General features: G+C 40.4%; 2 protein-coding genes across 6 annotated transcripts; one reads left to right on the top strand and one right to left on the bottom strand.

Annotated features, from left to right (window-relative positions):
* Positions 1-14,240: 14,240 nt before the first annotated feature.
* On the top strand, positions 14,241-16,731 carry KLF2 (KLF transcription factor 2). The gene is made up of 3 exons (XM_079328196.1): positions 14,241-14,436; positions 14,572-15,463; positions 15,849-16,731. The coding sequence occupies exons 1-3, from the start codon at positions 14,362-14,364 to the stop codon at positions 16,022-16,024; spliced, it is 1,143 nt and encodes a 380-aa protein (XP_079184322.1). The 5' UTR covers positions 14,241-14,361; the 3' UTR covers positions 16,025-16,731.
* A 5,925-nt stretch (positions 16,732-22,656) lies between these two features.
* Positions 22,657-68,521, bottom strand: EPS15L1 (epidermal growth factor receptor pathway substrate 15 like 1). 5 transcript variants are annotated; one of them, XM_079328150.1, is made up of 25 exons: positions 68,406-68,521; positions 64,006-64,047; positions 63,701-63,790; positions 63,421-63,468; positions 62,674-62,769; positions 61,973-62,035; positions 61,066-61,191; positions 59,529-59,588; positions 59,013-59,246; positions 58,325-58,482; positions 57,722-57,878; positions 56,928-56,990; positions 55,323-55,408; positions 54,883-54,955; positions 54,212-54,373; positions 53,152-53,349; positions 52,730-52,894; positions 50,708-50,834; positions 50,535-50,585; positions 50,001-50,137; positions 48,877-48,937; positions 48,435-48,517; positions 46,813-46,945; positions 32,487-32,692; positions 22,657-27,950 (listed from the first exon to the last, which is right to left on the bottom strand). In XM_079328150.1, exons 1-25 carry the CDS (start codon positions 68,433-68,435, stop codon positions 27,804-27,806), a joined length of 2,796 nt encoding a protein of 931 aa, XP_079184276.1. In that variant the 5' UTR covers positions 68,436-68,521; the 3' UTR covers positions 22,657-27,803. The 5 variants fall into 5 exon arrangements, with proteins under 5 accessions (XP_079184276.1, XP_079184277.1, XP_079184278.1 ...); XM_079328151.1 differs by having other exon boundaries at positions 50,061-50,137; XM_079328152.1 differs by lacking the exon at positions 56,928-56,990.
* Between the last annotated feature and the right edge of the window lie 3,220 nt (positions 68,522-71,741).

The raw sequence follows: 71,741 nt of genomic DNA, 5'->3' as shown, positions 1-71,741 counted from the left end.
GGATTTCTGCCAAGGAGCCACGGAGAGAGCTGAGAGTGCAAACCAGCCTGGGTGAATTCAGTCACAGCCCTGAGTGCGAGTGCACAGCAGCAAAGGCACTGAGCCTTTGAAATGCCAGATTGCAGCGTGGTGAGGGAAAAACAACACTTGTTAACTTCTTGTTTAGGAAAAAAAGAAGCAGAACACTTCCTTTAATGACACATTAGCTGACAGCGGTGCTCTTATGACTCTTTCCCAGTCACCGATGAATCACTGGATGGAAGTGCAGGGACAGACTGTTCTTAGCCAAGGGCTGGAATCCAGCGGTTCACTGTCACCCAAAACAAGGAGCTTCTCTTGCTCCTGCTCTCTCCCGTGTCATTGGCATCAGCAGCTCTTCCTGCACAAGCTGTCGATCAGCCCAAGATCATCTGATAACCCTGGAGTCTGTGCCACAGCAGCTCCAGCCCAGAGCAGACTCTGGCTGCCCCGCAGCTCCTGCTTCCCACCACCACCAGCCAAGGAGCCTCCAGGCTTTGCCAGGCGTTTTTTCCCTTGTATTCCCTCCTAATGCCATTCATATGCTTGGACATTTCCCTTCACGGGCATCCATTCTTTCCAAGTTCCTTACATTTTAGATTATGTATCCTTGGTTCAATCCTTTGCATCAGAAAATAGGGGTTCTTGAAGCTTAATAGTGAAGGTTCAGTGCATCTGCCAGAGTTTCTGGCACAGCCATCATCCTGCAGGAGCAAATACTTTCCAGTGAGTCTCTAAAATTGCTTATTTGCTTCCACTTGTAAGCCAAAAATACTTTAAAATCAGGACAGTCTTTTCCAGTTACACAATCACCCAAAATATCTTGAATACATAGACTTCCACTGTGGTTCAATAGTCAATCTGAAAATAGCCAAAACAGTTTGTAAAGCACGTTAAAAATGTTCTCTCCCAGAATTCAGGCTTTAGAAGTGCAGCTCTATAGCCCAAGTCAACCAAAGTCACAAAGCAAAATCAATTCCCCTGATTTTATAACAACACAGGGAAAAAGAGACAGCAGAGGAGAGGGCAGCCAGTCTGCAGTGCTCTTCAACAGCTTCCTGGGCAGAATTACTGCAACAAAGCACTTCTAGAATGTCCTTTCCTGTCTGTCCATGTCAGGTTTATTTACTGCTCTCGGTAAAACAAAACCAGAGTTGATGTCTGACCAGCCATGAGATTTAGGATCTTTTTCCATTAGAGCTTTTTAATTAATTATAGTGAGTTTAGACCTTTAGTGTAGGGCATCTGCTGCTTCTACCATTTTAATTTATCAAAAGCATTGATAAAACCTGGACTACAATAGTTTAAGAATCAGAACTTCTCCCTGTCTTGAAGGTACAGTAACAAAGTGTACAATGATCTTGTAAAGATCTCCAAAAAATCTTCTAAAGATCTCAAGGCACTCTGCAAATTGAGGCTCCATTTGTTTTCCTTACTCATGCATATTTTAAACTCCCTTTCAAGTTTCAACGGTTTGCATGAGTGTAATTCAGAACAGGCTGGGGCCTTACATATTTTGCATACCAACAAGTTATGTGAGTCCAATTTCTGGAGAAAATATTATATGAGCATTCTGATGCAGTTGTGGAGTAACTCACTGAAAAAAAATCATAATACAACAAGTCCTGGAGGATTTACTTTGTAATTTTAAGTGGATATTCACAAATGTAAGCAAGCTTTGTGTCCATCAACAATGTCCAGAAAGGAATCAGCTTTTCTCCAAACCTGCTGAAGAATTTAATTTGTAGGTTTAATTTACTGGCACCCTTATATATATGTATATAAATGTCATCTAGACTTTAAATGATATTGAAAAAGTAGAAATAGCATGATAAACCTTCAAAGCTGAAATAAAAAAGAACCTGTGTTTTAACTTAGTGTTGGGTATTTATACAGCCGGCACCGTTTAGTCCGGCGTGTTTGAATGAGTGCAAGCCTGTGGTTGCAGTTGTGTATAAAAATACTGCAGACTGCTCCTGCTTTAGGAACTAAACTTCACTTCCCAATAGCTCCCTCTGTAATTCTCTTTCCAAATAAAAGGACAAACTATTCCTGGCTCGTAACGGTGTATTTCTGTGGCTTCTTGAACTATAATGAAGGCAGTCTGGAATGTTAAAAATTACATGCTCAATGCCAGTTCTGAACCCATGGCAATTTAGGCTTTAAATGTTTTGAAGTTTACATTTTGAGTCTGTTATTGTACAACTTCTTAATTAAAATGTTGCTGTAGTCCAGATCACTAATGCTTCTTGCTTGAAGATCCATTAACATCTATCTTAAAACCACTGTGTAGGGAATTTGATAATTTTGGTATCAAGGGCTGAGGCCATCTGCTTGGAAAATTGTTTGGTTTTTATTTGGCTCCTTCTAATTGTAGAAATTCAAAGACATCTTTGATATCCACTGGCGTCCAACAATGGAAGCACCAGTTCTCTTTCTGTGAATGCTTCAGATCTGCCTCTGTTGCAGACTTAATCTTGATTCAGTTCAAGAAATAATCTGCCAAGTTTGTCACCAAGGAATCAGGTTTGGATTTTCCTGCAGGGACAATATGTACCACCAATACACATTGTCATCTCTATGTTTTCCCATCTGAATGCTACTAAATAAATCAGAAAAATGTGACATGCTCACATCTAGATGTCCTCTTAACCCAGTAACAGCTATCCTTAGGATTAATAACTCCATGGACTCTTCTTGTTATTATCTGTAGCAGAGAGTTTGTAGACATTTATGCTTGAAATATGCCTTCACATCTATTTCCTGTGTACAATGAAGTGAGACTTAAACCTGACCTTCATTCTCAAGTTTAAATTCTTCTGAACCCTGTGTAAATAGTGGGAATTAGTTCCAGTGTCAGTGAGAGATAAAAAACCTGGAAGCTAACACCACAAATCTGGAGTTTCAGTGGGGCTTGGGGTGGGTTTTCTTTTGGACAGGTAGGAGCCAATGTAGGAGCTGGCCCAGTTTTTGAAGGAAATTCCCTCAAGGATTTCTCTGTAAAGCCCCAAAACATATCAACTTCCTATAGGAATAACTCAGGACAGCGATGGCTTTGTGAAAATTCTGCATATCGAGTGGGACTCAGAGCTTTCCAGATGTGCCAAATGACTCAGAAATATATTTACATTTAGTTCAGGTTTAGATAATTTTGGTATTGAAGGCTAAAGTCATCTGTTTATAAAGCTGTCTGGTTTTTTATTTGGCTCCTTTGAATTGTAACTCCTGTACAATGTAAAATCATTGTTATTGTATTTGCATTTACTCATCATTGTGCAATAATAACAATTTCCAGTGCAGCATCCATGGGATTCTTGCACAACTGCAAATGTTCCCTAAATGCTTAGAGAGAGAGGTCTGGGCAGCTCTAATGCAGTAAGGAAACAAAATCCTTTCCTATCTGAAACAGCCACTCAGCCAAAAGGTGCATTGAAAAATAGAGTGGACCTTACCAGTCTCTGTGTGTGTTGCCTATGAAGGCTACAGACCTTGACATTCATCATCCCACACCTCAATATTATGTACTGAGATAAGCAAAGCCCCTCTGACATGACAACTGGCAGGAGCAACCACACGCTTTCACATCCCGTGCATCTCTTGCTGTGACATAGAATTCTGCCTTGTACCTGATTTTTGGCTCTGAATTTAGGTTTTCAGGTGTAAGCAAAATAAGGTGTTATTATTTCCACCTAATCAAGGCAAAACCAGTTTCACTTTCTTTGAAGCTTTTTATCTCCCTACAACTGGATTTGAATCTCTGACTTCACCACCACAACCCCAGAGCCATAACCACAAGGCCACATGGTTCCAGAGCTGTTTTTGGAGGTGGTAGTGATGTGAGTTATTTTAGAAGCTGCTAGATATAAATTTCAGTTATATTTGAAGGAGGGTAAGTGAGCTTTGAAAGTGCTTGGCGAGTCTGTCCTTCAGTGACTAGTGGGCAATTACTGAGGCTGCTGGCAAGAGTGGGGTCATTCTGCAGCTTCTACCAGAAACCACTGAGTGCAAACAAGCAGCAATTGTGAAGGACACTTAAACTAATTGTTCTTGCTGGTATTACTGTCCCAAGATGGGCTGTGATGCAGAAAGTCAATCTGCACAAAGTCAGTTTTTCATTATAGTGAGCTCCAAATAGCGTCAAAACAAGTCCTTTTAAAATCTCTTAGCTGTGCATGACAAATGCAGCCCAACCACCTTGATTCTTTTTTAAAAAGGTTTCACCCTAACCCTTCAGTTCATGAGGCATTTTTTCACTATTGAATTCCTGCCTGAAAATAAATGTGAATCTGCTATTCCATACCACTTATTCCATAAACTACAAGAGCAAATGCTGGGAGCTATGACTGGAACCATTTTACGTTTGCAAAATAAGGATCACTTGCCAGAATGATATGTGGGATTTAAAAGCCTCACATGCCAAGATCCATTCAAAAGAGAACAGCCTTTGCACAGCCAAAACCCCATTGCTGGGTATGATGTGAGATAAAAGCCACAAAAAGCAACAACTTAACTGCACAACGAGCTACTAAAGGCTAAAAATTGTGGAATTCAACTATTTCACATGTAGAAATTGTGTGCACGCCTCTCTTTCAACTGCACAAGTTAGCTACATCTGTGTGAAATGTAGATAAATCAGGGAGTAACGTGATTTCAATCAGAATAAAGGTCATGGTAGAGATGGTGGCTGAGAGATGATGGTAGTTACTTGTTGAAGATCACGCTTGATACACTCAGCTCCCTGATCAGGATTTCCTTGTCTCTGGTATAGCAAAGCACAGCTGTTTGAACAGTGTAACTGAGACAATTCCTCATGATAGAGAGGAGCTTTCCCACTGGAGATCTCTCACACAATAGCCAAGCTCCAAAGGAAAGGCAGAGAGCAAAAATGCTGCTGTCATACAAGTCCCACAGACACAGCCAACCCCAAAACCAGAGTAATAGGCAGGACCTAGAAGTTCAGGACACAACTAAGGAATTGAAGCTAATCCTTTAAGGAGAAAATAAAAGATAATTCCTTGGATTTGTAGAGCTGCAATAATATCAGCTACAGTTGCCTTTAGCTGGGTAAGAGCTGGCCTTATCATCCCAGGGAGGGATGAATTCTCCACCACTTTCTCCTTCAAGTACAGAGCACCACCATTTCCTACGCTCAAGCTGGGGATGAGTAAAATTGGGAGGAGGTAATAAAAACACCTTACTGCCCAGAAAATGGGCAAGCTGGGGAAATTATCCTGCTCCAGTGAACTTGCTACCACCAACCACTCTGAGACAAACACTGGGACTACAAAGGGCATGGAAAAGTTACTGATGGTTGCTGTTTGTGTCCAGGGCAATAAACAACTTTTAAGGTGATGCTGATACAGAAAAGGATGTGAAATACTGGAAATAGTCCTAGAAAATCATTAAATTCCGCCAGTCTAATAATCTGGATTTATCATCCATGATTCCAGGTAATTTTTACACACAAATACAAGAAGTCACTTAACATTAAGATTTCTTAAGATGCTGTAGGATAGAAAGACAGGAATAAAAAAGCATTCTCAGCCATGAATATCACGTCCATTTGGATACTTTAAAGCAATTTCGGGAGTAGGAGTCCCTTTGGAATTGAAGTGAAAACGCTGCAAGGAAAAACTCAATACAATCTACGTTACATGTAAAGTGTGTGTGTGAAGCCAGCGATAAAGTGCAGCTGACCTCTCCTGTTGTCTCTCAGGAAATCAAAACCCAGTCGTGCCTGTTGGAATTATTATTTAATAGTTGGGGAATGGCATTGCACCATTTAAAGACTTATGCTCAGTGTTGGACAGAGGTCTTTCAGTGAAGAACTCACAAGAGCCATTTTGTCCTGGTTTCCAGGAAGAAAAGCCTAAGAAAACTGTCACAAAATTCTCGAAGGAAAAAAGAAAACATAAAAAATCCAAACAAACAAAGAAAACATTTCACGAGAACCCATCTTTGGAAAAATATAAAAATATTTTTCCAACCAAAGAAATAACTATAAATAATGTTTGAACTATTAAAAGAGTGAACACAGAAAAAGGCTATTTACATAGGAGTGTTTTGTGCTGTTTCAGTCTAATTTGTCACTGATGTAGGAGCCTCATATGTTAGCTGGAGGAAATCCAGAGTTTTCAAAGGTTTTCTGTCAGGGCTTGAAAAGTTGCCAGTTTTTTTAATGGAGCCAAGCAGTCTCAGGCCTGTTGTTCTCAAAGATTTTGTGAGCCAGGGCTGAATGTTAGCAGGAAACAGAGCCAAGTGGGCTTCCTGAGCGTCTGAGAGAGGAAACACTGTAATGAGCATGGAGGCTGTGGTTAAAAATAACTCGGGTATATAAAGGCTGCAGGATCCCCTCTCGCTCACTCTCGCCTCTGCCTCTTGGCCGCCGCTTCCCGCCGGCTCCATGGCAATGGGACGCTCCCCATCGCCTGAGCAGGTGCTTTTCCAGCACAAGGAGACAGAAAACAGCCTGCAGAGAGGCTGAGCAGAAGGCAGCTCTTCCTGAGCTTCCAGCCAGCCGGATCCAGGCTTTATCAGGAGCACCGTCAGGCTGAGCCGAGCCACAGCCACCGAGCATTTCAGTGTCTAACTTCAGGCTGAAGTAAAAGTTACGTTGAAAAAAATAACTCGGTTTTCTGTGATACGAAACCTGAAAAGGGGAACGAGACGAATCGTGGAAGGTCTTGGGCAATAGGTGAAAGGGCCTCCTAAAATTGCTACCATCAGTCCCATGTGGCTTGTACCCGTTCTGCTGTGGAAGGCTCAGTCCCACCCCGAGCCCGCTCACCCGGCTGGCGAGATGCGTGTGGCAACCACGAGTGGAGGATTGGCCACCCACCATCCATCAGAGCTCTGCAGTCCCCCTGCCCTGCTTTCTCACCCTGCTTCCCCTCACCAAATTCATTTTGCATGGGATTAGGCCCACCTCTTTTCTCTCAAAGCAGTGATTTTCCTTGCAAATGCAGGATAAAACCCACGCTGGTTATTTGGGAAATTAAGGCACCTCTTTCCCTGCTGTAATCTGACACTAACAGCCCCATGCAGTCCATGCTGAACACTCCTTAATAGCTCACATTATGCTGTAATTGGCAAAACACTTTCTTCCTAGGCTTGTGTTTTTATTGCAAACATTCATTTGGCACTTTATGTGGCAAATGAAAAGAGAAGTTCAGAACTATTCTACCAAGTTGCATTGAATCAGGCTGTCCCTTGAAAAAGCATTTTATTGCTCAAGAATTGCTGTAACCGTTCAAGGGGTTTCAACAGCGTTGTTCTCTTCAGAGAACAATTGCTATATATACTACAGCATCAAACATTGATAATTTTGATCACTATTAACCCTGACAACTGGCACTTGATCCCACCCTCAGCAGTAAGTGTGACATTCCTCCCAGGCATCAGCTGAACAATTTGGAGCAAAAGTTCAGGTGTGTGGCTGAAGTTCTGTTATGGAATAGAAAGCATTTTCTATGAAACACAAAGCACTGATCCTAAACTCAGACATAGGCAGGAATTTAAATATATAAATACCCTAAAATGTAGGCATTAATAGCTCAAGGAAAAAAAAATTATCACAACAATGGACACAAGCATCTGGGGAAAAAAGTCTATCCCAAAATATTCCACTGAAGTTTTGAACCTTAATCATAATTGCATAACTAAGTGTGATCATGGAAAAAAATTCTATACCATATTGAATAATTCAGTGATCTAAGTCTGCAAGGACTTGAGAGGCCAGGAAGACACATGAAATCAGCTGCCCTATTCATGCAGCCTGTCCTGCAGAGGTGCCTGTCTTCCTCTCCCTGGCCAGTTCATGCCTCTGATTCACACTTCCATGCATTCAAACAGGGAAAGTCATTCCAGGCAGCCAGAAATACCAATGAACAGTGGCACAGTTAATTGAAGTGCTTGCTCCAATATTTCCCATTACTTTACTGCAGGACCTATGACTAATAAATCATACAGGTATAGTACAAGGAAGCTGTTTTATAAAGGAGAACTAAACTCCACATGTTAATTCACATGTTCATCACGTTAAACAAGGCTTTGCAACCTGCACCCTACATAAACTCCTACTTTGTATGTTTGGTGAATAAAGCACTGCTTATCAGACCCAGCCATAACCTATAACCATGTTTTACATGCCAACAAGGCAAACAATCCCAAAATCTTCCTAACTCCTAAGTAATTATCTTCTTGTGGCTGGTGTTAAGCTTTGTCCAGTCTTCTCTCCCCCTCTCCCAGTTTAAACATGTAAACTTCAAAGTGGCAAAAAACTGCTGAGAAGGGCACCTGTGCTGACTCAGACTGCAACAGATCTCACAAATTACAAAGAGAAAAAACCAGCTGATTTCAGCTTTGAATTTCCCTCACACAGATTTCCCCCCTGCATTTATTAAACCCCAAACACAGTTCTTACCTCTAAACCCAGTCAACTCGGCACATCTGACAACACTTACTGTCTTAAGTGGACACGACACATCATTTCCCTTTCCCTCCTGTCACCTCCAACCAGTTATACAAATTGTCTATTAAAAATGCAGGCCAGGAATGACATAACCAGTATGAACACTCAAAGTGTAACACTCCTGTATTCCAGAATCAAATGAGTTTCATCATCTTGGGTTTCCGATGTTGTAAAGCCCATTAAATATTTGTTAACCATAAGAGTGATTTTTCTGAATGGAACCACGCAGGTACTTCTGCCCTGTGCTCTTGTTATTCCATGCCCCAATCGCCCATTTCTTCACTAAATATTTGGTTCTGTAATCTGAAGTATTTGGCAGCAAGTGAAAACTACTTGTCATGATCAGTGACTGACATTTCAAGCCGTTTTGCTAATGTGATTCAACATGCTTGCCAAGTTTTGGAAACTGCGATATCATTTCACAGTTCTGTTAAAATAAAAAAAAAAAAAAGATTTTTCAAACATGTTTTTATTTGACAGCTGAAAGGGACATCTGCAGTGCAACATATGGGATTCAGCACACACATCAGTTAAAGCTGGCTGAAACACAGCTACATACCTAATCAAAGCTGATCATTTAAAAAATGGCATATGTTATTCAGGTCTGAAGAGTCCCCAGATCAAAAATTACAAAAAATCATTTACAGCTGAATGCTATCATTCTTCACACAGCAAATTCAAGTAGTAATACATAATTACCTCAATTATATTCACTAAATAGCTGAATTTTTGTCTGACTTATTCAACCAGGGACATTTTTTCTTGCATATTTCTGAGAAAAGTTTTATTTTTATAGCTTGACTTACTTATTTAAATGCAATTTAAGCTGGTTTTCCTCTGCATTGATAGGAGTCTGCCTTGCTAAGGCAGGTTGGAAGCATCAGAGATTGACTTTTGTTAATCTTTGGGAGCTAAGCTATTAAGGCTTTTACTAAAACCAGTTAAGATTGCCATCACCAAGAATGGAAGGGATAAAACTGCCAATAATCACATTCAGAAAGCAGAATTGCTAAAAAATATTTCTGTTCTCTCTTTGGGAAAAAGCCAGATGCTGCATTGAGATCAGACAATAATGATGTTGAAATACTTTCCATTACAGTAACTGAGGAAGATGTTAAAACAACTGCTACTCATCTCGAACAGCATTAAGTTGCCAGGTCTGGGTAATTTAGAAGTGAGTGTTTCAAAAGAACCAACTAAGGACATATCCAGATGGTTAATGTTTATTATCAATTCATTTCAGAGCAGTGGGGAAGCCCCAGGTGACTTTGAGAATGTTAATATTATGTCAGTATTGCAACAGGGTAAACAGAATGACCCAGATATGCCTACCAGTGTTCCATTAACCTGGGCTGAGACACAGAGGACTTGAGACATAAAAAGAATTCTAAATAAAGATGGTTTGGTTAATGACGTTTATGATAGTGTTTTAAATATTTATGTGCCTCGGTGTAGCGTGATTTCCACAGTAAGAAATAAACACATGACAAATTGACATGGTGTGCACATGAAAAGTGGTCCAACCACAGGCCAATAAATCTGGAAACAGAATTTAGATTTTAATCAAGCAGGTTTATTGGTTCTTGATCTTTTTTTTTTTTTTTCATTATTTACCATCCAGTGTTGTTACCAATAACTTGGAAGAAACAGAAATCATTTCTGATAAAGCCTTAGATGACAAAGGTCACAGAAGTGCAACATAATTTGAAGAACGGGTCATTGTTAAAGGTTTAATCTCGCTATCCAGGTAGGCCCAAACTCCACTCAAGGCAACACAGAGAAGCTGAAGGCCACAGTTCTAGGAATGGAACATGCAAACAGCCCTGCTTTTTGGCATGGATAAAAATAGGTTCCTACATAGGCCAGTAGGGGATTATTCAGAAAAAACTGGGACACCAAAATTACTCTGTTCTCAGACATCTTGTTTGACAGTATCTTTTCACAGCCTCCACCTTCCATCCATGCAACCCTAAACCAGCTGGATTTCTCACGGTGGTTCCAACTCTCTCTTGATTTTTCCTAGTTCTGCCACCAGCACTTCCATCAGGTCCCTCAGGGCTTCGTTCCACCTTCCAGTCTTCCCCCATATTCCACGTGCTCTGCTTTCAACACTGCCATGGATTCAGCTTTCCCCAAAAGCCTGGGAGCCACCACTGAGTGCAGGAGGTGCACGGGGGTGCTGGCCTGGGCTGGGAGCTGAGACCATCCATGGAGTCACAGGATGATTTGGACTGGAAGGGACCTTAAAGCTCATCCAGCCCCACCCCTGCCATGGCAGGGACACCTCCCTGTCCCATCGCTCCCAGCCCCAGTGCCCAGCCTGGCCTGGGACACTCCAGGGATCCAGGGGCAGTCACAGCTGTGCCAGGGCCTCTCCACCATCACAGGGAGAAACTCCTTCCCAATACCCCATCTCAGCCATTCCCCGTGTCCTGGCACTCCGTGACACAGAGCTGGGGGAGAGGAAGCCTTTGCCAAGCGGCTGCTCAGCAGAAGAGCATGACAAAGGGCACAAGTCAAATCCTTAAAGAGCAGTGACTCACACTTGTCTGCTACTCCACTTTTCCAGTGCTCAAACCTCAAGAAAGGTTTTGGAAATATACAGGTAGCTCAGAGGAGAATCACTAAGGAAAAAAAGTATTAAAGGAAAATATGTTTGTCTAAACACTTAATGAGCCCCTTCAACTTCAACTCACGAAAGAGATGGTTCACCTTCATCTGTCAGTCCCTGCATGGGAATCAGTTCCAGTCATGAAAGGTCTGGTCAAAAAGGCTCCTTTCTCCAATTAATTCATCGTGTTATTTTATTCAGACAGAAGACCTACAGGATTAAATCACCCTCTGCAAATTAAGATGAGTGTCTCTGACACGTACCTGTATATTTCATTTTATGTGGTTGTTAACATCATTTTATCAACTTCCTTGACAGCAGATTCTAAAATGTGCTAACTCAGAACCTTTAGTTTAAAATAGAAAAAAAACCCAAAAAAGTATAGACAACAGAACTGTGACAATTCGAGACGCAGGGAAGGAAATCCTCTATCTCATTTCAATATGAAGGGTTGGTCACGGTGTTACCTGTAGTGTGTACAGTAGGTGCTAAGAGGAGTCATTTTCGGGTCGTTCACCCTGCTGTTACTATTATTATTAGTTTGCTCTAGGTGCAATCAGGACTTTCTGAGAACAATCCCTGAGAAAGAAGATTTTTGTTTGTTGGAGTTCTGTGATGACTCAGAGCTGGGGCAGCCAGGTGACGCACCAACCCATCCAGCAGCGAGCTCCCGTGGGCACAGCCCAGCGCAGCCCTAGCTTGGATTCTTCTACTGGCATTTCAAAATCTTGAATGCAATGCCTTTCAAAGTTTCTTCTTGATCTAAAAACAAGAGACAGCAGCAGCAACACCTAGGAAAACGAACTTTGCCATATAAAAATGGCTGAGTCCGTGTTTACTTTGGCTGGAAGACAAATCACACATCATTTAGCTCTCCTCTGCCCACCGAAGATTAACAAATACTTTCTAATCTCACATTCTTCACATTTATACACCAGTGGCATCACTCCTGATCTATGCTGTGAGATCACTGCCAGGATCTTGCATTTAGGTATTTAAAATAAGAGTTGTGAGCATCAAAAAGCCAGAAAATGTCAGTACAACTGTCACAGACAGAGTGGAAGGTCATGGCAAAGTTGTTCTCAATTTGTGCAGAACCAGTGACTCACAAGGTAAATAAATTCTCACATTTGTCTCCCCAGGTTTAGTGCAGCTCTCAATTTTTAGCCTAACTGCTTATCTTGAAAACAAAAAGAAACTAAAGGCAGTGAATTTATTATTTTGTGAGCTAGGCTTTCATCCTCTCTGCCCACCAAACGTTTTCTTTACACAAAGCAAACGCAGAGATCGGTGAAGGAGCCATTGCAGAGCTATAAACAAAGTCTTTCCAGTGTCTGCTGGAAGGCAGCATCCGATTGGAGCATGTCAGCAAAACCTACACGTCCAGTTGCATATCCTAGAAACAAAATATTTTGTTATAGCTGTTGCTGAAATCACAAGCACATAAACTGACACAGACATTCAGGGTGGGTTATCAAGGGAGAATTCACATTCATTCTGAATTCATCAGAGTATATTTTCTTGGCTGACTCACAGCCCCATATATACGTATCATTCACTTACAGACATTTTATTAGAGGAAAAGAGTTTACATTGAAAGATTACACAAGTGTGACATTACAGAGCCATGAGTCACACATCTTTGTGTACAGCGTTACCATGCATGCAGTGTATTGATTCTGCTCCAGCCACAGAAGTTTGGCTGCTCCTTCTGGCCAACCTGTGAACTTTTAGAATGAAAACTATAGAAAGCTAAACAAGAGATATTCCTGATTTTAAAACATGTGTAGCTATTGAAAAGATCATTTACTTACCCTAGCAACTGAGTTTTCCCGAGGTGGCTAAACACAGCCACAAGCCTGGGATGGGCTTTGGTGAACAGACTCAAAGTGTTTCAGAGAACCAGAGCCCGTCAAGGGCATTGCTCCTTCCCCTGCTGGGGCACACCATGCACAAAAGTGAGAGCTGCTCTCCTGCACTCTCCTGATTCCCAGCTCACTTAGAAACCCCTGTAAAAGTGATTGCAAAGGAGATATGGAGGAGGAAAGGAAAAAGCATAGCTCTTTCTTTGAACAGGCTCTCAAAGAGTCAGTCTGTCTCTTGACAGATCATAGCTTTTCCCCCTTTCGGATCTGCCACTTTTGCTCCTGGATAATGGCCAAGAAGCCACGATGCTCAGAAACTGGAGTCTGGAGCATGTTATCAGAAGTTATTGGAGATTTGCTCCTTTAAACTCAGCATCTGAGCTAGAGGCCAAGATAAGGAAGAAGAACAATCTTCCCTTCCCAAAAATCAAGCCCAAGACCATAAATTGCCTACAACCAGAGGAGATCACAGAAGTTACGCACATTTTTTCTCTGTACAAGAGTGGCATCAAGCACCTTTCTGTCAGCACCAGTATGCATCTTTGGGGTGAGCCGTGCCAAGAGGCCCCATTGTCAGCTCAGCAGTTTACCCATGGCAGCAGGGCACATCTCTGTCCCTCACTGTGCTCCTGACACCTTCCACTCCCACCTGCTTTTTCTGAGTCTGATCTCACCACATGGCGCAGGAATGAGGCTGGCTTGAGAGGCAGCTGCTCTGAGGTGTGTAGGGATCAAACCCCTAATTAATGGTGTCTTTCTTGGTATCCCCAGGGCAAGGAACCCTCAGTGTTCCCCATTCCAGAGCAAGCCCCTCACAGTCTCTGTTGAAACTTGCAGTTATCAGTGTCCCCTCCGTGTTTCCAGGTCGGGGACCCCTCAATGCTGTCTACCCCCCCCCCCCCAGCAGGTCCTTCGCTGGATCTCAGCACAGGGTCCCCTCATGTCAGGACGAGTCCTGTGGGTGTTTCCAGGGCAGGGTCCCATGTGGCCCCTTCATCCCACTGAATTCCCCCACAGTCTCTCTCAGCACACGACAGGGTCCCTTGGTGTCCCCGGAGCCTCAGTGAGACCCCCTGGCGTTCCCCCCAGCTCACTTGGGGCAGACACCCCTCGGTGTGCAGGCTCCGGCGCTGCCCGAGCCGGGGGTCGCGGGCCCGGGGCCGAGGGGAGGGCGGCGAAGGGGCCCGGGCCCGTCCCCGCTCCGCTCCGCCCCGCTCGGGCTGGGACCGCCGCCGCCGCGTCCTTTTATACCGGGGCTAAATTTAGGCTGCGCCCGAGCCGCTGCCTCCCGCCCGCCCCGTCCGGGACGCGTTTCCTCCGCTCCTGCAATTGGCCTGGGGCCGCCCGCGCCCGCGTTATAAGGTGCGCAGGGCGGCCGGCCGCGCTCGTCCCGCACCATGGCGCTGAGCGACACCGCCCTGCCCTCGTTCGCCACCTTCGCCAGCCCCTGCCGCGAGAAAGCCCTGCACGAAGTGAGTGTCCCCCGCGCCCGGCACCGACGGCTTCTCGCACCGGTGCCGCCGCCGCACCGCGGCCGTCCCGAGTCCGTCCCCCCTCTTCCCCAAGGGAACGGCCACTCTAACCCTCTCCCTTTTCTCTCTCCCCAGAGGTGGAAGTGTGAGCAGGAAGCCAAGACCGCCGCCGGCTCCTGGGGCGGCCTCTCCCCACGCAAAGAGGATGAAGATCTCAACAACGTGCTGGATTTTATCCTTTCCATGGGCAGCGATAGCTACGGCCAGGGTGCTGCCGGCGGGGACTATCCCCCCGCCCAAGGCGAAAGCGGTGGCTTTTATCAGACAAACCCGTCCCCGGGATGCTACAATGCCCTGGAGCAGGGCAGCCCCCCGCCCTACAACGCCGGCATCGTCCCGGAGATGATGCGGTCCGAGATGGACTCCAGCTACTGCCCCTCTGGCAGCGTCCACGGTCGGTTCTTTGTGACACCCACCTTCGGGGGCCCGCAGTTCGTTGAGAACATTAAGCCCGAACCCGACATGGACAATTACGGACCGGTTTTGGGTCTAGTGCCCCAGGCTTGCCCAAAGATCAAGCAGGAGGGGAATGCGACCTGCATGATGGGCTACGAGCAGCCCCGGGTGGCCAGTTCCCCCCAGATCCCTGGGGCAGAAACGCCCCCGCTGAGCCCCGACGATCTCATGGTGAATGACTGCCACACACAGATGATGTGCCCTTCGTCCGTGTCCTACCAGCAAAGTTACCACCCGGCCTCCGGCTTCCACCACCCGCAGACGCACCTCCAGTACCAGAGCACCTCGCAGTTCGGCCTTTTCGAGGACAGCCTGCCCTTACAGCCCTCGGCTCCTCGGGGCATGCTCACCCCTCCTTCCTCCCCTCTGGAGCTTCTGGACTCCAAACCAAAGCGAGGACGCCGATCCTGGCCGAGGAAGAGGACGGCCACTCACACGTGTAGCTATGCTGGTTGTGGGAAGACCTACACCAAGAGCTCACACCTGAAGGCTCACCTCAGGACACACACAGGTAAATATTGCTGATGGTGTTCATGTGGAGATGTGCTGGGTGCTGGTTAGGATAGCCCTGTGTAAAACAGTTTGCAGACTGGGCTTTTACCCTGTAGTCTCTGTTAAATTCACAGCTGAGCTATGGCAGGTGGTCAGGTCTGTAAGATCTTGGTGTTTAGCTATGTATTCAAAGCTGTTATAAGGGCTTCTAAAGCCCTTTCTCCAAAGATTTTCACTGCAGGTATGGGCGGGTAAAGGAATTTCTAGTAGTTCAGCTTAAAAACACTTGGATCTTGCTGTGGAAGGGCTTGGTAGCAAATGAACGGATATACTCCAATAAAACTCGGCAGGTTGCCTGGTTTCTGATGCCACGCTGAGTCACGCTTTCCAATTTCCCCGAACAGGTGAAAAGCCCTACCACTGCAACTGGGAAGGCTGCGGCTGGAAGTTCGCGCGCTCCGACGAGCTGACCCGCCACTATCGCAAGCACACGGGCCACCGGCCCTTCCAGTGCCACCTGTGCGACAGGGCCTTCTCCAGGTCTGACCACCTGGCTCTGCACATGAAGCGGCACATGTAGCCCCAGGGACTCTGCCCTGCCCACAGTGGACTTTATTTAACTGCTCAGGTGCAGAAGGGTTCAGAATCTGTAGCTGGTACTACACAGGGAGGCACCGACGGGCGCTCCAGGGCGGGCGCTGAGGAGCCGGCGCGGGAGGCTGAGCCGGCGTCTCCTGAGACAATCAATGACCGGCCCGTCCCGCTCAGGAGAACTGGGGTTATTTATGCAGCTTCTGTGAAGGGTAAACTCCATAAGACTCCATACAGATTGTATAGAAGAAGCTGTAAATACGTTTTTTTCCCCCAATTCTAATTACCCATTCCTAAGTTTTACAAGACAATGTTTGTATGGAAACTGCCTGAAGTTGACCCTAGAAGAGATAAAATGAATGTTACTGTAGCTAACAATGTTAGTTTAGATCTCAGTTGAAGGCATGGCTAAAAGAACACTCCTCTTGTTAGACTGTTTGGTTCACAGGTGCAATAGTATTCTTGTTTGCCATGATCTACACTAGAAGTACAGGGCTTGATGTCTTGTAAGAAAATAACCTATTTACTGTATTTTTTTTATATATATTGTAAATAATTTTATACAATGAGAAATATTGTATATGTAAATAGAAGACAAATGGGTATTTTGCCTATTTCAGTTTTTATAAAAACATAATTTTTCAATGTTTGAAAAAATTTCATCTTTTTAATAAAATCAGTTTTTAATTCCTATGATTTTTATTCTCCTTTGAGATATTCCTGTTACTTTTTCCCTGATGGCTGGACCAGCAACCACCTGGTCATGTTTTAAATTATCGACAACTGTAATGAGACACTTAAAAAAATTTGAGCCATGGATTTTTCTGAAATAGATAACAAAGTAAGGTATTCTCAGTGGTGAATAAGACAGTACAGTGCTTTATCAAAAAAATCAAATAGGAAAGTAGATTGTATTCAAAATATACTTCCTAAAAATGGTTAAGTAAGCAACACAATAATTTCAGTCTCATTTCCAGTTTATGCTAGACTATTTTAATAGCATTCTTAATGTTTTCCAGATGCAGTTATAGTTTTGCCAGCAGTGTGTGGGTTTTTACTATAAATTTAAACACCGCATTTTTGTAATTATGGAGGCTTATTTTAAGGCATTCTTGTACAAAAATTACCCTTGTTCTCAAGAGCTCAATGCTGAATTCCAATAGAACAGCAATGGATTTCAAGCATGAATTCACAACACAGGTTAAAATACCTTCATAACTCATTCCCCAAAACATAAGTTCACTTAATAATTTATAGTAGTAGTAGTGCCACCTAGATTTCAGGAAGAAATTTATTAACCATTTGGAGGGAAAACCAGGCAAGAATTGAGATTCTGAGTGATAGCGATAAAGCTACAAAGCCAAATTGAGCCCCCCAAAAATTCTTCATGGCTGTAAATGAGCTCAGAATGCCATACAGTAAATCCATTGCATTTTTGCCTTAACATCTGGATACTTGGAACTTGGCTTTAATCAAGATTGTGACCTTTTTGCTGACTTTACATGTTAGAATACACAAGAATGAAATCAACAGGAATGCATTTAGAGTAACTACAAATATAGCTGTTCTTCTGTGAAAGCAAAGGCTGAAGTTGTTCATGTGAAACAGATGTATTTTGGGCTTCTAATCACTGGCATGGAAGAACGAGTTCCACATTTCACTTTTGTAGTCATTTCAAAGTGAAATATAAGGGAGCTTTAATGTTTCTTCATCAAAACCAAAGCTCATTTATTTGCTAGAAAAAAAGAAATTGCACAATCTAATTCCAGAAAGTGAGGATGACTTAAAGATGTTCTAAACTTGGCACATTCATTGTTGCAACAGTTCTAGGTATTTCCTTCTCTTTCCCCATCGCTGAATATTTTCATATTTCAGCATGTCTTTTGGTGTTTATAACTTTAAGAAAGCAAGTTTTAAAATTCTTACTTCAATCTCTTCATACTCACCTGGTTTCTGAAGAACAGGAAGTGGTTATAGTCATTCCCAGTTTTCAGCATTCCCAGTTTCTGTTATAACCCAGGTTTCAGTAATACAGTGCAAACTTAACCGATTCTCTTTTTTGTGATGCATTTCAAAAGACAAAGATGTGTGACACCTCAGTGCCCAGTCCCATCTCTGCTTTGGGGAAGGCCCAGCCAGATCTTTCCAGAGATGGAGGAGATCTTGGAAGCATCACAGCATCACAACATCCATACCTGGCTCTGCTTGTCCCCTCCTGACCTCTGGCTGGTCTGACCAGCTTTCTTCCCTTCCAAATCCTCTGCCTGGAGAAGAGGGCTCCAAGGAGACCTCAGAGCCCCTTCCAGTACCTAAAGAGGTGCCCAAGAGAGCTGGAGAGGGACTTTGGACAAGGGCTGAAGTGACAGGACAAGAGGGAATGTCTTCACAGCACCAGAGGGCAGGATTAGTGGGACATTGAGAAGAAATTCTTCTTTCTCTGTGAGAGTGGTGAGGGACTGGAATAGAATTCCCAGAGAAATTGTGGCTGCTTCATCCTTGGGAGTGTTCAAAGCCAGCTCAGATGGGGCTTGGAGCAACCTGGTTTAAAGGAAGGTGTCCCTGCCCATGGCAGGGAGTGGAACAGGATGGACTTTAAACTTCCTTCCAGCCCAAACCATTCTGGAATTCTGAGTCAGCTGCAGCCAGCGAGTGGCATGAAGGCATTGTGTGATGCTCAGGGCCTTTGTGCAGAAAGAAATGTCACCACAGTCACCAACCCTTAAAAAACTCTCATGTGGCTACTCTGCAGCACCCACACCACACTGGGTGCTTCTCCTCCTCCTCCTTCTCCAGTGTCTCAGCATGGGAGCATCCAAATCTGCCTTTGCTTCAGGGAAGAGTCTGGCTGTGAGGGCTATCACCTCTGCTGCCTCTGCTCCTGCTCACTAAAAGGTCTTGAGATAAGACAGATGATATCAGACAGCCTGATAGCTGTTACCAAATACCGTTCAGATCCTAATGAGCTGTGAAGACGTGGAAAGAGGAGCAGGTTATGTTCTCTGAGTTTTTAGATTTGTGACTCAACTAAAAATAGAGCAGAGGAATCCTCATACATAAATATAAAAAACTTCATAGAAAATGTACAAAGTCAGTCCTCTTAAATTAGTAAGAGATAGGGGGACAAAGCACTAATAAAAGTTCACAAGAAACTTTCTTGTCATTTTTTAAGGGAGAGCATCTCTGATAATTGCAGTGTGGTCTTTACAGGAAACTGCACGTTCTTGAATCTTGAGATCATCTTGTAGCAGAAAAAAAGAGATGCTGATCTCATTGTTCTCACATTCCATTATGAGTAATTGTCATTTTTTTTTTTTCTTTTTAAAACTGTTTTAAATGAGTGCATCCAAAGATATGTTGCCGTAATTCCAGTAATCTACCAAGCCTCCTCTAGTCAGCAGGAAACCACTAATGTTCCACATCTTCAAATAACTGACCATTAGGTTGTCATCTCCTAAGTAATTTTGTTCTAATTAACCATCTGCATCCCAGGGAGCATCCAGCAACCACAACCTACAGCTGTCCTGGATTTGATTTTGACATACCAGTGAAAGGAAAAAACTACAGAAGTTGTAGTTAAACCTGATGGGAGGAAATGTAGAGTCCATTGAAAGTAAGATTTTCACACATTTTAACGTAAGACACCACAGCCATGGGCTCCCTATTGTTGTATGATAGATTCTGAGATTAGTTAGAACAGGCTAAGAGCAGAAACAAGCACAGCCAGCACCGAGCAAGCCATCAAGCAGGGCACTTCCAAATCTCCTTTTTTCAACCCTAACTTGGAAGGCTGGACTACAAACTCTCTGGCTTTTCTGGAAGCTTATTTTAGGTTCAATTTTGTAGCCAATCACATCTGAGGGCTGAAGCTTTAGTGCTGGACAAGGCTCACCTCATGCAGGATGGGGCATTTCAACCTGTGCAAGCCCTTGGTTACTCACAGCCATTTACAAACTGCCTGAAAACACTGACTGCCTCTGAACTTTGGTCTTCCATCCACAAGAATGCCAAAATAAGTTTGTCCACTCTTCAAATTATAGGACTGTGTGGTTCTATGGTTTTCTGTGGTAGAAGCTCTGTGGTTTCTTTAGCTATTTTGTGCACCTCTAACACAGAGTAGCTGTTAGGCTTTGCTTAAATTGAATTTTCGAAGCCAGAACCCCAAGCTCTAGCAATTTCTTTTGCTATATTTAGATAAAACAACTAAAACAAAGTCACGTAGCCATCACTATGGTAACTAGCAAAAAAAAAAATCAACCCAAACCCCATGTAATTTAACTGGGAGAAAGACATCCTCATTGCTAGCATCCAAAACCTACTTTGTGGCATCTACAAACCTTAAAATTCCCGAGTGTCCTAGAAGCAGCTGCTCTCAGCTGGGACTGTGCCATGTCCTACGTGCTCTGAGTGAAGCAGGCAGAGCTTGGAGCTGCACTGCAGCACTCCTCTGTCACGGCCCAGGCTCTGGCATTGTTTTGGTTGTAATTGGTTTATAAGCCAAACACTTGGAACCTAAAGCACACAGCCACGCTCAATCCACAGGCCCTGGAGGTAACTTGTTCAACATCTTGATTCCCAGAGATTCCTTACAGCTCTGTATAATTTGATCACAAACAACCCATTCCCTGTCACTTCAGCTGAGATTTGGAACAGCCATTGTCACATTGCCAGCACCTTCCACATGCAGCATACAAAGGATTCACTGATTTATCCCAAACTTGTTAGGTAGAAAATATATTTGATTTACTCTTTGAGGTCTGATTTTTCAGCTACAATTACTTGATCTAATAGTACTTAATGCAGACACTAACTGGGAACCATAAGGACTGCTTTATAGAATGAAGAAGGGGCTAACTTTACCAAAACCTCCTTTCTGAGGAGAAGGAGAGCAGAAGCAATCAAGTTTTAATTTTCTCCGTAACCATTGTTACCTGCTTATTTACATGCTCCCATTGTAAATCCTTTTAGCAAATCAGAAGTTTTCTGCCTGTTGCCATGAGCAGAAGTTCAGCAACAAAAACTGCAGGTGAACTTACCTGGTACAGGTTTATAATAACTAAATAGAGAGTTGCTTCAAATCACTTTTACTTTGGTTTCTTGCACTTTTTACAGCTCAGAGTATACCTGGAGTACTGACTCATTATGTCACCAAGAAATATCTGGAATATCATGTGGGATATGATCTCCTGTGACATTTAATATATTGGGTGAATAGCTACTGAGCCTGAGGCTTAAACACAAAACAAGACACACACACACAAATATCCTCAAATCCCAACAACCACTTTTGTACAGGCTGTGTACAATGATAGCATAAGTCGGTTTTGTTATCTTAATGATTTCATACTTTATTGCAAAATATGGGATATAGAATGCTTGGATGTCCTTTCTGTGGATGCAAGGGATAGGCAGAGAGCATTCATTTTTCATTCTGAAAATTGTGATCAAGGACTTTCTTGGGAAGTTAAACAGCAGAAATATATTTTGTTTGCTGCTGGCAGAGTCCTGTGAGATTTCATAAATTAGCAAGGCTACAGCAATTTTAAAAGATGCTGCATCAGCACCAATAAAAAGTTTTAATTGTGGTCATTACGTTAAAAGAAAAATGCCAGCCAGACAGGAGGGAAAAGGTACTCAGAGTGACTACACTGACAGTCACATAGAGCAGATGGGAGATTCAGCAATTTTGGAGATAAACCTGACAGCACTTCCAGCACAGGGGTGGCACCGATGTCCCCAGGAGCTCAGAATTCCAAGAGGAGAGCTGGGCTTGGGGCATGTTTAGTTTCAGTCAGTAAAGGCCACAGTTGTGTTGAAGGTTTAGCAGCTGGGCTCAGACCTTGGACACCTTTCAGGGTCAAATTTCCACACCCTGAACAGAATGGTGATGCTTTTCTTCCCTTCCCAGTGAAGGGGCTCTTAGGCCAAGCTGGGTACAGGGGTGTAGTTTCAAATTAAGCTCAGACAATGTGGGTTAGGAAAGCATTTGGGAAAGCACAGGGATGAGAATGCTGTGTGTCAGATCCCTGAAATCTGAGTGAGAGCAACACATGGAGGGCTGGGCCAAGGTTTTATAAGACACGAGGAGCAGGACCTGGTGAGAGGAACTGGGGAGGGAGTTGTGCCCACCTGTGACGCACCGCAGTCAAATCCTCCAAAATGTCAACATGATAAAAATATCAGAGAGAAACCTGCCTTGGCAACCTGCTGCTCACTTTGACCAGGTGAGCAGAGCAGCTAGGGAACAGCTGGGATGAGTCATAGTGAGTACAGGAACAGCCCAAGAGTGAAGTGTGTTTTTCCAGCCAGCCAAAGGTTGTCTCTGGTGATCTCCCCAATCGCTCCAGTGTCAATTGCCAGCACATGCAGCAGTGCTGCACACAAATTGCTTGGAAAGGGTGTGGTGGTGGATTTGGGATTGGTCTGCTCAGCCCAAATCAGGCTGGGACAAGGAAGAAAAGTAAGGACACAAGGGAAAACAGTGCAGAGGGCACCAGCCAAGAGGAAAAAGATTTCAGTGCAGAGTTGTTGTTCAAAGCAAGATTAACAAATTTAGCACAAAAACTTGTGAAAGTGTGGACAAAAAAAAAAAAAAAAAAAGAAAGAGTGCACAAATCTCAGAGCTCCAAAAAGTAACTTTCATTTATTATATTAAACAATAACATTTCTCTTCTTTTATTAAACAATAAACGCATGAGATGGGTTAAAATTAAAATACATTACAATTTGTTATAACATTTAAAAGATAAATATAACCACAACAATGTACATATTTCGAGACATTAGTTAGATTTAGGTCAACATTGCAGTTTCCACCCTTTTCAGGTCAGACTGAAGAATGATATATTGAAAGGGACACCAGAAGAGCACTCTGTACTTGCAACAGCAGAAGGAACCACAGTCATTAGGAGTTTTACTTTGAAACTTAAAGGGAGAGGCAGAAGTTGGAAAAATGAAAATTCCATTTTATAACAAATTGTCCTTTATTTATAAAACTTTCAAGTAAAAAGAGCAGTATATCAACTGATCAAACAGGTGTGTCAATGAATTATAGTTAACATATTTACTCTAAAAATAGATCTTCTATGATTCCATCATACTCCAAGCAAAATTCCTTTCTAAGAAAAAATGGTTGTTGTGAAGTCTAGGTAGGTGCAATATATAACCAAATATATAATCAAAAACTTGGCTGTTCCACTACTATAGGAAGATAATTGAATTAGATGATTAACAGCAGAGATCAATTCACTTCAACAGAGTTCCAGCTCTACATAAGAATCAAGCAGAACTTAAATTCCTGAGAGGGAAGAATAAAATGCAGAAGAAAGGAGAAATCAAATTCTTACACAAGGGAAAGCAACAATTCTACTTGGACCAAAACTCCTTGGGCCACGGTTCTACAGAACAAATATTCTTCTCAATGGAGAAACACTAAAGAAGAAATAGTAACCCCAAAAGGATTATAAGAAGAATTCGAGAAAAGTGCATTATCTTTGAGCATAAGATGACAAAATTTCCACAATAGTGCCACCAGATTTCACAGATGGGAAGTAAAAATAAAAAGACTTAAATAGACACAGCTTGGAATTTCCTACACTTTGAGAGCACAGCACATGGGACAAGATACAGGAAGGACTGATGACTCTCACAGGGCAGACGTTCTGTGAAAAAGATGTTGCCTATATAAAAATATTTCATACAGCGTTATTGTGGAAATAGGATTTTATGAGCATCTATTGCAGGGTGACTGGGAGGTTTTACAGTGAGACAGTTTGAAGGTAACTGAGAGAAAGCACTCAAGGCAAATGTGAGCACACAGTTCTGGAAGGGTAATGTGGCAATTCAGCAATATGTGTCCTACATGCACTGTCTGCACGTGCAGGTTCAACGTGAATCATTGTCTGTCCTGTTGGACTGCTGTGCCTCAGTGCTCTGTGCAGTCCAGGGCACTCCACCAGGCATTGCAGCAGCAGATACTCCATAAAAAACGTGTGCCACCATAAAACCCTGCTGAACTCTTACTGATTGCTCAAGGTACCACACAGTCTAGTAATTTATCTAAGCAGAAAGAAGAATCACCCCTGCTCCTTCCTCTAAGCCAAATATGCAATGGATGTTCATTCCTCCTGAAGTTAATGCTTAGGTGGAAATGGAGGAAAACCAGAACTGGAATCCAGATGACAATTATGCACAACCAATCTAACTAGAATGAAGCAAGAAAAACGTGTTTTCCACCTTCGCCTGTGACTGCTTGGGGTGTGTGTATGGGAACAGCTCCTTACAAGTAATTCTTTTAAAAGGAAAAAGAAAGAAAGAGGGAACTGAAACTACGAGAAAACATGGGAGAAAACTCATTGCCTCAGCCCAGAGAGAAGAAATGTGACATGCAAGATCAGCAGTTGAGCTACATTCCAAACAGATATTTTAAAAACTCCAAAGAATGTAAAATCATATCCAGTGCAGATGATTACTACTTTCTGGCACAGCTAATGAACACAGTTTTCCATGTCAATGAAAGAAATCTTGATACAAATTGATTAGAAATAATTTCTCCTCTTTTCTTTAACCAGGACTTTGAAATTCTCAGAGCCATGAGTTTTCTGAAAAGATTTCCATTCTGTATCCATCTGTGGTTACAGAATTCATACATACACACAAGCTTTAATGTCTAGAATATATATGCATATTCTACATATTCACTGTATATACACATATTATGTACAGTACAAGGAACTATATACTGGACATACATGTGGACATGTAGAGTATATACACGCACTATGATTACATTATACAATACTATATATATGTGTGTGTGTATATATATGTGTATATATATATATATATATATGTATATATACATACACAGACACAACTAATATGGATCTTACTGTACACTGTATATGCACTGGGGATATTCACATTTTCCATATCTTACATAGTACATATTTTCTCTGCCCAAATAGCAACAGGTCTGTTTGTGCTTTAAATTTCACTGGTCAGGAGGAAGAAGGTCAATGTCTTGCAATGAAGTTTTGCCTCAAAGAGCAAGTGCAGGTATTGTATAAACACTGAGTTACAGCAAGGGGAAAGAATGTGGGGAATCTTCCTTTTTATAGGGAAAACTATATTAAACACAAAGCAAGAAATCAGAGCTAGGTTTTCTTCTACTGCAATGACAACATTTTGAATCAAGAGTTTTTCAGTAAATTTAAGGTTCCTAAATCTAAAACTGTGCATAGACAATATGTTGTGTTCTCTCCTTGTTCATTTGTTGACCTGCAGTTACTGTCCAAGCAAATATGAGGAAGAGTCAATAAGGAAATACATAAACAAGGCCTAGCGCTATGTAGAATGCTGGATTAATTCAAATTTCTGCCTCCCTGCTGGATATCTTGAAAATGTCATCTCATTGGCCTAGAAGCATTATAAATTCAGTATTTTAGGGCCCGGACAAAGCAGCAGAAAATCTTGTTTTGGTACAGAACTTCAAACATGCATCAAGCTGTTTAGTCATCCATCTGTGCCATTGGAGTGACATCATCCACTCCAGAACTGGTATTACTTTCTAAATTTCATTGTAGCAGCTCAGGTTCAACTGACCAGGAGGATATTTACACAAGGATACAACTTGTTTAACTTCACTGAGAATCCTGCAGACAGATGCTTTTGAAAATTGCTCTTTCACAGCAAAAGTTTTATCATGTTACCTAAAGACAGACACAAGTTAACTCTCAGAGACTTCAAGTTCTATACACTATAACAGAAGAATTTTTTGATGTTTTAGTATGTTTGATCATGTCATAAAACATGTATTAGAGAAAAATTATTGCAATGGGAAGGGATTTCAAATCAGGTTCTTCAAAATTAGAAATAGCTTCTATTGCATCCCAAAGGGCTCATTTAAGGGACAGTATTAAATACCATTATACAGTTGGTTTTGGTATCAGAAATAAAACTTCTCTTCTTCTGAGGAGAATAAAAGGTTCACATTATTTATAGTACCATTAGCACAGGAGACACACAGCAAAATGGGGAGCTGTGACTCCTAAAAATAATATCCTAAACATGAATAGATGTGTGTATTTGCACACCCACCCACCCACCTCCCCACAAAAGCCTGAGACTACAAATGACACATCTTGGCTGCATTCCAGAGCTGAAAACTACCAAGATGCTTCAAACGATGCAATCTGACTCCTCTGTGGAAGAAAAGCACCCAGGATAAGGCAATCCCAACAGAACAGGGAAAGATTATTTTCATTTACTGAGCAGGCACTATCATTGTAGTATGAAAATAAAAGTAAGGAAGCAAGGACATAAAAAATGGAAATGCATTAAAGATGATGAAGGAATCTGACATTAAAAAAAGGGAGAAAATGTTGTAAGGTAAGGGCCACATCAGTAAAAACACAGAATGTAAAGCTTTTGTGTTCCCAGAGAACAAAGGGCAGGAAAGAAGACTGAGGACATTAAAAAATGCTAGATCCCTACTCTATGGGACAGAAAATTCCAAGGCAAACACAACTGAAGTTTTAGAACTCCTGTACTCAGAAAAGGCATTTCTAGTAAGCAAATTAAATTCACAGACTTACTTTTTCTATGACACATCAAACACATTCTGTGTTGTCTTTTCCAGGTGGAAGCACTCAGTGCACATAAAACCTGCTCCTACCTGGTCTGAGTACTGCAAACAGGATTTTAGAGCCAACCCAGACAGTGCTGCCACAACTGATGTGTGAATGTGTATTTGGCAACTAAAATCTGATTCAACTTGGCTTCATTTCAACTAAGTCTGCTTGATCTGTAACCCCAGAGAGGTGGAATTGAAGAAGCAGAGGTAGAGACTGTCCCAGAGAGTCACTTGGGTAACACAGCCCAGTCTGTGTGCTGGGAGTGGGATAAATGAGGGTCCAGTGAGTTGTAGGGATGAGCACTCCTCAAACGTGGCAACTTTCCCACCACTTGATTTCCTGATGTCACATTAAAACAGCACCCAAATGTTTATCACCATCTTGCAATCCAATTAGCTTGCAATAAAGCAAATTTTTACTTCATAATTTAACTGCTGAATTATTTATCCCATTTACTACAACTGAACTAACTCCCTCTTTTAGTCACATACAATTATTAAAACTCAATTCAAACAAATGTTTAAATTAGAAGAACTACTAATTTCTAGAGTCTTCAAATTTGTACAGAGTTCACTGTTTGTATCCATCATATATAAATTGTCAGATTCTTTTGTAAAAGCCACAACTTCTGGATAAAAAGGGACCATCTAATAATAAATTCAGGCTTTGACATAGATGACGCAGAAGTACTGATTAGCCTACCATGAATTATCAAATAAATGTAACAAGTGAAAGCTAATTCTACAAATATTCTCTTTTTATGACATTTTCTTTGAAATCCATATTGCAGCCTTAAAGATTCAGTGGAACTCAGGTTATAAAAAACCAGATTCATAAGCTGCAGTTTTACTCTATGCAACATTTGTGTTTCAGATAAATTTTCAGTACCTTAGGATTACACGTTAAATTTCTTACAAGCAATATTTTTATCTAGAACATATAATACAGCTTATACAGTGTTTCCTGCATATTATGCACATGAGAAGCCACACAGAGTCTGGCTGGAATCAAGAGCCAGTCCTCTTTAGATTTCATGGTGACTACAATCATTTCCACAGCAGAAAGCAAGGATTTGGTATTTTCACAGAAGCCTCGCTCCAAGGTTTCGCTGAAGCAGGGTGCAGCCCAAGCCCCTCTCTAAGAGTTGGGCATGTCAGCCTTACTGAGTGCAATGGCCAACTCAAGGTCTTCTTGCTCTTGTCTCCGCAACCGAGCCAGTCTTTCCTGCTCTGCTTTCTCACTCTCTCGCTTTGCCCAAGCCAGCTGCTGTTCCTCATTTCCAAACTAAAAAATGAAAATAGAAAATGAATTAATAAAGTTTCCAACCAGATTGAAGAATTTATGCAAAAAAATACAAAGAATCAGACTTATTAAATTTACAGCTCAAGTACATCAGGCTGCGTTAGGGCAGTTCTAGGTTGACAAAGAAATTCACTCACTGGTTTCCTCATTTCATCCTTTATTTCCTCAATTTCTTCCTCCTTCACTTCCTCCCTTGATTTACTTCCTTTACTTCTTTACTTAGCTTATTTCCTTAGTTTCTTGCTCCTCCCACCTGGAAATTAACTTACAAGGGATGCAAGTCCCTGCATCTGTGGCTCAAATGGGTATGAAAATGGCCAAAAAACCCTCCACAAGCACAAAATGGAAGTGAATGGTTTTAAAGCACAGCAACTACAACCATTTTAAACAATAAATAGCTGGTAAACCTAATAGATATTCACTCTTGTGCAACTGCACAACAGAGAGCTTTATTGTGGTAATTCCTGCTGAGGGTGAGCTGTTTGATAAGTGATTTTGAACACTGCTGACATGTGAAGTTTCATCACCAAATCAAAAGTTACCAAAAGTACTTCTGTTGCTATTCATAAAATACACACATAGTTTCACCAGCAAAAAATAATGTGAGAGAATCCAAGAAAATATGACACTTTATAACATTCAGCTCCTAAACCTGTTTGGGGCTTCCCAAAACACAAGTACATTGCAGCAAAACTTGTCCAAAATTACATTCTAATATTTACCATTGAAGGATGCAAATGTCTGCTTGTTTGAACTTCTTGAACAAAATCTGAAACTATTTTATTGAAATCGTAGCAATTTCAAACTCAAATATAATCTGTTCCCAGTTAAATTTAGCATTTGCTGAGGAGGAGGATAGGAACAGCTGCATGCAAATGTTTGCATTAAAGCCCATTTCTAAAATCTGCTTTGTGCTGTCTTGTTTTTTGTTTTTCTTCTGTTTTGTTTTGTTTTTTTTTTTTGTGCATGTGTGTAGGAAAACATATTGTTTGAGGGGTTTTTCTGAGGAGAAAAATTTCAGCTGGATGTATACTGCAAAATTTCCTTGTGGCCCAGGACATGGTGATGGAGCACAGCCTGCTGTGCCATGGCACAAACTGATGCAGCTACACCTGCCCAGAGCAACCTGGAATACTGAACTGAGAGTTAAAAAGGAAGCTTCAGTGCTAAACCCTGTCCAGCTGCACAAACACTGTGTGATGGCCCCACCCCAGCCTCCTCCTCCACTCTACAGTGTACCTGTACCTTTTATTGTTTATGTATTTTGAAATAAATTTGCCTATTTGAATTTCTTTCAATCCAAGCCCAATTCTCATTTACTCATAATTTAATCATGCCTCTGGATGCCCATCATTTCTCATTTTATTTCTCCCAGTATGACTTCTTTGGTGCAAAAAACCCCAAACTTTTCTTCATGCAATATCTCTGCTTTCATCACTATAAAAATTTAGATGAGAATCTTTGAGCATTTGATGTTACTGAGATAAAATAAGACAGCCACATCTTTTGATATTTTACTTTTAAAATGGACAGACCCTACTACAGTTCCTCATTTAAATAATGTCAGCTGATAGGTAAGATTGAAGAGCTCACTGAGATTTTAAAGAGATTATTTTTTTCCAAGGTAAAGACATACAAATTGGAAGCAGGAATTCTCTGCTTAGTTCAGGAATTTAGGTAGATCCAACAGCTGGGATGGAGAATAAATGGTTAGTATTTTCAGAAATTCAAGATGCTTTAGTCAAACTATCTGGGATATTTTTTTTGATGTTAAGAAACCAGTTTTACTTCTATAGCTTCCATTCTAGGATAAGGCTCCCAAAGTTTATGGGAATCCCAATTATAACTTGTTTACGGGACATAAGTTACATTTTTGTGGTTGAAAGTGCCGAGTGGAAAAAACTAAGGAAAAATAGGCAAATGATTCATTGGAAACAAATCTGGTTGTGCCTTATTACAAGTGGTTGGCACAAAGTAAAATTTTCAGGAGATAACTCTCACCACTAAATAGTGAAATAAATAGAGAACAGTTCATTAAAGCCACAGACTCTTGCACAGACTGTCTATAAAAAGGTAATTTACAGGTAATTTAATACAATAACAATTTTTTGCGTATGTCCAGGTTTCAACAAGTCTATAAATATGTCACAGATGCAATTGCATTAAACTCTTCCTTTTCTTTTTCAGAAGTAAAGAAAGCACAGACCCAAGGCATAGATGAGGAAACCAGCAGACCAGTAAGACTGATCAAATCACAAAAAGCTCCACTAACTTGTGTGTACTGAATTACCAGCGGGTACTGAGACAAAAAGCTTAGTCTTAAGTGTTCTGTTTCTTGGAAATTTAAACACTTTCTGTTGGCAAAAAAGTGGCTTTTCTTGTTGTTTTGTAAACTGCAGCTAGAACCCAGAAATAACTGAAATCTGAAATTACTGAAATCTGAGCTACCAAAAGACTGTTTTGTTCCAATGAATCGTATTTAATGACAGCAACAAAGTTAAGAATGCAATGAAAATACGTGTCAACTCTGGGTGCATTAATTTTTCATGTGTCAAAAAAGCACCAGATTTTCCTACTAAAATACAGTGAAGGATCTCATGTTCCTTCTTGCAACAGTCAAGGATTTTGATTAAAATCACGTTGTTTGATTATTCAGTTCTACGCGATTCTGTTCTCGATTCCATGGATTTAAAGTAGGTGTCAAAAACCTTCTGTAAGCAAAACAGATTTTCATTTCCATTATGAACAAAGTTTCCCAACCATGAGGCAAAGAGAAGCACAATATTCTCAATGATTTCAAGGCAATTGGTACATTTAAAACATACAGAAGGATTAGGAATTGTCAAGTGTAGCAGCATAATTGTGTTACAGAAAAGGAAAAGACCCCATGAACTGCGGAGAAAAGGGATCAAATCTGTCTTTTCAGTCAAATTCAGTCAACACTTCTTTTTTATTCTATAGGAGGAGAAATTAATTCAGAAGACTGACTTAAAAAATTCTTTCATTTGATGAAACGCCATTTAATAGAAATTATTAAGTGGCTACTTCTCATTATCTCATTTTTCCTACTTGTTCCTTATCTTCTAAAGTTAATCTGAGCTGAGAACCTGATGGCACAGAAAATTTGACCCTGAAGCACCCACTCTGATTGGGATCAGAGATTTCGGTTAATCATTTTGTACAATCACTAAGAGCAAACCATTATTTAACTTCAGAAATACAGTCTGGAAAGTAAGATGATGATAACTGGGTAACAGTCATTCCATTCCATCATTTGTCTTTCATAGCAGAAAGAAATTAGATGTTGAAGAAACTTCAGATAAAGCAGGTTTTGTGTCTTATTTTTATTAAGAACATCACCAGTTTGTATACAATCAGAATTTAACTGTGCAAATCCAACTAGCTGTGGTCAAACATACAGCAAATCTTGAACCTAGATGTTTCAAAAATGATAAATTAAAGCCCTGAGGCCAACTAAAAAGATGACCCCAGCTAACAATACCAAATAGGAAAGTTATACACATTTAATATTAAATAATACTAGGAAAAAAAAATCAAAACATTAAAAAGAAACAACCTGAAAGATTCAGCTTTAATGTCCCCTTTGTTGAACATGGACCTGTGTCCAGCAGAGTTAAGGAACAGAATAAGTTTGCAATTTTACTGCATGGCAATGTGAGAGAACAAAAACGTGAAAAAAGGAAGAAGGCTGAGGCTGTGAATGGAACAGATTCTGCCCACCCATGGGAGCAACAAGAACCACAGCACCTCTGCAGCTACAATGGCTCCCAGTCCCAGCACTAAAACCAAAGCCAGGCTTTGAAAACCCCGGTGCTTGTCATTGACTGGGGACCTGGCTTTGTTTTCAGACCTCTGGAACTGTCTTTTGGAGTTTAGTGTGGACCTTTCTATCTTGGTTCTACAAAACCATTTTGTTTTCTCTGTATTTTCTACAGTATCAGTAACAGGAACAAAATTCAACAGCTAAATCTTCAATCTCTGTCTCATCTGTGTTTATATATGACCACATTCCATCATATACAGCAAACGTTGCAACAGGATTGTCAGAACTTTCTCCACAGTTACAAGTACTTATTAGAAACTTTCCCTTGAAGGATTTGCTTCTCAGGATATGGTGAAATTGCTATAGAAACGTTTTCATCAATTATTTTTGAGTCTTTACATCATTGGCTCCCAAAAATCTGTTTACAAAATAGCCTCCATGCAACAAAAACAATACACAGATCCTGCTACAAAGAATTTGAGAGTAAAGGCACACTGTACTAAAATAATTTAAATGCACGTAAACCCTTGAAAATTTAGCATGAAACTTCTTTTTTATTGAAATAATGCCTTTTTATTACAGAAATATTAATACAAAAACAATGAGGACAGCATGAAGGTACTGAGAGACAGAAGCCAGGGAACAGCAGGTCTGCATGTAAGACAAAAACCCAACAGAGATTGCGGCAAGCAGAGCAGAAAGTGGTTTGCTCAGAGACAAGGAACTTAACTTACAGAGCTGAAGTCTGCAAACCCCAAGGAAGAGTCTTTAGAAGTTTTACTTGAAGAGGAGGGAGCAAATGGATCTTTTCCACTAAATGGGTCCCCAAACCCCTTTTTATTCTGAAACAGGTCACTGCTGTCAGCCCCAAATGGCTGGAATGGATCATGGGGCTTGGGAAAATCTGCAGACCCAAGGTGGCTTACAGGAGTACTTTTACCTGGAAAGTTTAGGGAAAAAAAAAAAAAGGAGAAAAAGAGAAGTTACTTACCATGGACAATGCAAAGACCTGAAATAGGAAACTGTGCTGATACACTTTAGCATCATCCATCCTCTTTGGGGTGGGTAAAAATATAACCAAATATAACAGTATTCATTTCTCAATGCAACTTATCCAAGACAGTTGTTTAATTTAAACAACTTTATTACCTTAGGCATATACATACCTAAATATTAATACCATCAAGATTTTAAAAGATGAAACCTACTATAGAGACATTTGGTCAGAAAAAATTGACAAGTGTGACTTTGATTTTCCAGGATTAGAGATATTTCAAGTTTAAGTTTGCTATTATAAAGAAGACAAAATTAAAAAAACATTTATGCCTAAAGATAAGTCACATTAAATAGGATTAAAGAGTAACTTGGCTGTCATTTAAAAGAATGCCTGCATTCTATTTTTTTCCCTGGATGTGGTTTATTCTCCTACCACCATATACACAAAGAAAAGGAGGCTGATTAAGAAATTACCTCTCTCTGGGGTGTTTGCTCCACAACCCACCTTTTTGTAGGTGACTGTTCTTATATTCCACCCCAACAACAAATGGAACCACAGGAATTATTGAGTATGCTCATAAATAATATGTGTATATATCATTATATTTCACTGGTTGATTTTTAATTCCCCTTGCCAAAAGACTATTTTGTGAGGTTAAATAACTAAACAGATAAGTATATTTCTCCCCCTTTCACACCACCTTAAAAAAAAAAAAAAAAGATTGCTCCTGACAAGTATTCGTCCAGCTTCCAGGGAAAATATTCCTTGGGTGAACATTCTTGATTGCAATGTGTAGTTGATAAAATGAAAATCTAGAAACATTCTTAAAATAAACAAATACTTATAACTTCCTGTGTAATAACCTGAATTCCATACATTATCTGTAGTAATAGAGCTGTTTTGAAACGTCCAATTCTTTGAACTATAATTTAAAAAGAATCTTATCATTTATTCCCATAATGGTATACATACTAGGAAAGCACAGAGAAATGGAATCAACCCCCAAATTTCAGAGTGCGCTTGGCACATGGGAGCTTTTCAGAAAGTATTTTGGTACATGCTCATGAACTCCATAATATATACTCAGATCTGTGGAAATACTTTTATCAAAGGGAAATAAAGATCAGCAAACTTGCACTAAATTAATTACCTATCCAGCAACAGCTCAGCCCCTCCTAGCCCAGGGTCGGCCAAAAGGCCATCCTCCCTCACACTCAGCTGGTCTCTATCCCCAAAGGCAGAGGCACATGTGGACGGGGAGCTGAAGGAATTGGCTGGACAGGAGCTGAGGAAATCAGGTTCACGTGGAGCTGAAGAAACCACCAGACTCTCACTGGCCCAGTGCCAACGTCAGACTTGGATGCAATACAGGCACCAGCAGCAGGCATCAAGCTGCACAGAGAGTGGGAAGCAAGGAGCACCCAGGGGAGCAAGCAGACAGAGAGAGATGCAGAAAAAAAGGCATGTGCAGTAGGAGATAGAAATGGATTTGTTCAGTCCTGAGAGTGTTCAAGGGGAACCTGATCACAGTCCTGCAAGTCTTCCATATGGAAAAACGTGAACAGATTTAGACTGCACCAAAAGAGATTCACACATCCGACAATCCACAACATTTTAAAAACTTAAGGATACTCCAGAGTGCCCAGGAAACTTACACATTCATAGAATCAGAGAACATCCTGAGCTGGAAGGGATCCACAGGGATGACCCAGTCCAATCCCTGGCCCTGCACAGCCACCACCCAACCCCACTCTGTGCCTGAGTGTTGTCCAAATGCTCCTCGAGCTCTGGCAGCCTTGGGGCCATGACCATTGCTCTGGGGAGCCATGCGACCAACACATCCACAAGGTTTGAAAAAGTTTCTAGAGACACTGGTCCAGCTGCCTTGAAGGATAAAGGAGATCTGTCAAAGCTCACCCCAGCACCACCTTCCACGCGTCAGTGCATGCTCCATCTTGGATAACAGATGTGAATACAGAGCCCCATGGCAGCAAGCACCTGTGTGACTCCTCAGGACAGGCAGACCAGGCCAGTGCTCTGTCCTTCATGGAGGGAAGTGACACAACACACAGGAAATTGCTCTCCTCACAAGCACAGACCCTCCCTCTCCCCAAGCCACCTTTCCAGGCCACATTTTTCTCTCTGGAATGGAGGGTTGCCCTTCCATCCTAGTGGCCTCCAGATATCACCACTGCCACAGCCATCCCATGCCAGGGCACATACAAACCTGGCAAGGGATGAGTAACTCGGCATTTTGTATGTAATGTTCCACATAAAAGAGCAACTTATTTTAACTTGTTTTAAATTAGAGTCATAGAATTTCAGAATGGGTTTGGGTTGGAAGGTACACCTTAAAGCTCATCCAGTTCTAAACCCCTGCCATGGACAGGGACACTTTCCACAAGACTGAGCTGCTCCAAGCTCCATCCAAACTGACCTTGGAGAATTGCAAACAGAATTGAAGTATCTGCAGTTCCAACTTCTGGTTAAGTCAAACAAGAGCCCTCTACATTATTTCTCCTTCCTCTATTGTCAGTTACCAACAAGGGAATTCCCCTCATACTTTATCCTGCATTGCCCAAAATCAATTTGGATTAATGGAGGCAAAACGGACCCATTTTAAGCTGCCCTTTTCTTAGGTTAGATCTTCTGCTAGCAAAACCACTTTGTGGAACTGGTGACTGTTAACACAAAAAGCCGAGTTTGCAACGTATTTGTTCAGCAAGTCTGGTTTTTCTGGGTGGCCTGTCTAAGGTTTTTGCACAAAGCCCCGGGTGGTTTTGAACTTGCACAGAACATCAGGGTTTCTTATGCTTCATCTTCACAAAAGATCACAAAGAATCACTTTGTTGTAGAGGAAATGCCACCATGTAATGAGAGCTACTGCTAATGATATTGAACGCTTTCATTTTACATAAATGAGTGCCATTTTCTTCAGATTTTTAGATGTTAAAGAATAAAATAGGGTGATAATTCTTCTATTTTGAAAAAAAATAAAGTGAGAGTGGAACCCTTATGCAATCAGGTTCGTTTTGCAGAGCAATTTCAAAGGCAGAACCTACTCTGAATACATCAACCCCACCATGCACAAGAATTTCCAATGAGCCCTACAGTCACAGAAACTCCCAAGCTGGAAGAGATCCATGAGGACCATCAGGCCCAACTCCAAGTCCAAATCTCTCTTTTAGTGCCCTCTGCACGTGGCTGACAGTTTGCTTTATCCTGCCACACACTGGTAGAAGTTTGTTTGGTTCAGTTAGTTGTTCAGATTTACTCATTTATTAGCCACAAGTAATAACAACACCAGCATTATCTTTCTGATGTCTTTGCTGACTTGAAGCAAGTAAGTCTCCCACTGTAGTGAGTGTACACTTAACTACTCAAAGATTTTTGTAGTCCCATGCTTAAGTGTATCAAGAATGTGGGTACAGAATTTCTACAATGCAAAGCAAAAGTTCCCAAACCACAGTAAAAGATTGCCATCTGTACTGATGGACATAGGTAAAATTGCAATACTGCAAAATATAGTTGTAACTGAGATTGCATTCATCTTCCATTTGCTGAAAGTGTTGCATTTTTACATGACTCTGCTCATCATTCTGAGATACAGCAGGCAAACAGTTGTAACCCTTATTTGATTTTTCTGCTAATAGTTTCAGAAGAAAAAAGTTCAGAAAAAAAGCAAAACAGGTCCTATTCTGAAACCACAGCAGTTTCAGCAGTTACCCAAGTGGTGCACACAAACCACACCGAGGACTCACTTCAGCAAAAAGAGATGATGAACAAAATGGTTTACCACAGCAAGTGCTGTTACTTAGAGTGAACTCCACCCATACAAAGGGTTTATCTAATTTCATACCCCACAGCAAACTTGAGTTTGGAGGGCTGAGATCTGTATTTAAAAGCAAATACAATCTCACTGGTAGGATGCAAACACAAAATTTGTCTTACTGAATTACAAGATATTGACAACAAAGTGAAATATTTAGAGCTGTCTCAATATTCTGTTTCAATGCTGGGCCTTTCTGCTTAGAAAAGGATCTTGCTGAATTAAGAGAAGCAGCATTTTTCCTGCCTTGGAAGCCTGGATGGATCATGCTCATAGGCAAATGGGACAGAGTGGAAATGACACAACTTTAAACTTTTACTAAACAAGGGCTCCTTTCCAGGAAACTTTCTGAACTGAAAAATGTCCTTTTAGAAGTCAGAGTTGTGCTACAAGGATAAGGAGTGATAGGGTGAGTTAAGTCCATACCTGTGATTACAACCGAGCATACAATCCCAGGATTTCCACCTCTCTGGCTTTTCACATGGCAGAAGAAGCCTCAGGTGCCTCCCAGCACATCTTTCTCTTGGCAGCTTACCAAATTCACATCTCATTCCCAACTTATTTGGCATGTTTTCCACCATCCTGTTAAGATTATCCACCTCCTTCAGTGCTTCATAAACTTTATAAACCAAAGAAACTCACAGAAAAATGATTACTAGTTTCAAACTTTGCCTGATGGTTAGTTACATTAAACCAAATTTTCTACAGGATACTTGGAGGTCTTTGTCTTCAATAGGAGCTATTTCTGCGCTGTGTTTTAAACTCAACTATTTGATGGTAATGTTCTTTGCAAAAAATCACAACATGTTTTTTGTTACAGAAGAGAGAAGTTTTCCCATGCAATATCCCATCAGAAGAGCTTTACAAAGTTTGCACCTTGAGTTCACTGAAAACTTTTGCTTAAGAGAAATATTCTGACAATCTACAAACTTCTTGGAAGGTGAGAAATCGTTACACGTTCAGCCCAACAATCTGCTCTGAAACAGCTTCTGGACAACCTCTTTCAAGCACCAGTACTGAAATATCTTTACTCTGAGAGGCCAGCACAAACAAGAGAATCAAAGCGTGAATGGAATTTTTAGCTTGTGGCCAGGCAGGTGCTCCACCCATGAGTCATTTATCCTACACAACAAGGGATGCCTGTGCTCTAATGCAACTGTCAGGTCTTCTAGAAGGCATGAAAAATAAAAAAGCTTTTCCTGTCAGTCACAACTTTGAGGCTGATTTTCTCACAGCTGCAGAAGAGGGGAACAAATAGAGATAAACAGGCAGCATGGCACTTGCGAGTGCCATGAGTTACTTGTGAGTAACTCTGGGTGCAGAAAAGGCTCTAAAGAAACAGGTATGTAGTATCATGCAGAAGTAAACATCCCAACACTCCCGTGACCTCACAACGAGTAAAGAACAGAACTCTATATACCCTGCTCTAGACCAAATGATTGATCCCCACAACTTCAATAAATGTACACAACTCAGAGTTAAATCTAAATTAAATTAAGGAAGTAATAGAACTTTTTTTTTTCCTGATTGTTTTCCTGATTTCTTTTGTTCCTAACTCCTATTACATCCATTATACTAACATGGGTTCTTTATTAAAGAATTTATCTGACTAAATACATAGAGCAAATTTCTACATGGGGACACTACATGGTGCAAGTGAAAAAAAGTGTCCATAAACCCGTGATGTGTTTAAACAGTAAGAATTCACAAGACATGATTTTCTTTCAAGAACTGAATTCAGTAAATGCACAAGACAAAGCTTTCAGATTTTGGCCTGCATTTATAAGGAAGGTGCTGAACAAATTGTGAAGTCTTAATTTTGACACACTGAAGATACATCTCAGGCAAACAAACTACTAAACCCCATTTATATATCCAGCCCAAAGATTTAAGCTTTCTTTACCTCACTGGAAAGTGTAAACATGAGGTCAAGCACAGCCAGTGCTCGTGGGCTGCCTTAAGGATGAAAAATAAGTCTAAAATTACAAAAACAGTCAAACCATAAAATGCCTTAAATTTAGAGAAGTGACACATACAAAAAAGAACTCTATATATATATCACTGACATGAAGGAGGAGGAAGCATCAAACACAAAGGAAGGGAGCAGCAGAAACTGCACAAACATTGCCTGCACTGCCCTGATCTGGGCCAGCAGCTGGTCACACACAGGAGGAGCAAGAGGCTTCTGAAATGGTCCCAGAGGCACAAAAGACACCCCCAAAGAGTGAATCTAAAACTTTCAGTTGGACAATCCTGGTCCAGGGAAACCTGGAATATGTCTGCATGTGTGTGATGAGCTGGGTATCTCCTCACTAAAGCTGTGGGGTCCCAGTGCCACCAGAACAGACTCTTCCAGGATCCCTCCAGAACCGGGAGCACCAGAGTGGGCAAATCCTTCTGCATTTTTTCTTGTAAGCTCCCTGCACCACAGGAGCAGCTAACCTCAAAATGATGCTCTGTTGGTAATTTTTCTTGCATTTCTAGCTCCTCTGGGGCTGACAACAACCTTCTGCAACTATGCTTCTAAGGACAGGCAAAGGATGGCCACCCCCAATTAGGGAATTAGTGTTTCTGTAGATGATGGGTTGCAACATCCAGCGCAGCTGTAAGTTTTCAGGTTGGTTCAATAAACACAATATTAAGATCCTGAAGACCTGTTAAGATCTTAAGACTCCTGATCCCTTTTCATTCTTTTAAGTTACCAACAGGTCCAGATACCATTTATCAGCAAACTGGCAAGATGAAAGAACAGTTTATCAGTAAGATTTTGCTTGAATCAATCTTTTCTGTCTTTTTTGGTAGGACAGCAAAATACATCTAGCAGTCTTGTAATTGGTGATTTCGTGAAATACTGAACCCTAACACCCTGACTGATTAAACTGATTATCTGTAACATTATTACTATTATTTTGTAATAATTTCTAGTCACTCAAACACTGTGCAAACCTTTGTGTTTGCACTGCAGGCTAGAGCTTCTCAGAACCAGGCCTCTCTGAGGGATCATGGTCATGTTTCCTAAGGCAGGCTACTGTCCCCCATATTTTTCCATTATTTTAACATTTCAAAACCATAGCAAGTAAGAAAAATACAGTGAGAACAAAACTAAAGCCCTTAACCCAAAAGGTTAACAGAGACGTGTTAACCACTAAACTCTGAAATGCCAATATTCAGTTGCCATCATAGATCAGAGCTACAAAAAATAAATGGATCATGAAACAAAGCTGAAGTTCTTTGATAAACTCTCCATCTGCAGTCTCAAATAGTAATTCATCAATGGAATTTATTTTAATACCTGCATCTCAAATAGCAGCTAAGTAACTCCACTAATTTATTTCTTATACAGGATTAATTCACTATGTTATTCCTTTAAATTTACTCAGAGTGGCTGTGGATTCCTCATCCCTGGAATTGTTCAAGGCCAGTTTGGACAGGGCTTGAAACAACCTGATCTACTGGAAGGTGTTCCTGCCCAAGGCAGAACTGGATGATCTTTAGTATCAGTTTGAGATTCTATGATTCTATACATTCCAAGCTACATTGTATTTTTCTGCTACTTACATATTGGCAACCCAAAGGAAAACTGATTTTTTCAGTGCATTAGCATTTAAGAAGTTCACTAGTAATATAATATTCATTACCTCTCTTAACCACTAATATATAATAACATAATATAAATTATAACATTTACACAAGCTAAAAAAGGTAGAATGTTAAAATTATTGTGTTTATTAAATAAGCAGCACACTGAAATTGAAAAGTGTATTTTCTTCCTGTGGTTTTAGGACTTCTATTCTTTCATGGTTAAAAACGTGAAAACCACTATAAACAAGAAATAAAAATTTAGAAAAGGTTGAAGGTTTCACACTGCTCTGTGGTGAAGGTTCTTCCACTAATATCACAGAACTCCAGAATGGTTTGAGTGGGAAGGATCTTAAAGTTCATCCAGTGCCACCCTTGCCATGAGCAGGGACACCTTCCACTGTTCCAGGGTGCTTCAAGGACCCATCCAACCCAGCCTCTGACACAGGAATGGGCGCCCACAGCTTCTCTGGGCAAGCTGTGTCAGTGCCACAGCATCCTCACACAGAAGAATTTTTCATTCCCCCTTGTCCTGTCACTTACACTCTTAAATAGTCTCAGGATTTCCATCTTTCTTCTGGGCTCCCTTCAGGTATTGGAGTGCCACAATTAGGTCACCCCAAATATTTTCTTTCCCAGGTTGAAAAATCCCAATTCTTTCAGCTCTTCCTCATAGCAGAGCTGTTCCATCCCTCCAATCATCTTGGTGCTTTGCCTGGACTTGCTCCAACAAGTTCATGTCCCTCCTGTGCTGGGCACCCAAGAGATGGATCCTTTCTTGGTCCTTGATCTTGAGGACTCATTGCAAAATTTCTTCTTCCTGAGAATCTCGATCACTATGTCTCGGGTCATTCTGAATGATTCAAGCATCCCCTACTGCTCCTCAGTTAACACTGCCTGCCCATTAAGATCAAGTTTCTTTCTAAACACCTCTCTTGGAATCTGGGAATTCCACCAGGAATAGGCTTCCCTTGTCTGTAATCCCTCCTAACTGAGCATGTTTCTGCAGCAAGGTAAGAGTGCTGCCCACACAAGTCATGGAAACACTGAGGGTGGTAGCTTGGAGGCTTCAGGGTGACTTTTGCATGATAAGCCATTTTGAACCTACTGCCAGTTCTGTGGTTCTCCATGCACCCTGAAATTTGGGTACTTCATCCATCACTCATGGAATCAGGGTTAAGGCAGAATCACATTCATCCAAGAACTTGTTCATGGCAAAAAATGTCTCTCAGCTTCTCCAGCAACCATGTGCACCTGGACCATCATTAGCTGAGCAGGGCTAGTAACATTTATTTGGAGGATGCCAACTAGTACCTAGTGACATCAACTACATCCCACAAGTACCATGCAGGAATACTGAGTGGTGGATATGGAGCATGGGTCACTGAATGCACCAGCAGCCTTGAAGGCACTAAACTACCTTTCTCACATATGGGTGTGAGTTACCTCTCCTAACCTACAGGAATACCAGTGGTAAAACCCAAGACAATGTAAGGCATCACTGGGAACTGACTGTAACCTACAACTTGATGTGCCCTGTCCCCTTGGAAGCCCAGTCACACACTCCTGCTGCAGTGCTAACTCGATGGGGCAGGAGCTCTCATGTCTAAAAGGGTGCACAAAAGGCAGATATGGCACCACACAGTTCAATGCCTGCGTCTTCTCCTCACATCCTTAATGCACAGCATCAGTGAGGCAGGGCACAACCTGCTGCAATAGGAGGGGTCAAGTGTTCCTTGTCCTCCCTGGATATAGAGTGGCTTTGTTCAGGAATTCGAGGGCCTGGCAAAGAGTCCAGAGCATAGAGAGCAGTGTGTCAGATGCTTGTCAGTAGTGGTTAATCTCACTGGTTAACAGTGGTGCTATAACCACAATGTGGAATGCATGGGGCTGCGCTGACAGGAAGTGGTAAGGGTGGGGCAAAAGCACTAAGTCCCACGATCAAAGCACTAGAGCATTTTACTTATAACCCAATCACTGACACCCACACAGCAACTTCCTGTACTTTAAAAAAAAAAATTAAAAAAAAAAATCTGTTTCTCTCGTTCTGTAATCAACAACTTTTACCTAGAAACTAGTTAGCGGCAAACTCTGACTGATTTCAATCTGCAGCTCACAGCAGAAAACATAATTTTTAACCTGTGAGAACCTATAAGAGCCATTTTAACTGACAGGTTTCAGTCTACCAGTTCTTTCAGATTTTTTTTTATCCTTAATTACACAAGTCCAATAAACCCTGAGAACCTGCATAAGAAATATAAAGCAACTAGAAGTTTGGTAGTGCTGAACATCACAGGCGGTCCTTTGTGAGAAGATAAAATGTAAATCTTACAAATCTACAAAACTCAGCAATGGTTATGGGGAGTTTGAGAAAATAATGTGCTGTGGAATGTAGATCCTTGTCACAGGGCACCTTCATTTAAGAATGTTGAGATACCTTTACTATTATTTGCTTTTTGTTTATCACAGCTTGTTACACAAAGCACAGGCATTTTTTCAGTGCTTTTTGAGCATTATTCAAGATATAACATCAATAAATTTACAAAACATCCCACTCCTCTCCAAAGAAACCTACAAGGTCTCCAGTTGCACCTGGTGAACATCAAATTACTCCAGCTAAGTCTTAGGGGAGCCCTATGAACCCTAATGTCCATTAGGAAATGCATGGAGATTAATACCTTCCTGAAGAAAAACAACATGCACGCACTGTCTTGGGGATTTTCATTAGAACAGTCTTGTCATAAGAGCTAAAGACATTTTTCATGGCTGATCTGCCTTAACCTAAAGAGAATCTTAAACCATGTATAGGACAGAGATGGTGATTTCCCAAATCTTTTCATGGAACAGTAAGTCAGAGCTTTGAGCTCCACTGGTATCCAGGTTTGCTGCTTCTGGAACACCTTTTCCTTGCTATTCTCTTCTGGGATTCACTGAGTTATTAACCTTCCTCCAATTCTCTTTAAAGATTCTGCACTTAACCTCTACATAGTTATAGTGAAAAAATTCACTAATACAGTATTTTACCATAAAAACAGACATGAGATTTCTCTTGGACCAAGCAAGGATCAGATTAGGACTTTGAAACATGCAGAAGATCTTGACAGATTGATCAACAATAGAGTAAGAAAGAAGGAAAATTATTTATGATGAACTAAACAAGCATAAGGCTGAGATTCTACCCAAAATACAACTCTTATTAAACAACCTCACGATTTTCATACCCTCTCTTAATCTTAGTATTCAGATGGGAACGATACAGATCTGAAGGGTGCCTAATCCATGCCACACAAAAAGAGTTTGCCTATCCCTGCCTGATAGTACCAACCACAGAGAGCTGTGAACTGAACTATCTGCTCATACACTTAGATCACAGCTGTTCCTCAGTGTTCCAGCTGCAAAAAAAACCCAAATATCAACTAAAAACAAACAAACCAAGTAAAACAACCAACCCACTTTCATGTTAAAAACAGCCAGCAAACAGGTCAGGATGCGTGGGATCAGACCTGACAACCCACTGCAATCCTGCTACTGACAAGAGAAGCTACTCTACACGCAAAGACTGTGTTCAGAGCCTGGATATGAAAGCAGCTCCCCTGAACCACAAACTCCTTTTAGAGGTCTTTCCAGCTACATCTCAAGGCCTTTTGTTCTGACCCTCACTACACAGTGAACAGAGGCTGTGTCCCAAAGGCTCAGTTTCAGGACTAGGGCTCTACAACTTCCTCATGAAGGAGTTGGATGTGGGACTGGAAGGCAGACTAAGTAAGTTTGGTGATGGCACACAGTTAGGAGGAGCTGCTGACTCCCTTGAAGGCAGACATGTGCTGCAGAGAGATCTTCACAAAGGAAAGGGCTGGGCAATCCCCAACTTACCACATCAAGTGCCAGATCCTGTCCCTGTGCCAGGGCAGCCCTGGGTGCATCTACAGACTGGGGAACAAGATGCTGTGGACCAGCCATGTGGAAAGGGACCTGGGAGTCCTTGGTTGGTGGCAAGTTGGATCTGAGCTACCTGTGTACCCAGGCAGCTCAAAGCATCACCATGTACTGAAGGGCACCAGGCCCAGCATCACCAGCCAGGCAAGGGAGGAAATTCTCCCACTCTGCTCTGCACTGTGCTGGCCACATCTTGAGTGCTGGGGGTACCACAAGGTCAGAAGGCTCCAAAGCTGTTGGAGAGGGTCCAAAGGAGGGACATGGAGCTGGAGAAGGGTGTGGAGCAGAGGAGACTGAGGGGAAGTTCCTTGGGGGCTGCAGGGGGGCAGGGGCTGAGCTCTGCTCTGGGACAGGGATAGGAGCCCAGGAAGGGCTGGAGCTGTGTCAGGCCTTGGCATGGAGCTCAGGGAAAGGTTCTTCCCCCCAAGGGTGCTGGACACTGCCCAGGCTCCCCAGGGCAGGGGCCACAGCCTAGAGGCTGACAGAGCTCATGAAGTGTTTGGATAGCCAGAGGCTGAGACTGTTGGGGTGTCCTGGGCAGTGCCAGCAGTTTGACTCCATGATCCTCATGGGTCCCTTCCAACTCAGGACACACCATGATTTTAAGTGTTTCCCTGATCCTGTGTTCAGCTCCAAGGGTTTGCTCTGCCTTTGCTTTCATGAAGGAATGAGACTTAAAGCTAAACTCCTCATTCATCTGGACAAAACAGAGACCCATGGCCAAGGTGAGAACTGTGGCACACTTTGGTCCAGTACATCGTGCAATCCCTCGATGGACTATCAAACAATGTTTGTATGTCACGTGAAAAAGCTTCACATTCAGAAAAGCACCAAATCAGAGATAATCAGGAACAATCCCTGGTGGATCCTGTTTAGTTTTCACTCTCAATGGCCTGGGAAATCAGACAGTTTCCAATGCTCTGCAAAAATATTTCTATTGTCCACTTAACTGCAAAAGTTTGGAGATGAGTAAAGTTTTCTTTTAGAGCATTTTGCACCTACCTACCAAAACACAAGCAAACCACAAAAGTGTTTTTCAATATTAAACCCCCCTCCAACAGAAAGAACAGTTTTACTAAAAACAGTACAGGCATGGAACAGAAAGGCAAATTACAGGTTTGTCTGGTAATAACTAGCATTTATTCATCCTTCAGCAAGATCTTTATCACTTATTTGTTTTTTAATTAAAGAGACCAATAAGAAAGGTAAGAAACAACGGAAGTTTCTTGTTTGTTTGCTGAGCCCATTCTAACACACACTTGTATCTCTTGCTACAATCATACTATATTACTATATAATTTCTCATGCTTTAAGTAACCACTGAAGATTGCCTTAGTTGTGGAAGGAAGGGAGGAGTAGAACTGCATAAGCACATGAGGCTCATTTGCTTTAAAAAAACCCCTGTTGTTTCCTCCTTAGTCTATTTTATCATAACAACATTTGCTTTTGGTAGAGCAGCGGAACCTCACAAATATTGTATCTCCTTAGAAGAGAGGAAGAGACACACTTAAACCATTTTTAACCAGCTGATTAAAGGCTGAGTGCACATATCTAAATTAAAAACATATTAATACAGCTGAATATTCATCAAATTCCTCAATACATACAAAAGAGGGAATGGGGACCCAGAAATCCAAAATCTCTCATGTAGGTGAGTCAGTATTCACCTTTGCTGTTACTATTACACCGCATTTGCTAAGAGTAATCATGTTTCTAACAAGGAATAGAAAGAAACCACATGTAAGAGATTACATCGGTATATTTAGTATTTATTTGAATCATCCAGTTTTTGTTGTTTTTTTGAGTCAACTGAAAGTTCCCTCTTAATATCAACTGAACTCTACCACTGTTATTAAAAGGAGACTTGAGACTACATGGCTTCAGTTCTTTAAACAGTTTCACTGGTAGTTGAGTATCTTGAAGACAACTCCGGAAAGAGCAGAAATTGAAGCTCCACTAAAAAAGATCTTATTATCAATTAATGAGATTTATATATCTCCCAGATATCCATAAATAATGGACACGAAGCAGGAAGAAAGCCATATATATTCAGAAAGTGTTTTCTGTTTAATTCATACAGTAATGTGCAAGTGCAAGAACGATCCTACCTGGACAGACAGATCAGGACAGGTCTGTCTGACCGTGTATCCTGTTCCTGTTAGTATCTAGTGGCAGATTGGCAGATGCTCAGGAAGAACATCAAACAAGATAAAGACACAGCCACAGTCAGACTGCCTTGCTACTCAGCTACAAAAGAACTAGTGCCAGTATTTTGGCTTTTGGGACACCTCATTGCCTCTATTTCTGCTGAGAATTATCTAGAGGTTTTTTTAAGACCATTTAAACATTTTTTGCATTTGCCATATTCTCTGGCAAACATAGAAATAAACCCTGAATTTAGATTACCCTATAAAAACAAACCTTTTTATTTTAAAGATGCCATTTACTAATCTTATGTGTTGCCTACTTAGAAAATACAGGCTTTTTTCCCTGCCACATGTGATTTTACAGATCTGTCACAGCACCCTCTCATCATCTGTTTTCCAGTTTGAAGAGTTTCAGTCTGGTTTACTGATGATTTTGTCAATTTACTGATAACTTCATATATTCCTCCACGGTTGAAATATAAGATAGAGAGTAAACTGTCAACTTGTTTTTATATCCAGCAATACACTGTAAAATGAAAGAAGTAGCTTTTAAAAGAAGAAAACCTCCTTACCACTGGGTGGCTTGGGTCGTGGAGGGACATTTTTCTTCGGTGGTAATGCTGGTGTGTCTGATTTGCTTTTGAAAGGGTCATCTGTGAATCCCGCTCCTCCAAATGAGGAGGCAAAGGGGTCTGAAGGTATTGACTACGTGAGGAAAAAGAAAAGGATGTAAGCACGCTGTAGAATACCTTTAGAATACCTGGTTTCATGAAGCTACTGGTTAAGTCAAGTGAAAGCATTACCTTCTGAACCTGAGGGCAGATGTACAGAATTGTCAGTGGTGTAGGAGGCTAATACTCAATGACAGAGGTACTAGGATTCCCTTAACATTCAAAAGACCTTACACTCTTAATAACTTTTAAAGTACTTCTAGAACTTTTTAGTCCTAGCAAAACAGCTGACAAGAAAATAAAAGGAAGTAAAACTCTACTTTTTACTATTTGGCAATGAACAGTCATACCACAGTCTGCCCTCCACTCTGATAAACAGAACCACAACAGAACCTGGAAAACATAGCACACTGCAGAAAGGGATAACTTTATTCCAAGCTTTTCTGAAGTAACACACAGGTATTTGACTTTTCAGCAAAACCTTAGGGAATATCCAAAAGCATGTGTTTAAATATTCCTGTATTCAGATGGCTTATCTAAAGGACACTATTATTCATTAAGAAGCACACAAGTATTATTCCATGCAGGGAAATTTATCATTGTGAAATGAGGAAAGAGGAATTTCGTGAACAAAGGTAAGTCAAACCTTTGCTAAAGTTTCTACCTCAAGTCAGACATGTCTATTGGTAAAGGCTGTTGCCACCTAGTGGAGAGCTAAAACCCTCCCCAAAACAGTCTACGTTGGGGGAGAAAAGAAAACGCCAAGACATGTAATTAGTCAAAGTGAAATGATAACCTATTTTATTTTTAGCTTTTACTCTACAGTGTTCAACTGTTACTGTAGAAATGTCAGGAGTTGGGCACTGATGTTAACTGCAAATTTCAAATTCCACCTTGGGAAAGTGAAGACCAAGACCTTTCCAATTATCCATTTTTTTCATGTGTGTCCTGAACCTTTTTCTTCATCTACTATTTAAAATGAACAGAAACTGAACATTTAAAACACAGGAGAGACTGACTATCTGTTAAGAGTGGTGTAAGATTTGTTTACATATCTTTAGTAGTGTAGTGTTTTCTTAAGAGTTGGACTCTATCTCAGAGGCCTTATCCAATCTTAATGATTTTATGGTAAGTTTAGAAACAAGTCAGGATACTTACTATGAAGCAACCAAGAAGCAAATTCCAGGACTTAGACAAAGGCTTGACACTGAAATATATTAATAGCTGCAACAACTACCTCTTCTTACAAGTTAAAATTACAAGGTAATTTCTTTTCCAGATCTGGTATTTGAAAATACTTGTGAAAAGTTTATTTATCCCTACTGAATTTACCAGTCTTAATAAGACTTTGCTGTATCTTGTATGGCTGGAAAATTCTTTGCTATACAACTGGTGAGGCTGATTGGAAAAAAAATGAATAAAACCAGACTGTCAGCTGAAAAGTTACAATCATATCACACTCTTTAAAAAAGTGTCTGTTCATACATTTAAAAAAAGACAGTTGCTTTCCTTTTAACCTTTACCTTTGACATCTGACTGAAGTCTGCAAATCCCTCACCACCACTGAAAGCACCACTTCCAAAAGGATCCAGTGTTCCAAATGGATCTGGAACAGATATGCAGGAAAAAAGTTATTTTGAATCATACTTAAGAATTACAAGGAATGCTTGGTGGTGCCAATGAAGCACAAAACTAGGCAGGTGATTAAAACAGGCCTGCATTTTGACGTGCAATGAGGTGTTAAAAGAGAATTCCACAAAACACTAGGTTTTCTACCAGGTGTTTGGAGGGAAAACACGAGAAAAGTGACATATGCAGTGCAACAAAGACAGTCTTCATGATAAGACCGTGACGCTTTTTGCCAACAGTTCACAAGACTCTTTATTCTCAACTCTTATATTTCATTCTTCTTTCATAAAAAGATACCTACTTATACATCTTCATGTGAAAATGTTTACTTCTTACCTGGACCTTTTGAAGAGATTCTGGAAGACGTAAAAGGATCAGTGCTTTCAAAAGGGTCAGGCTAAATAAGAACAGATATACACAGTTATTTTTCTGCTGGACTGTGCACTTACCTTTTCATGCCTATCAAAATCTCTTGCTTTAAGACAAATAGTTTCCAATTTCAGACCACTCTATTCAGTGGACAGAGTAGGATAAAAATCAACTGATTGTATGAAATTTACATTATAAGTACATTTGGCTATTGATAGCCTTGAACACAACATCAGGTACCTACAAGTGAGAAGAGCATCCCTCTGAAATATATGCAACATTAGTTACCAGGGCAAAATATAAAAATACAGAAGTGTTCAGTCTTTAAGCAACAGAGACAGAATATCTGGGCCATGCATTTATATTATTATTATTAATTCAGGGAGTCTGTGTGCTGCTTCTTTTTAAACAGATGGTTTTTACAGTTACTCTTCAGCTTGACAAGTCAGCTTTTATTTAAGTACAATCCTATACTGCAAGACAAACTTTCCACTGACTGAAACTGGGGTTGCTACACAACCCTCAAGGAATTGCATAAAGTGAGGAAAATATTAATGAAAACAAAACAAAAAAAATCACACCCCCCCACCCCAAACAAGCACACAGATGTACACCATGACAGCTTGGAACTGCGACCATGGCTCTGACAGTGTGTTCTGTGCAGTCCCTCCACTGTGCTGGCTCAGAGCCTGCTGAGCTCTCAGGAATCCTTTAGCCAGAGCAGTTCCTCCACCTCATTCACTGTGACTGCACAAATCCATGGGATGAAGGGAATGCTGGAATGAGTGGGTGCTGCTCGTTTGAAATTTCCAACAGAGAGAAAAAATATCCACCTAACAGTACCTTTATGGTGAATGTACCTCATTGTCATGGAATCAGAGAGAACACTGCTGATTACCATAACAATGGTTATGGTAATATATATACATTTTAAGAATAATATACATTTTAAGTTATACATTTTAAGAATACAATTAATATTTCAACAGTTAGGCAAAAAGTATTTTTGTTATTTTACTCCTTTTAGCTTTCAGACAATAAGCCTGTCAATAGTAAAGAAATGTATTATGTGTAGATTTAAAATTACTGACCTTTGAGGGTAAAGTGGGGGGTTTTGTGAATGGATCTGAGGTAAATGGGTCACTCTTCACCTGTTTCTTGAAGAAATCCTCAGGGGCAGAACTACGAAATGGGTCACTTTCCTTAAAGGGATCTCCTCCAAAGGGATCTAGAAGGAGCATGAAAAGGTAAACAGAATGTAGCACTAGTGTGTCTATAAAGAACATTCGATATTTGATCTCATGCTCACTGATACAATTTTTCTTACAAAAACACAGTGATTTGGTAAATCTGATAAGACTTCCAAAGACCTCTCTACAGAGGGTATTCACTAAGTTTGAACAAGTACATGTCTATATGAAGCTTTCAGACTTAATAATGAGTTACATATTTCTAATTAAACATATTGATTTTGAATGCACACCCTGTCAGGTTTCTATGTTCCCACATGCAAACCAAATTCTGAAACCAGGGAAACCTTTATGTTTCCTTAATGTTTGTCAATCTTTGTGTTTGGCTTCAAATCGCTTATGCTGCATCTGTCCTGTCATTTAAAAGGGTATTACCTGCTGGAGCAGGTGGTTGCTCTGTGAAAGGATCATGCTGGAATGGGTCACCTACACAGAAAAGAAAAAATAATTTGTTTTATCTACTATTTAGCAAGATGATAAAGGTTGGTGAAAATATAATTTACTCAACAATTGGTCTTCAAGGTCTTAAATAAGCATTTGTCACTTACTGCCTTTGAAGGGGTCTGCTCCCTTAAATGGATCAGATTTGAAAGGATCTTCTGTCTGGAATGGGTCTGTATGCAATTCTTGTGTATTACTGGTAAACGTCAAGGCTTTATTCTTAAATGGATCATCCTAAAAATTAAGAGCAGAAACATAACAGCAGCTTGTCATGATAAAAACACCCAGTTACCCATTTAGCAGAAATTGTATGCTATCTTGGTTCCTGTTTAACAGTCTTTAAAATTATTTCCTAAAGAACTTTCTGAATATGTGACTTCTAAGTAGAAGTAATTACACAGCAGAAGGAAACGTGTACCCCAAGGCTACACAGGACACCAAAAGATAACAGTACATACAGCAATTCAATGTTAAACTGTTGCCCACATTAATATATTCAACTCTCAAATACTTGAATAACAAAAACAAACCAACCCCAAACACCACACTATCAAAAATTTCTTCCTCACCCCCATTACAGCTCAGCTTCAGGTAAGACACTTATTTAAAAGAAAAGGACACATAAATAATCTGTGGAGCACAAATATAACAAATGACTACTGAGTAGCCAGATAATAGATTGCTTCTTGTTAACTCAGCTTTGAGCTTAAAGCTCCAAATTCTGATTTCCCATGATAAAGCATCTCATGCAGGAAGAGTCACCCCAAAATTTTGATGACAAGATGTTTCTCAGCAGAGGCCAAATCTAGGTTTGTCAAGTTGCAGAAAACACCCTGCATGAACAAGCAGTAAACTGAAGTGATGAAACCTCCTCATGACATTCATTTGCATGATAGCCCAGGCTTGGGGCTGGCTGGGAGGTCCTGATGAGACCCTAAGCACAGACAGCACCTGCACAGCAGAATTCCAGGGACAACGAGAGCCATTCCATCCCAATGGAGGAACATCCACTTACACTGCCTCCAATACCAGAAAGAGATAGGATTTCTTTCATCCCTTTACAAGGGAAATGAAAACATCCTAGTCAATACTTGTCAGAACAGGGGGAGGGAGGAGACAAGGAAGAGGAAGGAAGAACTGCGAAACAGGAAAGTGGCACAATGGTTTAAAAAAATTGCTATGAACACAGGCTGGTGTTTTCTGCCAGTAAGTGGCTCCTAGGTTTTGCAAGTAAGTGAAACATCTGGAAGTTTTCACTGGAAATCAAATATATTTATGCAAGCCATGCAAGCACAGAAACTAAGCACTGAAGTGTTTTAAGACCTTTACGTGTTTCTCAATACACTGTTCGTTTTTAACTACACTGCTTTTCTTTTGAGCAGTTTGTTTTTACAGAGCAAGTGTAAAGTACTGCATAAAAGCAGCAATCCCTGGCAAACATTTACTAACACACTATATATTTAACTTCATACTAAACTCCTAGCAAATTCTGTGTTTACAGGAGTAAACGTTCTCATAATGAGGAAGGGTCACATATACTTGCAAGCAGAATCAAGCAAGTATGCAACTTTTATCTTGTTTTATTTAAGACAAGAAATAGGTTTAAAAAACAGCAGAAAATTCTTGTAATTTAGAGGATTATTTAATACCCAAATCAGCATCAGATAACCAAAAGAAACTGACTCAAAAAAATGCTTAAGAACTTGAAAGATTTTATGATTTGGGAAAAAATGCTGACTAAATTAAAATGCAATAAATAAGAGAGATGATGCTGCAATTATTTAAGCAAAAGATAAACATCCCTTTGGAAAGGGGACATATAATAAATATAGCTCACTGTAAAGCAGAAATTTGTAGAGCTTCTTTTGCAAATAAGAAGGAAATACATGATAAAGGAAAATTTACAGCAAGAGACAGTTTCATCTTGGTAAACTGGACAACGTGCAAGAAAAAAACAAAACACCTGAACTGGAAATAAAACCCCACCTCTGTCCCCAGACTGAACATGTGACATATAACAAATCCACAAAACCTTGTGCCAAATACCAACTGCAAAACACTTCAGATTAGGTGCAAGTCAGAAGCTTAATTAGTGCAAAATACACTAAACAACAGTATTTTTCTTTTACCATAGCTCCATAATTGCTTCTTTCCGTCTGCCCAAGGCCTTCACTCATGTCTGCTAAATTTGTCAGACTCCCACCATGAATCCCATTGAAAGCTTCATTGTATTCTTCAATGCTCTTATTCACTTCCTGATGGCTCTCTTGCAGCTGAGAGAGTTTACTTCTTGCCTGAGAAGGAAAAATGCTTTAGTGTGTTATAAACTCAACAGCACTGTCATTCTTACAGCTCCTTCAACACTGGTGCCTGACAGTTGCATTTCACCTCCACCAGAACTGAATGCTTTATGACTCAAACCAGGAATTAACCTACTAAAGACCAGTCAAAAAGGCTTATTTCATGAACCTAGACTTTTTCCTCCTCTGAAAAATAATTTTTCAACTCAGCACTTCAAGAAACAAAATACTATATAAAGTACAGTGAATACCTGGTTTATTTCTTCCTGCGTTGATTTTAGAGATTTGATTATTGTTTCAAGCTGCACTTTTCCAGCCTGGATACTCTGCTCTAGCTGAGTTTCTTCTTGCTGGAGGTGATTCAGCTCTGCTTTTGCTCTGTTAAGGTCATCTTCCTGTAATTTTAAATCTGATTCTTGAGACTGAATCTGCATTTTTAGTGATGAAATCTGAAGCAACACAGTAGAAAAATCAGAGTGAAATTTGGAATAAATGTGACTTAAATTGTGAATTTATAATAAGTAATATAAAGTAGTAAAACAAACTATCAACTACTAAGGAAAATATATAGAACTTAATATTAATAAATGCATGCTTCTTTCTGCTGTTACACAAAATCCATGATAAAAGCACATTCAATAAAACAAAGAAATACTATTTTAAATCAGAGAAATACCCTACTACATATAAAGGCAATCAAAAGCTGTTGTCTAGATGCTCACCTTCAGAACTTGGTTCCATTGAAACATTTATCAGCTAGTTTAATTTTTAACTCTGTTGAGTTAAAATTAGAGTCACCCATAACCTTCCTTAAATGCTTTCTTATGCAGAAAAATGCATTTCTTTCTTATATTTTCTTATTTCTTTCTTATGCTTTTCTTACGTGACTTCCTTATGCAGTAAGATTATACCTTAAGGTAACATCCTATTTCCATTGGCAATTGCATCCACCTGAAAACTCAATCCTGACATTCAGAGTGATCAAAATCAGCACCACTGACATGGTGTATATCCTGGGTTAGGACTACTGATTTGCAATTGCCCTATTAAGCTGAATAAATGTTTCATATATCATCAGAAGAACAACAATTCCTGTAGAAAGGGACCCCTGGAGATCACCGGGTTCAACCTTTCATTTATGGCCATTATGGAAGTTATTAAGGACAGCAAAATCCTTTCTTGGATCTCTGCATATGTGTGAAAATTGCTTTTTATGGTAAAAAGCAAGCAAGCAAGCTTATTCATCAAATAAATAGAATTTCCCTCAATACATATTACTCTTGAGCAGGTCCTGAATTAACATACACTTACCACCTGTGTTTCTTCCTGGCATTTCTGCCTTACATCATTCAGCATATCTTTCAGTTTGGCTTTCTGCTGGTCCATCTCATCCAGGCGGTCTTGGGCATCTTGTTTTTGAGCCTCCAGCTCTTGCAAGTTACTTGTTTCCCTATCTAAATCATTTTGCAGTTCCTGAAGAAAATTCCACAACTTGTAACTCACATGTAGCCGTTGTCTTAAGGAAGGATCAGCCACAGACAAAGAACTTAGCAAAATACAGAATATTTCCTACATCATAATGGCTACACCCTGCATTGGCCTGTTTTGTTTCTGCAGGAACTTGTGTAAGACAGCAGGAAATAAATAAATCACTGCTCACAAGAAGGAAGAGGGGCTGTGACACAGAGCAGACCTCAATGAGTTACCCTAATTATCAAAACCAGTACTCTTCCAACAATGATTTCCTAAATTAGTGTTAAACGCTAACAAAAAAGATATTTCAAACTGTTCACATATACTATGCTTATACTATCCAGCATCAGATGAAAACATTTCTGATGGAGAAGAGTAAAATAAATTTTTTCTGCAGTTAGAGGAAAATCCCAAGAAAGAACTAACACTAGAATGACAGAAAAAATGCTAAATTGCCATATATTACTTAGATTAACATGAAAACTACTGATGATAATCAGAGTTTTTACCTGAACTTCATTGGTTTTCTGTCTGATTGATTCTTCCTTTTCCCTAATGTCCTGCTCCAGAGAATATTTTTCTCTGTCAAATAAACAAGAACATGTGTTTGTGACCAGTTAAATAATACAACACACATGCAAAAATCAATTAAATATTATTCTGGAAACACCATGCAGACAAAAATGCCAGCCCATATTCTCATGTATTCTTTAAAGGAGAAAAGGTGCATGTGTAACAATGACTCTCTGAAAAATATCATCTGTGCCCATCATCAATCTTCTGAAGTCACCTGAGAGACCTGGAAGGTATCACTAGGAAACTCATCACCAATTATGGCACCATATAATGACCAAATGACTAAAAGAAAATAAAAGTAACTGACGCACCAGACTATAGACTTATTTTGTTATTCCACAGCAAGATTTTATTAACAGTTCACAACTATTACCTCTGCAGCTGGGCAATTTCTTGACTAATATCATCCAGCTCCTTCACACCTGTAAATTCTCCCGATCCAACGGAACTTGCACTATCCTGTTAGGAATGAAACAATCTATTAACATGTAAAGTTGTAACAGAAGCTCTTCCTTTAACAAAGGCTGAAGACAGAGGTGGGACATAAAATCCTCATTATTTGCATTTGCAAAATTGTATGAGAGACATCAAATTATCTGCAACAAGCAAGGAGCATGCCACATTGTCCCACCTGTGAGACAGGAGAATTTTTAATGTGCCTGTTTAATGGACAGGACAGCTGAACACACAACACTGAAAGGACAGGCACAGTGCCAACAAGGAAATTGCAGGCTATGATAGAATTAGAATTCAAGACCGAAAATTCAGTTCTGCTATAGTCAATAGTAAAGTTTACAGGGGACTTAATGAAATCCAATTGTAATTCCAGTCTTCTAGAGCCCTGCCACAAATTAATGGCAATTTCTGCAATTATACCCCATTTCCTGTAGGTTGTTCCTACATTCATTCAAGTGTAGATCAGGAAAAATACAGAGGGCATCCCCTGCCTTCTAGATAAGACAATCGCTACCAGGAGTTAAGAAAGGATATCAGCACTAGGTACAAAATTGGTTGCTATTACAAGAAGGATTGCTCTTTAAAAAAATAACCACTACAACTGAGCAAAAACTGCAGCACTGAACTCATCAGCTAGGATGACAAACCAGGAGACCTGCAATTTTCATATATAGAGCATCTTAAAAAGAAGAATGAAGAGTCTGCTTGCTTCACTCACTTTGAGACTGTTGTGATAACCACAGAAAGCTTGGCTTTATTAAATATTAAGAAAACAAATAACTCAACCAACAAGCCAAGACCAGCAGAGTAAGATGCAACATTTTTGTAGAAACAATAGGTGAATATACAGTTTAAATAATTTAATTAAGTCCTCACTTTTGGGGGATCATTTTTTTCATAACATGCCATTAAGTAATCACAAGGAACAACAACAATATAGGTAATTCTTCAAGGCAGAAAATCAAAAATTACTTTTATATGGTCAGGCCAGATACAGATTAGCTGGGAGACTTGCTCTGAATGCTGGACAGGAGCACAGCCAGCCAACATGACTATGAAAAGAAGTTAAAATGATCTGCTGCACTAGTTAGGATAAGAGTCGCTTAACTAAGCTCACACTACCACACAGTTTATTTTATCTTATGCTCAGCTAAATACATACCACATGGAAAAAAAAAATTAAATTAACCAAAAGTAGCAGGAAGCTTAAAGCGCTCAAACCAAGATGTTTTTACTGCTCACAGCTGCAGAGAACTACTCCAGAAATAATTTCAACAGCACTGTGCTGCCTGTCCCAGGAAGCTCCTGCCAGAGCAATAAACTCCCGTTGCTGAAGGAAGGAACATCAGCAGGTTGGCAGGCAGTGCTGGGCACACGGCTGTGACATTATCACCACGCCAAGAGTAACTGGTACAGAACTCCAGAGCAGAGACATGCAAAGGCGTAGAAATAAAACCCCTTTTGAAGTTACAAAAAGCATACATTAGAAACTTGCATTCCTTTGGACACTGCAATTACTCACTCGTCGCATTTCTGTTAGTGCTGAGATCTCAGTTCCTACAGGGGTCAAGTAACCTGACAGAGTCTATAGGAAAAGGATATAGGAAAAACCTTAGGAGGACCATAGCAACAGCGATAATTAAAATATATTTAAAGTTCCAAAGGTTTTGGTTAGGGAAAGCAAATAAAAGTAAAGAAAAATACAATAAAATGTATAGAAAAGGTGAATGTGGTGACATGACAGAAGTACTTCTTCAATTCAGTTTCAGAAATGCACTGACATGCTATTGAGGAAAGGAACAAAGCAGGGTCAGGCTTCAGTAAAGTGGAATTAGCAGTGATGGATACAGGACTGCCATGGATACAGGGACTGCCATGTTACAAAGGACGTACCCCAGAAACCAGTTTAGCCTCGTTTAGCCATTAAAAAATGTTATGTTTCCATGGAAGGAATTTGGTACTGACCACTGCCAGGGACAGGCTGCTCAACCAGCATTTAATATTTGCTGTTACAAGTTCCCTGACTCAACCTTCTGTACAATGAAAGGATTACATTTTATGCTAGATTTTTTCCAGCATTATTACTCCTTGGCTTATAGAATATTTTACTGCATTTTTCTTTACTTACTGTCTTGGTTGTTGAAAAATTAGCTATATTTTCAAATGTTAAAAGAATTTTGTAAGAGGAGATAAGAAAAAATATTGGCCGTTCTTTATCATAATACTAAAAAAAAACCCATACAAAATTCATACTCAAGGCCCATGATTTTTAAAGCACATAAGTTCAGTCTTATCAACAACAAATTGCTGACTTACGTGGATGGGTGTGTTCCTGTCTGTGGGAGGGATCATATCTGGAGGTAACACTTGTGGAGGATCAATCCCTTTGCTGACCTTCTGCTGAATGAGATACATGGCGAGTGCAAACTGGTCTTTGCTGAGTTTTCCCATCTGTCTTGTGTCTGCCAAAGCCCTGATAAAAAATAGATCATACTTACAAACAAGAAAATCTTATTTCTGCTCTACCAAAAAGCCTGAAATACACATGCACATGTAATTCCTTTTTGGTTCATCCTCATCAGAGCTTACTTACACTAGTTAGCTTTCCATGAACAGTGCAGTATTTTATTCCACATATTTAACTGAATAGAGTAACGTTAATCTGAGAAAATATTTAGAGCACTAGAGCTTCAAAAGACAATAATGATTCACAGTCTGACCTATTGCCTCATCTCCCAGAAAAGCAAAGAGAGCATTTATTTCTTCCTTAATTTTCCACATAGTCCACATATTGCAGTATGTGGACAAGTAAAAGTTGGGGATTTTTGTTTCTGGCATTTTTTAATGTTAGGATCACATTCTGAATCTGAGTTCCCAGATCAGCAAGTTACAAAAACACAGCCAGTATGGAATTCTTACCATATATGTGCTAGGAGATTCTGAGACAGACCTGAATGCATAAAAATATCCTTTACTTCTTGGCCACTCACAAACCCATCCATGTCTGTGTCTGTCTTTAAGAAAATTTCATCATATCGCGCTTTTTCGGACATTGGTACCACCCAATTCACAGCTGGCTGCAAAACAAAATTTGGTATTTCAAAAGAACTGAAACAGTCTTTATAAACATACTGAGTATATACCACATTATCCAGAACTGGGTGTGCTGAATATCTTGCATAGCCCAGTCTGACTCTATTTGCAGAGCATGTTTTAACTTCACACTTTTTATCTGAATAAAAATACTGATAAACAGCTATTCATCAGTTGCAAAGCATTAATTCTTTGGAAATACAGACCCAACTAGGCATATAAAGTCCTCATGCTAATAGCAGGAGATTTAGAAGCAGACTAATGATTTCTTTGGTATTAAAGCAGATACTCAAAACCTTTCTATCGCTTCACTTACTTCATAAAGTGAAAATTCTCCCTAAGATTTGCTACCTCATGGTTACTGATGAAAATTCATCTGATGTTCTTCCAAGTCTTATCACTCTCATTTCACCTTCTCCACTCAAATCATCCAAACACAAGAGCTCACACGAGGCAGATTTATTTTTCCTACAGTTTACAAATACTAAAAAAATAAGAAAGAAAGGATGTGTACCTGTGTTTGTTTGATGTGCTTGGGAGACAAGCTCCCTGGGCTGTTCAGACTGTTGTCACTGCCATGGGATGGTGTGGAACGGAGGCTGTCTTTTGGTGGAGGACTCGCAGGGAGAACAGGAACTGCACCAGGAAAGACAGGTGTCTTCTTTCTTTTAGAAGGTGGTATGAGAGAAGGGGGCAATCGTGAAGGAACTGACTCTTTCTCAAGAGCTCTATAAACCAAATGCATTGCCTGCAAAGGCAAAAAGGTCAGATAATATTCACAATTATTCGAAAAAGCAATGAGATCTTCCTGTGTCAGCCATTTACATATTAGTAAAACAAAGACAGAGACCAGAGCAACCAGAGCAATTAATTTTGAATGTAATTCCAACAAGTTTAATCTTGACACAGACAAGAGTCAGTAGATGGATTTCAAGAAGGTCATTTAATAGCTCCATCTGAACAATTTAAATCAGAATAGTCAGCTACTTGCTTTGTCTAGGCAGTGAATTGAGAATTTAAAGCAACCTACCACAGCAAATTCATCCTTGTCCAGGTGACCATCTTTATCAATATCACTGAGATCCCAGACCTACAGCAATTAAGATTAAAAAATGATTTGCAGACTAAGTAACATTTTATGTATTCATCTTATTAACATGCCCTCTAAAGGTTCCTTGTAGATTTTGGTTAAGATCACATTAGTTATATTACCTATCCAAGCATTCTCTGATGAAACAGACTGGATTAGAGTTTCTGGTCACATGAATCAACACTGGCTCTAACAAATTCTGGCTGCACCAACAGGCAGGTTTTTCATCTTTCTATGATGCAATTACATCAAGCTGAGTAAAACATTCAGAGGTGGCTTCCAGAACTGCCCAGAGGGTGTGGGCTAGCAGATCATTCAAATTCCTCACAAGAAAGTTCAGTAGAAAAGTCAATACATCTCTAATTCCTATTTCATTCCTAGATTATTAGGTTTTTCTATTAAAAGCTAAAACTATGTGCAGCTCCCTCTGGCCCTCTGAATTTCTTGTTGGAGAGAATTTAAGCATTTATCAACTATAGTTCATTATTAGGTTAGGCACAGTCCACGAAACTTGCAGAAGTTTGAGAGAGATACAGAATTTTGTGAACTCCAACATAGTACTGCTTAATCATCAGTATGACCTGGAAACAGTAGAGTGCACAAAAAGGCAAGACTCAGTTGTGAGAACTTTGCTTTATCACTGGACCCTTGACAAATTTAAGCTCCTTGATTAGTCCTTGTGTCCATTTCCTCAATGCCTTATCTTGTCCACAATTTTTTTCTGGAAGAGGCAAAAGCTTCCTGAATTTCTATTTTGACAATAACAAGACAAAATCCAAAGCCCTTCAAGACTTCACGAATCATACTTAGATTTTGTAGATAATACAGAGTAAAAGGCACTTCTTCCTGAAGAGATAAAAGTAACTTGAAGAGCAAATAGAGCTCTTACACAAAAGTACTCATTCTCAGAAATATCAGTGTGCAAAGCGTAAAGGAATGTGTTTTTAATGGAGGCAGAAAAATACTTTTCAGTCTGCTTCCCTTGCAAATGGACACACTAAACTCAGACCTTGAAAGTATTCATAAATACACATGAAAGAAAAAAACAACTTGACAATCTGTACTAAAAAAAAAAAAAGAGGATGTTCTAAAGTATTCTCCTGTACAAACAGGGGATAGATTTAATGCTAGGTCTAATAACTCATATTTGTAAAAATGCGAAGACAGCCAGAATTTGATGTTGTAACAGTTATTATAGTTCAGGCAAGCTTTGTCTTGTTTTTAAACAATCAAGACCAAATTTCCATCTCTTAAATGAATGGAGAGATAATTAAGACAATCTACTCCAGGGCCAAAATTACTACTCTTACTCCTATTACTAAGTGGAAGACTTCAGAGTTGTAACACTCCTGATTTATAGCATGCACACGATGCAAAATCTCAGCCAAAACCTAATCTCTATTGATAAATTACATTTTAAATGTTGCAACTATGAGAAGCTAAATAGAGACTAGTTAAATCTAAACAACTTACTTACCCGTCCGAGGATATCAAGAGGTAGCTTTGAATTCATCAGTACTGGTTTTACTTTGTCTCCTGAAAGTAAACCATTTACTGGCAAAAGGCTTTCAAAAATACCATCAAATTTTGCTTTTTCTTCCACCTAGTTGGTAAGAAATAGTCTGAATAAGTAAAAATGTGTGTCTGTGTGAGTAACAAAAATGAGACCTTGCAAGAAATTAAGACTGGTCAGTAATGCATGCATCCTAAATTTCCAAGCTTTCTTGCAAGTGCCTCTGTACTATATTTAAATGTAAACGCATAGACAAAGCTTTGAAATTAAGCTCCTAAATCTAAGGTTATGATAGCCAAGAGATTTTACCATGCAGCAGACAAGTGCTTCTGTTTTTAAGAAACTTTGATTAACTCTATAGAACGGAAACTTATTCTTCCCAGTTTACTACAAGTTTTTTATTACATTTCTACCTTTTGGAAATGTTTGCAGTTGAAAAATTACCTAAATATAAATACCCCAAATATGCATTAACAGTTATTTTTTCCAAATTATATACATTTCCTATATCACTGAATACTAATTAGAAAATAGGAACTTAAACTTTAAATTAATAGTTCAGACTGGTTGCGGTGAAGTACTTTGCTGTTCCCAGTGGAGTTCCTTAATAAAAACAAAGTCCCTAATTGTAGGATTCTGGAAGAAATCCAGGCAAAAGATAAAAATTCATTGTCTGAAAAAACATCACACCAGTGGCTGCCAAAGGGTTAATTATAAAACTACACCTTGGTGCTTTCTACTGTACACAGTTTGGGAGGACTTCTGAAATGGGAAATACACTTGATACAAAATTCTCTCATTGGGAAAACTACACACAAGAAAAATATTTACCTCTGAAAACTGGATGGAATGCATTCTCTTTTACACTTACCCTAACAGCCCAGTGAGTCTCTGTTGAGGGTGGTGTGATCAGCAAAGGACTACTAGTGTCATGCTAAAAATTAGAAAATTTTTTATTTTTATATATACATATTTTTATATAGATAAAATAAGTACACACACTTCTGTCTCTTATCCTTACTAATTGCATTAAGTTAGAGATGGTTATAGACATGAAGCTTAACTACACTGAGGAAAATAGGCTGCACATGTACCTAAATAAAAGTCACACTCATTCGATAGCATTACAGTACTTGGGTAAAGATATTCAATAGATGCATCCGGTATCCAAGCACAGAACCAACACAAGCCAAAGAGGTTCTGCAGCAGCTACTGCAGGGCAAAGCTGCAGTGGTGCTTTTTTACTACTCATTCCTGTTGACCCAGCCCCAAAATAGTTCTTTTTCTTTCCTTTTTTTTCCATAAATTCAGAGTTCAGCCACATCAGCTTCCTGACCAAACCAACCAGACACAAACTCACTTTGGTACTGCAGTCCAGGAAGGGCCCAGTTTCTTGTCACTCAGCATGACAAGACTGTGGCAGCCCTTGCTGCTGTGTCCTAAGGAACTGTTTGACAGCAGACTGAAGCCCTAGAACCATGATATTTATAAAATAGAAGATTATTCCAATGTTCCAACTGAAGCCTTAGTTCCCATATAACACATACCTGCATTTAAGTGGATATTACTTACAAATTTAGGAGGTGGCACAGTCAAATTCAGACTGCTCAGGTTTACATCGTGGCCATTCTGTGCACAGGCTACAAGGCGCAATGCAATATAGAAACCCTACAAACAATTGTGTTGTCTATTAAAGACCAGTTTAAATCACAAAAAATAATCCGCTTACGATTTTTACTAACACTGTTCATGCACAACTCAGTAAAAAGAAACCCCAGATGCACAGACCCATGATGACAACTAACCCTTTGCTTTTAAGGACGAGTCAGGAAAAATTTTACAGTAACAGGAAATAAAGAGGAGAAAACCGGAAATCAGCTTTTATGAAGAACTCTCTTCTAAATAAAATATAATAAATTTTCTTAAAAATTAATAATGTTTTGAATTTATTTTCATCTACTAGTAACTTGCTATTTGATATTCCAAGCCATTTTTAGTAAAAACACTAACTTTTTCATGCACAAAAGTCTTCTAAAATCAAATCACACTTTTCATTTGGGACTCAATGACTGTGCATCTACACAGTACATACACTGATTATTTACAAAACAAAAAAGATACAGAAAATTAGAAACTTTTCTGCAGCCTCACTGAGCAATACGCTTGGATACAAGCAGTGCTGGGGAAAAAACTCATCTTGTAAACAAAAACTCAACCCTGAAAAAGATAAAGATAACTACTAGTGGTGCCAGGGCTTGATCAAAACAAGGCTAATCTGGGAAAGGTAATAGAGGAAGTCTATATGAACATTTCCTTTACCTGCTTATCTAAGTATCCTTTACCCTCTGGGTCAGCCAAATCCCAAATCTGTGGAGATAAAAAATAAAAGCCACTGTGAATTTCAAAGAAAACTTAGCGCAACAATTCCTACTGTATGTCTTCTTAAAGAGTTCATTCAACTGTCAAGTAATGACATACAATGTTACTGACTTGTTGAGGTAATGAAAAATTTTTACACAAATTTTTATTCGCAAATTTTTCCTTTCACTTAAATGAATTGTACAGACAATTACTGCATTATCCAATCCCTTCAACTTACTTTTCCAAGGGTGATATCGGAGAGACCAGATTTTTTAAGAAACAGAGCAGCTTCACTTGCACCAACTCTCCCTGTGTATGTTGGATCTACCTGAAGGAGAAAAAGTAACATTTAATTAAAACATGACTGTTGTGAAAGCAGATTTAAGTAATGCAATGTCTCTTGCCTCTAGGTCAAAAGGAGTTACACAAACTGCATCACCATTTGGAATTCACACAGTTTTAGCACTGTAATAGGGAAAAAAAAGAGAAGGAAATCTTGGGAAAGAAACTGCACTTTATTTTTACTTTTTTTAAAGAACATACCTGTTTGTAATATGTTTCATATATTGGATTCCCAGTAGGAAACTGAAACACAAGTAAGAAAACAGAATAAACGACTATCAGAATTGACAGGAAAAGAAATGTAAAGCACTTTGTGTATTGCTTCCATCGAAAACCTAAAATACTGTGTTGATTTGCTGCGTTACAAACTGGACACTTGGAATTTAAGGATAACAGGGATCCACCAAGACTACAGGCTACTGTCATCTCTTAGAACTTCTCATGCATCCTACTTCTCCTCACGCTTTTACTTAATGACACTACATTAGGGATAAGGTTTTGAAGAACAGCTTTGAATTATTTGCCAAAGTATTTCAGATCTCAGCGTGAAAAGTACTGATACCAAAGGCCCAATTTTCAAAATAATGCTGACCTACCTCCTGCACTGTATACATCCTTACAGAACATTTACAGCAGACAATTACACACACATGTGCACAAACAGAGCCCTGTGCCTGTGTTAACACATTTTCAGGACTAGAACCTTAAACTGAAACAGAGTAAACAAAACAAAATAAAACAAACAAAACCCCAAACCAAAACATATACATATATAATGAATGGCGAATTAACAACTCTCATAATTCTCTGACAACACTTCTGGAGGATTTTAACTTGGTGTAATCACTGCACTGCACGAAAGCTGAGGACCCAAGGGAAGCTCTGCCTTTTCAGTGTACTAAACAAGCAGATCCAAATCCCTCTTGCTGACATTCCAAGCAGATGGGAACTGGAATGCCAAAAGATGCTGAAGCTCCAAAATCTATCTTCTCACTCGCCTCCAACAGCTGCCTACAGGCTGTGAGTTCTAGCCTTGTGCAGGCTATCCCTCTGCACCGTTCTCCTCAGCCTCAAAGCCAACAGCAAAACCAATCCAGTCAAAAACAGTTCAGTCCTTAGACCACTCAGAGGCCTTAAAAAGAAAACAACAGAACAACCCAGTAAAGAGTTTAATGAGCATGACGAAGAGATGTCACAACACCTGCTTGGGACAACCACTCTCCATCTCCAGGACAGCAGTACTCCAAAAAGGAGTATTTCACACTAAGTCCTATCACTACTACTATATCCCCTGCCAAATGTCACCTTCTTCCTTGTCATCTTCATGGATTTCCAGATGTTCTGCCTACTCTGCGAGGAAGAAAGGCAAGAACAGGATGAAAGAAAAGACCAATCAAGAAGATGAACATTTTATTTTACGCCAAGAGAACCTTCTTCTGAGTTTACAATAAACATGCCAAATCTTCACTTAAGAAGCTATGCATAATAACTAAGTTCTCTGAACCAAGCACAAGCAAACACTGACTCTCTGAAGATTCCAACTCTATTTGAACAGAAAAATCCTGCATTTTCAGAACAGTTTCCTAGTTGCCTTAAATGTACTTCACTTATATCTATCAACAAAATAAGCTACCGCATTTTCCAACATTAGCACCCTCTGGAAGCTCTCGCTCTTCCTGATGGCAAACGGGATTTCAGAAGGATGCTGCAAACAACTCATACATTTGAGTATTCTGGCATGTAAACGATCAGCACATACAAGCATTGTGTTCCTGTCGAAGCAGGAAACACATCATTCAGAGAAAAGGTGGAAGTAGGAAATAGCCTGTTCCGCTCTGAAAAAAAACCCAGGATGTTTTCAGCCAACTATCACCAAACTATGCATCTCTTGTTTATCAGAAAGCTCAGACAAGAGATTCAACCACCAACGACAAGCTCCTCTAACTGATGTGGTGAGTGACCCAGAGCATTCAGAGACTGGTTTCGTACCAAGATACAGAGTAAACTGCTCCAGCAGCAGGACTGAATGATCTCATCCCATCACTAGACATTCCTGTCACTCTCCTTTGATATTGCCAGCCAATACGTGCAGCTGATTTACCTGGTAGAGGTGGCAGGAAGCCAGGGTGATGTGCTTCAATGCTGTGAAATTTCCTCTACAGCAAATTATTCACCCAAGTGCTGCTGGAAAGCACTTCAGGGTCAATTCTCTACTTGCAGAATTTTACAAAGATTCAGCCTCTCTGACTGATTTACCTAAATGACTACACCTCTGTGATGAAGCAGATCAGACAAAATGGGTTCAAGTGATAAAAATAGCACAGCTCTCTATCTACCCATCACCACATGTGGTGACATCACCATCATTCAAGAGGATTCTGTAATTTGGTGACATCTGCAGATGAAGGACCAACCCAAGAGTGTCGACACCAGCAGAGACAAAAATTTTCCAGAGTGTACAGTTGATGATGTCAAAGCACAACCTGTTAGAGAGGTTTCATTTGATTGTTTATCCATCCTGTGGTTTCTATGCCTGCTCCATACTCCCCAAAATATCACCTCCGACCAACGCTTTAGACCACCTTCCAAACAGGCCCTTCAGAGCCCTAGTGCCTCGTTGTTTAATCTCCAAGCTGATTTTCTGTTCAGAAGTTCAAGCCATACACCTGCACACCCACGGCAGATGCACACACTGCGTTTGTGGTACGCAGTGCACACGCACAAATACTGCTCTAAGTCCCTTAGAGCAGCTCTGGGAAGAGGGCAAGAGTAAGTGCCTGCCACCACAACAATTCATACAGCCAGTCCTCTTTCCTGAGGTCATCTCAGGGCCACAAAGAGCTCTGGATCACATCAGCTATTTAAAATAAAATTATTATTATAGTAAATGATCAATGATAAAATACGATCAAATATTTTAAGGTGCTTGAATTACCCATGTGGTTTGCAGCACTTAATATGTTGGTAACAACAGTCTTATTTTATATCTTTCTGAGTGGACATGCCACAACATTACAGCATATGCAGCCTCTCCTAATTCAATTTATGGCATTTACTCTAATTAACACACATCTCCTTAGTAATCACAAAACTGAGGCTATTTAGTTAGGAAGGTTATTACTTGAAAGGAAATTCTGTTTGCTGCCCTGATTACAGCTGGATTACTCTTGACGGCTCCATACAGTAAAACAAGTTTTAGAACTACAATGCTTGCACTGAATTAGTTGGAAAACACTATAAAAATACATTTAAAGAAAGCGGTCCTTTACGCCCCTAAACCTAACATTTTCTATCAAGAGGAATACCACTGCCAGATGCCAGTCTCTCAAAGAGCAACGAGAATTTAAACAACAGAGAAACTTGATTTCTAAAGTAAATATTTTATAATTTTATTATTTTTACCAATGTACTACAGAAGTTTCACAGCTACAGACCCTTTCACATCCAGAGTTTGACTTACATATTTTGCACTACATTAATCACTTGAAAATTTTTTGTAAGTTTGTGTACGCATGCATGTTTCCAGATGTTTCTGAATATGTTCACTTAATCAAACCTATGTTAAAGGGGACTCCTGTTAAACAGAAGCTAAACAGCCATACTTGTTCTTAGTAAGACACACAGCAAGTTACGTTATCCAATTCCATTGAGAGATAAATGTTTAGAGCATCGCAACTCAAAAACCATTATTAAAAGGAAATTGATATATTTAAATAACCTGAACTAATAGGAGTCATTTGGAATGCATGACTGGCCTAGGCACAGTGTAGAAAATAGTTTCAATTTCAAGACATGAAGTGTAGTGGGGTGGTGCTGCTTTTCTTTTGCTTTAAAGCAAAGAAGTAAAGTGACCCTCTTCACAGGGATATGGAAAATAATGAACAGCGATCACACTGCTCAGGCTTGAAATATTCGGGTGAGAAATCAATGAAAAAGCTTTTGGAAGAACAGAAATCAACCCAGGGTTCCCAAGCACTCAACCAGAGCTGGAAACAGGCTCTCGCAAGGGATAGGGATATGCGCCCCGTGCCCTGCCCTGAAGAAGCTCATCCTCCTCCTGACAGGCGAACACCTCCCGCCCATCCCTCACCCCCTGCCAGTGTCCCCGGCCACGGCCGCGCTCCTCACGCATCTCGTCAACGCCCTACACAGCCACGACACCCTGTCACAGCAGCTCAGCAGCTACCCGCCGCTACGAACAGGAAAACGGGGTGACGTGCGGAGCACCAGCCCTTGCCTACGGTAATCCCGACGGCTCGGGGTGGGGAAGCGCCAGTAGACCCTCAGCCCCTCCCCAGGGAAGCAGCTCCAGGGCCTCCATGAAGGCAGGGTGCCGGCACAGCTTGTGGCCCTTCAGCGGCGTCTGCCCCAGCCCCGGGGTACGGCGGGGGCCCCTCGCCGCTCTTGCCCCGCCCGGGTCCCGCTCCCCGCCGTGCCCCGACCCTCATTCCCCGCGGGCCGAGCCCCTCCCAGCACGGGGCCTGTACTCAGCGCCAATCCCGGCCCGGCTGCACCCTGCTACGGTGCAGCCCCGCTGCCTCTCCCCGCGCCCGCCCGGCCGCCGGTGCGGAGGGCCGCGCGTTCTCTCGCAGCCCCGGTACCTGCTGGCTGAGGGGGATGAGCGCCGCCATCTTCCTCCCGCTGGGTCGGGCCGCGGCCGGGGCGGAGCGAGGGCCGGGAGGCGGCGGCACGGCCGGGCCGGGAGGCGGTGGCGGTTGAGGAGGTGCCCGAGCCGCCGGCGAGTGCCCACGGCTTTATCGGGGCCCGGCAGGCGCTCCTCGTCGGCAGTTCCCGCTGCCCGCAGCGCTCCCCTGAGTCACTGAATTGTTTAGAACGGAAGAGACCTGTTAAGATAATTGAGTCCAACCTTTGATCGATCACCACCTTCTTAACCACATCAGAGCACTGATTGCCACGTCCCGTCGCTCCTTAAACACCTCCAGCAATGGGGACTTCACCACCACCCCTCTGGGCAGTCACATAATCCCAAAACGAGCAAAGTTTGAATGGACCACAGCGGGCCAGCAGGTCCCACGTCCCTGCTCTAGCAGGGCCATCCCAGAGCACACGGCACAAGATTGTGTCCACACCGTTCTGGAATATCTTCAGTGAGGGACTGCAGTCTGTTGCAGTGCTCGGTCACTGCACACTAAAGTTCTTCCTCCTATTCAGGTGGAACTTGCTGGGCCCCACGGAGCAGAGCCGAGTCCGTACTCTGAGCCCTCCGGGCAGACACTGACAGGCAGGGCTGAGGTCTCAGCCTCTCCTCTCAAGGCCCAAGAGACCCAGCTCCCTCAGCTTTTCCTCGGCGCAGAGACGCTCCAGCCCTTGATCAACTTTGTAACTCTAAACCCTGTCAAAGCAGCCCTCATCCAGAGAAGGTCCTTCACCCCCAATGAAGTTTCTTCTGGTCTTGGATTAATTTTTCGGCATCAAATACACCAAAGTTAGCAAGCTCCTGACTGCAGAATATAAACCCTGAACAGCAGCCTGACCGAGGCTGGATCACTGTGATCACGTAAAAGTTAAATGAACAGGAGCCCATTTAGGAAAAAAAAGTGCAGGGCGACTGTCATGTTTCAGAGCTTTAAAAGTTCTTTACCCCAGACTGTCAGTTAATTGTTTTACAGCTCTTGGACAAAAAGAAGCAGAAAAACTTTACCTCAGTCAGTCAACAGACTACAAAGTGGCACAGCCCCCCCCCCACTTCCTTGCTCCGCACCACACAAAATCCTCTCAGCCAGTGTCCAGAGGTAAATGCAGAGCCCTGGGCTCTGAAGTCTGGCTTTATTTTTATTCTAAATGTGTACCATTACTTTTTGGGGGAGGAAGGAAGTGCAGAAAAGTAGAAGCACTTGAGAAAGGATTGAATGAAATGACTGAAAAAGTTACAAGATTGAGGTGTAAGACAAGTAAAACAAAAAATCAGGCACATCATTCATTGCTTCCAATTCGTTTCTCTCATTGCATTAGGAAAAAAAAAATAACAAGACAGCATGCAGGCACTTTGTATGTCTATTTCAGAACTGTGAAAGGGAAAAAATCTGTCAGAATTAAAAATTTTAAACTTTATTTAAACTTGTAAGATCAGATTTGTGGATGGACAGACTGCTGTCAGTCCCACACCACAATAGAGCTGGAATGGTCCAGCAGAAGATAAGGTGCATTGACTCAGTAAGTTCGGAAATTCTGGCAGATGCACAATGGCTATAGAAGTTAAGCAAAGCTTATCTCCTCCTTGGTTCCAAATATGTTGCAAAGCATTCTTTGCCCATTTGACATGCTGAACTCTTTACTGGAACATAAAAGTGCAGTATTTCCTCAATAAAAATGAGCATTAATTTTACATTTAATATTAAAACATTAAAATGTAGAACAGTTACAAAACCTCATGCTTTATCTCAGGTGGTTTCAATATTATATTGAAATACATATTACAGAAGTGTTAAGATACAGTTAATAAGTAACCACTTTTTCTATAGATAATTTAACTGTGACACAGCATTTTTTATAAAAATAACTGGAACTAGTAAAAAAATCGAATGTTGCATTAAAACAGCCTGTATTAAAACGACTCCATTGGAGCAGATTTCCACAAGCTGTTAACAAAACATCACTATCCTTACATGATATAAGTGGAAAAAATGTGTACTTCTTTCAAATGACAATTAAAACTCTTTCATCTCAATATAATTTCTCACTCTTCTGTCCCTTCCAGAGTCTTCTTTGCTCTCTAATTTTTTTCTTAAACTATTGCTCCAAGTAATTTTCTTCCATAGCCCTTTCTCTCTCCTGCTATTTCTCAATGTGTTTTACATGTATTTCCTTTACAAGGAAAATAAAAGAATTTCCTTTACATAGGATTCCAATTTCATTTTTATACACCAATAGTTTCTCAATCAGATTAGACAAGGAATTTTTACAATGTGGAAATAAAGAATGAAATCACCCATGAGAATTTCATGTTCACTGCATTTCACCCCATGTTCCATCTCCAAAGTCTTTTGCATAAATCTCAGCATCTGTTCTCAAGAAATTGTAAAAAATTGTGCCAGCTTTCACTTTAGAAGGAAAACAGAAAAAAAACCAGGAAGTCTGCTTTCTTAAGAGTCCTCAGACTACCCATCTCGTTTGGTTTCCATTCCCCCTCAGATGAACTGCATGTTTGGAATACAGTCAGGAAAAGAAAATGGCTCAAGGTGTTCCCTTAGCTAGGAGTAGGAAACTGTATAGAGGAGTTTTGACCATAGTATAACACCATTCTGAATTATTATTATTCTTCATCCCAAAATTCAGGTCCTCAGCACTACTTCCACCATGTGTTCAGGTTCATCCCAATCCTTTAAAGACACAGGAAAAATAAGAAAGCAAAAGTGAACAGTGCACAGTTCAACTATATTTAAAAGAAATTAAATAATCTACTAATATAGAATAAGGAGAGAAAATTACCTCAGGTTTACTGTCATTTAGATCATAACTTCGGATTCAATCATCCCAATCCTTGGGCTTCTCTCTTCATTAATTTTCCTCGGTGGTAAACAATCTAAATCATCTTGTGGGCTGCCAGATGCATTTTGATATCAATTTTTATTTCATAAGTTTGATCTGGCAATATAATCAAAATATTATCGGAGTATATAGTTGTGTGTATTTGTCAGCCAGGGTTTTAGAGATAGCAAGGCAGTTTTTAAGAAGATTAAACTCAAGTCTTAGGAACTGCCTTACAGCAGAATGGTAACACTAGAACATACTAGAAAACTAACTCAGAAAAACAAAAAACTGGGCAAAATAAAAATTGTCCATGGCATAAGTTCAATAACTATATAATTGTTATATACTATATAACTATATAATGATGTTGGATATCTAATGTCAAATTTCAGTGTGACACACGAACTACAAGTTTCACCAAGTCCCTAGAAACGACACACAAGTAC

The sequence above is a fragment of the Erithacus rubecula genome (genome assembly GCF_903797595.1).
Source record: "Erithacus rubecula genome assembly, chromosome: 28".
Classification (NCBI taxonomy): domain Eukaryota; kingdom Metazoa; phylum Chordata; class Aves; order Passeriformes; family Muscicapidae; genus Erithacus; species Erithacus rubecula.
Note: the sequence above shows the minus strand (reverse complement) of the source record. Positions and strands in the feature narration are given on the sequence as shown.

What these genes read in the sequence shown, in the direction of transcription:
- KLF2 (XM_079328196.1), top strand. Translation starts at nt 14,362, where the DNA reads ATGGCGCTGAGCGACACCGCCCTGCCCTCGTTCGCCACCTTCGCCAGC. An exon ending in GCGAGAAAGCCCTGCACGAA is followed by an intron (nt 14,437 to 14,571) that starts GTGAGTGTCCCC and finishes CTCTCTCCCCAG; the next exon opens with AGGTGGAAGTGTGAGCAGGA. An exon ending in TCACCTCAGGACACACACAG is followed by an intron (nt 15,464 to 15,848) that starts GTAAATATTGCT and finishes TTCCCCGAACAG; the next exon opens with GTGAAAAGCCCTACCACTGC.
- EPS15L1 (XM_079328150.1), bottom strand. Translation starts at nt 68,435, where the DNA reads ATGGCGGCGCTCATCCCCCTCAGCCAGCAG. An exon ending in ACAAGGATGAATTTGCTGTG is followed by an intron (nt 59,247 to 59,528) that starts GTAGGTTGCTTT and finishes TTGCCTTTGCAG; the next exon opens with GCAATGCATTTGGTTTATAG. An exon ending in AGCACATCAAACAAACACAG is followed by an intron (nt 58,483 to 59,012) that starts GTACACATCCTT and finishes TTTGTTTTGCAG; the next exon opens with CCAGCTGTGAATTGGGTGGT.